At 40.0% G+C, this 66,705-nt stretch overlaps 1 protein-coding gene across 2 annotated transcripts; it reads left to right on the top strand.

Annotated features, from left to right (window-relative positions):
- Positions 1 to 17,212: 17,212 nt before the first annotated feature.
- On the top strand, positions 17,213 to 46,898 carry SHCBP1 (SHC binding and spindle associated 1). 2 transcript variants are annotated; one of them, XM_004744101.2, is made up of 13 exons: positions 17,213 to 17,433; positions 20,600 to 20,767; positions 20,945 to 21,060; positions 22,743 to 22,951; positions 27,971 to 28,063; positions 31,034 to 31,267; positions 31,358 to 31,526; positions 31,826 to 31,946; positions 35,055 to 35,186; positions 35,826 to 35,944; positions 43,474 to 43,560; positions 43,946 to 44,087; positions 45,682 to 46,898. In XM_004744101.2, the coding sequence occupies exons 1-13, from the start codon at positions 17,265 to 17,267 to the stop codon at positions 46,005 to 46,007; spliced, it is 2,085 nt and encodes a 694-aa protein (XP_004744158.1). In that variant the 5' UTR covers positions 17,213 to 17,264; the 3' UTR covers positions 46,008 to 46,898. The 2 variants fall into 2 exon arrangements, with proteins under 2 accessions (XP_004744158.1, XP_004744159.1); XM_004744102.2 differs by having other exon boundaries at positions 17,215 to 17,373.
- Positions 46,899 to 66,705: the final 19,807 nt, after the last annotated feature.

Here is a 66,705-nt window from a genome sequence, read left to right as displayed (position 1 = left end):
TACTCTACCTAGCACAAGCATTTGTCCATTGGGCGGCAGGTTATAAGGAAATTTAATTTTATTTACATTCCCTTCTTCCTTTGTTTCCCACATCACGGTGGAGGGGATTGATGTTAGGGCTCTAAGAAACTGAGTCCATGGGTTTCTGAGAGTTAGGCTCGTGATAAGAATGCTTTTTCCTTGTAAATCACGAAGACATTTGTAAACTGACTCGGGTTCTGCAGGACTGTGATCTCTATTAGTTAACCATTTGTTTTTCTTTCCCTTAGTTTTAGGGCAACCAGGAGTGCTTGACGAATGTCACACAGATCCCACCTTGAGGTGGCGGGGGTGGGGGGGGGCAGGGTTTGTAGAGTGTCAGCTTGTGCTTTTGTCCTCAGCTTGCCTTTTGCTCCCTCATCATTGCCAATAATCGAAAGTCAGCAGGGTGTTGGCTGACCTTCAGGAGGGCAGTCTGGTAAACTGTACTGAGAACCTTGAAAAAGTGCACACTCAGGAATTCTAATTCCGGGAATCTGTGCTGGGATTTTCATTGCAGAACCATTTACATTTGCAAAAATTTGAAGGAAAAAAAATCCCCTAATAGTACCAATGAAAATTTAGAAAACTAATGGTAGTCAGTGAAAATGCTTACCCTGCGTCTCCCTGTGCCAAGAGCTTTACACGTGTCCTCTTACCTAATCCTCTGGTCAAACTAGGGGGAGGTACTCTTTATTATCTCCAAGTTACAGATGAAACTGAGACCCGTGTAAGATAAGCAATATGCCTAGGGTCAATAAGTAAATGGCAGACCTGGGATTTCATCTCAGGTTCTTCTGAATAGATACTCTAAGCTCTTAACAATTCACATTAAATGAATTATAATGTCATTATAAAGTGGAGTATTCTACAGACATTGCAATTATGTTTATGAAGAATTTTAGTGACAGGAAAATGTGCGAAATGCAGGTCACAACATGTGTGTATTACATAATTCCAATTACATGATGTGGTTTTTTTTTTTTATATCTTTGCAAACAAAAAAGACTGGAAGAAAATTGATGCTTTTAAAATATTCTACTGTCTGCTTTTTTGTACTTAGAGATTATCAACTTTGTGCAGATCTGAGTCTGTGGTTATGGGTAATCAGAATATTCTACTGCAGTGCTATTTTCTCAAGACCAGACAAAACCCACAGAAAGTTGGAAAAATGTCCAGTAGCAAAGAGATCTTTCAAAGGGGGTGGGTCAGAGGGACGGCAGATCACCGTTGGCACCATTTCCAGCTATAAGGATGGTCACTGAGCCCAGGACTAGCATGGGGGGCCTTTATAGCCTGAGGTGGCCCCTGGGGCTCTCAGAGCAACTTTCTCATTCTCCCTCCTCCTCCTCTTTACCCTCCTCCTCCTTCTCCCCTTGTCCTCTCCTTCTTCTCTTCCCCTAACCTCCTTTTTCTCCTCTTCTCTCCATTGGGCACTGGGGTCAATTCAGTATTTGCAAAATGATTGTTTAACAGGGTGGGCATAGGGTCCCCCCCCCACCTTCCCCGGCGTACATCTTCCCCCTTTCTGGTAACAGTATAATCTTGAGTTCTCTTTGCAAACTATTTCTACCCATGGGAGCTAAGGGGGCTGCTCTGGGTGCCTGTCTTCACCCAGACAGAGGATAAGTATGGCACTGAGTTTAGCTAGTTGAAACCTACTAGGAATCTGAATCTTGAGCAATGGCGTGAGGACAGAAAATTGGGGAAGAGGATCACCCTGAGGGAGGATGAGGCTTTACCTTCAAAGACTGCTGACTCCCAAACCCAGAGCTTCCTTGGAAACTGTCTTTCCAAATGCCCGTCCTTTTGTGTTTCTTTAGTTCTTTGAGCTATTCTTTTTTTTTTTTTTTAAAGATTTTATTTATTTATTTGACAGACAGGGATCACAAGTAGGCAGAGAGGCAGGCAGTGAGAGAGGAAGGGAAGCAGGCTCCCTGCTGAGCAGAGAGCCCGACGCGGGGCTCGATCCCAGGACCCTGGGACCACGACCCGAGCCGAAGGCAGAGGCCCCAACCCACAGAGCCACCTAGGCGCCCCTTTGAGCTATTTTTTATGTTCCCATGGTTTATTTCTGTGGTTGCTGAGTTTTGCTTCAGCTGACCAGTCTGCTTTTGTTGTTAATCGCCAAATAGCAGCAGAGATTGCCTCAGTGGCTCTGTAACCTGGTTCAGACAAACAAAGAAGAGGTGTTCATCTCCTGCTTCCCTCATTGAATCATTCCAGGTCCTATAGCCTGAAGGTATGGGCCTTGGTTCCAGATTTTGGAAAAGTAGCAGTTTGGTTCATAGCGTTGCCCAATCAGTGAGTGGCCTTGCTCTGTAGTCCATCTTCTTGTCTTTTTATCTGAAACACTGAGCCAGGGTCAGATTGAGAAGTAAGCCTGCAAGGCAGCTGCCAGTCTGGAGGGGAGTTACATCATCACCAAGGAGATGAAGGGCCGATGAGTTTAGGTCTCTCTAGGAGCAACCTTACAGAGCTGGTGAGAAGCTAATGAGTCTGCTCTGCTGAGGATGACATTGCCCTCTGGGGATCGTTAAAACACTCTCCACTTTTTCTTTCTGTTATTTTTGAGACACACACATAAAAGTCAGATACAATTTTGATTCTAACTAATATATGCAATAATGACCTTCACCTTGAACAAATGACTGCTTTCATTATCTGTTAAACCCATTAATGTGATTCTCTGTGGTTTTCTGGTTTGGAAAACCATGAAAGAAAACAGACCAACTACAGGAAAGTCGGAAATGTTTTACGGATTTATTTCAGAGCCTTGACAATGAAGTAACTTGTGAAAAGAATAATGTAGAATTCTAGATATTAAAATGGGCTATATTCGACATATATTGTTCAATAACAAGTTAAAAAATAAATTTTCAAAATTATATTTATTTGGGCACCTGGGTGGCTCAATGGGGCGCCTGGGTGGCTCAGTGGGTTAAGCCTCTGCCTTCGGCTCAGGTCATGATCTCAGGGTCCTGGGATCGAGGTCCGCATCTGGCTGTCTGCTCGGCGGAAAGCCTTCTTCCCCCTCTCTCTCTACCTGCCTCTCTGCCTACTTGTGACCTCTCTCTCCGTCAAATAAATGATAAACTCTTAAAAAAATTATATTTATTTAAAAAAACTAAAAAAACTTCCACATCAATGAGTACTGTCCATTTTCTCAGAGTATGCATATATGTAGTAATAGGCCTGGAAGGGTAAAACTCTTCTAAACTAATAGGTTTCAACTAATAGGGAGTCAAAATGCTGGCATCAGCCCTGGCAATGACATTAAGTGTTGTAGGGCTGGGGCAAGTTGCTTCTTTCTGAGCCTCAGCTTCCCTTTTGGTAAAATAGTGGAAGAATCTATGCTGCATTCACTCTATAGTGATGATGTGAGGACCACATAAACTGCAAAGGAGCTTCGAAAAAGATGAAGCATGGTATGAATCAGGACAGACCTCTCTGGAAGGGTAAAACTCTTCTAAACTAATAGGTTACCTCTGGGAGTAGGGAGACAGGAAATGGAATTAAGAGAGGTAGCCAAGGAAATTTACCCTTGTTGGTTGAAAATTTACAATAGGAATGTATTGGTTATGTTTCTGATGATATTACAGTAAAAATAAAATTTATAAGGCATATAAAAATATAACTGCCCTGTTGAGGAGGAACAGGGAAGGTGCAGGGCTGTGTGCCCATGGCCCACTCTGGAAACTTCTCTGATATCTTGGAGCTGAGTTTGGTCTAAACTCTTCATTTTTCATTTGGAGAAACTGAGGCCCAGGAGTTCATCAGAATGATTTGTCTGAGGCTTGCAGTGTTGTTTTCTTGAGATCAGACAAAACTCACTAAAAGTCAGAGAAAGGTCCAGAATCTTCCCTCCCACCGTCTACCACACCACTCCCACCCTCAGTGCCTTCCCAGAAGGTGATGGAGATTCTGATTGCCTTAGTAACAGACCTCTTTGGATTAAACATGAGCTTGTTATCAGAGTGAAGGTTAATGACCTAATGATTAACAGCAGAGGCTTACTTGCGGAAGAAGGATTGTGCTAATTGTAGCTGTGGATCCAAAATCCCTGGACTGGAGAGATTAATGTGAGGAAGCTGTGCCTGTCCCACTTCCAGCTAGGAAGAGTGTGCTTCTCTTGCCTGTCCTCACCAACCTTCAGCCAAGAGACTCTTGGCAGAGAATATAAATAGGGACTCAAGGGTAGTGGTTGCACAAGGGAGTCAAGATGCTGACATCAGCCTTGGCAGTGACATTCAGTGTTGTACGGCTGGGGCAGGTTGCTTCTTTCTGAGCCTCAGCTTCCCTTTTGGTAAAATAGTGGAAGAATCTATGCTGCATTCACTCTATAGTGATGATGTGACCACATGAACTGCAAAGGAGCTTCAAAAAAGATGAAGCGTGGTAGGAATCAGGACAGACCTCTCTGTTTGCAGAAAACCAATTCAGTTAATTTAAACAATCTAGAAAAACAGAACTTACTGATTCGTGACGTCAGAAAGATCATTGCGTGTGTGTTTGTGCATGTATTTGTGTGAATCTGGCTTAGGCACAGGTGGACCCAGGGAATGAATCCTTGGTCCCAGGAATCTTCCCTGTTTCTGTAGTTCTTGGCTGACTTCTTCTGTGTCATCTTATTCAGGCAGACTCTTCCACGGGCAGGCAAATACATCCCTGGCAGTGTTAAGCTATGTTATCCTCATAGCTGGAGTTCCAGTGAAAGGCAAAACTCCTCTTTCTGGTTCAAGCCAAAGTCCCAGAGAGAATTCTGACAGGTCAGCCTTGGTCATGTGCCTGAGCCATTCACTAGACAGGGGAATGGGGTTCCCTGATTGGCTTGGCCTGGTTCATATGCCTATCCCTAAAGTGGACGGACTGACCAAGGTGAGAGGTGGTGCCCCAAAAAGATGCTGTGCAGAGAGAGAACGTACAACCGCTATATGGCTGAAATGCCCAGAAAGAACTCCTGCCCGCTGCCCCTCCCTGCCCCCCAGTTGATCCTGAACCCGAAAGTGGCTCCTCGCCTGGGGACCCAAGGGAGTATTCTTGTCTCCAGTGCTGGCTAGACACCTCTCCTTGTTACCGTGATTAGCAGGGTCTGTCTGTTGCAGTGGGCTGGAAATACTAGTAGCCCCAAGTGAACACGGAGACCTCATGCTGAGCAAACTGAACAGACAAGGATATGGTCTTGACCCTATGACAGCAGTTATGTGGCTACCAGTCAAAGAAAGGACATGTTGAAGACACGATAGGGCATAACCATGTCATTCTGTAATTTTCTAAATTATAATAACAGGGGTGCCTGGGTGGCTCATTCAGTTAAGCATCTGCCTTTGGCTTAGGTTATGATCTCAGGGCCCTGAGTTCAAGCCCCACATCAGGCTCCCTGCCTGCTTCCGCTTCTCTTTCTGCAGCAGCTCCCCCTGCTTGTATTTTCTCTCTCTGTCAAATAAATAAATAAATAAATAAATAAATAAATAAATAAAATCTTTTAAAAATTATAAAATCAAATAAGATCTATCTTACTTTTAACTCACTGAGCCACCCAGGCGCCCCTCTATCTTACTTTTAAAAGTAGATAGTTTTCTATACAAGCTAAAATCTCTTTTGACTACCACCCCGAATCCCATGACTCACGCCTGTCACCAGTTTTAGAACTTTGACCTATTGAATAACACTTAAAAAATTCATTTATTTGTTTACTAAAAAGCTGTATCAACTGCTGTGTATGTGTTTGTATGTGGGAGCACATGCCCATGTGCTAGGCTCTGCTCCGATAACAGATAATTAAAACATTTTGGTGGCTGAACACACATTTATTTCTTCTCTGACACATGCTGGTAAGTATCTCTAATGGGGATTTATTTACTGGCATCACTGAGGGACTCAGGCTGATGGAACCCAAGAAAGGAAGAAGGAAAAAGTGAGGAATTTTGCACTGTCTCTTAAAGCTTCCACCCAGAAGCAAGTCATGTCTTGGCTGAAGCAAGTCACATGGCCTCACCTAATTCCAAGGAGTGAGAATCTTATGCCTGGGAGAATGGGAAATATTTGGTGGACAGCATTAATGACCACTCTGGTAAGTTAAGCATATCATCTGCAATTTGTTAATTTTATTCAACAGTGTTTCTAGGGTCTATCCATGTTGATACAACATAGATCTCATTCATAAAGATAAGTCAATAAGCCAGACACAGAATAGATACTGTATGTTTCCAACATCCCTGAGGCTCAGTATCACTGATTAGGTTCTTGCTATTCTTGGCTGCCAGTCCAGCAACTGATCAACTAATCAATCTATCATAAATGAATTATGTAAGCAGTGCATTATAGATGCCCTCTTCCAGAAGGTATTAATGAGACAAAGGGTCAGGGGAGCTATTGTTTTGCCCTTGAGGTGCTTGGGGACCGGTTCAGGGGGAGCAGAAGACCCAGTGCTGAGGTGTGGACTTCCAGGGCTGAGAACCTCACAACAGGGGTTCCATCCTGAGGGCTGGAGTAGCCAGACTGGGGTTTCTGGACAGTGTGGAAGGATGTGTGAGGCAGGGACAGGCAGGAAAGTAGAGTATTTGGTATTCTGAATATGATGGCTGCTCATGAACCAGTCCGTTTGGTCAGACTCATCTCCATCCTCATTGTCATGTGAGCTTGACTATGTCATAGGTCAAAATGTGGCCCCTGAATCCAAGATTATCATTCTTTGCAATGGCTCCTAAGGACACCAGACCACAATGTTGAGCCAGAGGCACTGTGTCTGGAATCTTCCTTTTCTAAAGTCGGTCCGTTGGATCTGGAAATCACAGTGAAAATGACAATAGTGGATAACCATTGAATGCGTACTGTGCCAGAACCCTCTGGGGTAGGTACTAATGTGCCCATGTCACTCAAAGAGTGGGTGGCTGAGAAGGAAGTAATACATAGCCACAGAACAATAAAGCCAGCACTCACACACTACGCACTGTGGAGGCCGAGCCCAAGTCCCTACTCCTCTGTGTCAGGTATACTTGGGCCCAGGCTTAAGCTTGTCAAATAAACCCTCGTGTGATTACATCAGTGCTTGGCTCCTTGGTGGTCTCTCGGACACAAAAACTCGGGCATAACACTCACTACATGCCAGACTCTCTTAATAAAGGACCTGGTGTGCGAATTCATGCTATCTCCTGACAATTCCATGAAAAATATGTTCTATTATTCTTTACAGGATCAAGCACCTGGCCCAAAGCCACATATAACTTAGTCAGGGGCAGATACAGGATTTGAAACTAGGCACAGTCTGAAGGCCAGGGAGGACTGAAGAAAGTTCTGCTTCCGTCTTAAGACTATTCAGGCTACTATAATAGGATGCCTAGACTGGTAGCTTAGAGACAACAGAACTGTAGTTCTCACAGTTCTGGAGGCTGGAAGTTCAAGAGCAAGAGACTAGTAGATCAAGCCTAAGATCAAGGCATGCCTGGGGAAGGCCTGCTTCCTGGTTCATGGGTGGCTGTCTTGCTGTGGCCTCACATGATGGCGGATAGAAGGGATGTCTCTGGGTTCTCTTCATTCATGGGGGCTCCACCCTTGTGACCAAATTACCTCCCAAAGACCCCACCTTCTAACACCATCATATTGGGGGTTAGGTTTCAACATTTGAATTTTGGGGGGACACAGAAATTCAGCCTGTGGCAGCCTCTCTTGGCCCGTCTTGTAGTCTGACAAGCAGCAGAGCTGGCCCTGTGACCCTGCTGTCACTGTTAAGTACAGATAGTGCTATTTGTTCCCCATGGGGGTGCCCCAGGGCTAAGCCCAAAGTCTTCTTTTCACCTGACAACTCCCATTATCCATAACATCACCTAAGTCCTAAAGCCTCCATCTGCCATAAAGAGGGTTCTCTGCTGGTCTGATTACCACAGGGCCTTCTTGGAAGTGCTCTCCAATGGGCATGTGAGAGGGGATGGTATTTTCTGAGCCACCTGATGGCTGCTCCTCCAGCTGCCGCAGGCCCCAGACCTTCCTCAGGAATCAGAAGTATAATCCATCAACAGAAATTCTTAACCTCTTCTGTGCCATGATCCCACTGGGGGAAGCCTCTGGATCTCTTTACAGAATAATATTTTTAGGTGCATGAATAAAATACATAGGGTTACAAAGGAAACCAGTTACAATGAAATGCAGTTATCAAAGTATTATAAAAACATTCACGATATAGTAATATATGTGCTGTTTTCTCAACTCATCAAATAATGAGATTTAGAGGTTGGATTAATGACTAGAAAAAGTTCAGAGGAGATCAAACAAGGAAGGGAACCAAGGCTCCCTGGAGGATGTGGGCTAGCCCTGTGCCTTCAAGATGGTAAGATTTGCAAAGATATAGAGAATGGATCATAAATACTGAATGGAAGAAACAAGGCCAGTGTCTGAGAGAAGGTGACCCTGAACTCTGGTGAATGGGTCACAGAAATTGGGGTGTGTGAGTCCCTTTAACTTGGGCCATGGGTTAATTATAATATTTTAATTACTTTCTTTATTTTACTATCAATGTCTTTTAGTTGCAAGCATCTAAAGTAGTAAAGAGACATTTTTTTTCCCTCTCAGGTAGACTTTATTTATTTTTTAAAATTTCTTTTCAGTGTTCCAGAATTCATTGTTTATGCACCACACCCAGTGCACCATGCAGTACGTGCCCTCCACAATACCCACCACCAGGCTCACCCAATCTCTCACCCCACCTCCCCTCCAAAACTCCCAGTTTGTTTCTCAGAGTCCAAAGTCTCTGTGGCTCATCTCCCCCTCCAATTTCCCCCAACTCACTTCTCCTCTCCATCTCCCCATGTCCTCTGTGTTATTCATTATGCTTCACAAATAAGTGGAACCACATGATAATTGACTCTCTGTGCTTGATTTATTTCACTCAGCATAATTTCTTCCAGTCCCATCCATGTTGATACAAAAGTTGGGTATTCATCCTTTCTGATGGAGGCATAATACTCCATAGTGTATATGGACCACATCTTCCTTACCCATTTGTCTGTTGAAGGGCATCTTGGTTCTTTCCACAGTTTGGCGACTGTGGCCATTGCTGCTATGAACATTGGGGTACAGATGGCCCTTCTTTTCACTGTATCTGTATCTTTGGGGTAAATACCCAGCAGTGCAATTGCAGGGTCATAGGGAAGCTCTATTTTTAATTTCTTAAGGAATCTTCACACTGTTTTCCAAAGTGGCTGCACCAACTTGCGTTCCCACCAACAGTGTAAGAGGGTTCCCCTTTGTGATTAGTTTTATGCATCAGTATGGCTCAGCTATGGTGCCCAGTCATTCAATCAAACACTAATCTAAGTGTTGCTATGAAGACATTTTGAAGATGTGGCTAGCATCTACAATCAATTGAGTTTATGTAAAAGAGGTTAACTTTGATAGTGTGGGTAGGCCTCATCCAATCCATTAAAATCCTTTAGAGCAAACACTGAGGTTTTCCAGAGAAGAGGAAATTCTGCATCAAGACTGCAGCATCAACACTTACCTGAGTTTCCAGCCTGCCTCCTCCCCTACACATTTTTGGACTTACACCCCCCACATTTGCATAAGCTAACTCCTTAGTATAAATCTCCATTCCCCTCTCCCCCCCACTACATTTCTGTCTCTCCCTCTACCTCTCTGTTCATCAGTTGATTCTGTTTCTCTGAAGAACTCTGGTTGATACACATGGTCTGGTGGTACCAGTTTGTTTAACCATTCATCTTTTGAAGGACATCTGGGTTGTTTCTAGTCTTTGGTTATTATGAATAAAGCTGTTGCCAAAGTTCATGTACAGGTTATTGTAGAAACACAGTTTTCATTTCTCAGAGATAAAGCCCAGGAGTGGAGTTGTAGGTCACATAGTAGTGGCATGTGGTTTTAATTGTCGTTTCCTTAGTGGTTAATGATATTGAATGTTTTTCTCATGTACTTATTTGCCATCCTTAAATCCCCTTTGGTGAAATGTCTGGTCATGTCTCTTGCCAATTTTCTAGTTAGTTTTTTTTTTTTTTAAACTGTGGAGTTTGAGAGTTTTTTTTTTTATATATTGTGGATACTAGTCCTTTGAGGAGTCTCCTTTCTGTGGTCTGAAGTCAAATGTCTCTGAGGTCTGTGTGAGTTGTGGTGCTTATTTAACTTAGAGCTTCTTGGCCCTGCCTCCTGAAGTCCCGCCTTGTGCATCTGTGACTCAGTATTCACGTATAGACCAGAGGGGAACCGTCTGCTGACTTCTGGAGCTTTTTTGGTGACTAGCTCTTCTTCCTGGTCCTCATTCCTTAAAAATCCCAGCCTGTCCGTCCAAACTCCTATCTCTGTGTCCTCAGCTTAGTGAGAGGCCAGGCTCTGCTTAAATCCCCCTTTCATATACCACAGCCTGGAACCTGCCTTTGCCACAAGGTAGGACAGCTACAGGATTCACATCATTCACTTCTCTTCTCTCAGGGACCATGATCCTGCAACATCTGTTGTTTGAAAAATGTTGTTTCATATGTTTTGTCCACTTTTCTGGTTGTTTATGGTGAGAACATAAGTTTAGTTCCAGTTACTCTCACACCTGGAAGCAGAAGTATTAATCTGTGTGTCCTTATATTTGGTTAATGTAAGCAGAGATGCTGGGCTGTGCAGGAAGGGTGATGTCCAAGAGTTGGTTGGAGTGGGTGGGTTAGATGAGCGGCACTAGCTCTTTTACTGCTTCTGAATTTTCTTAGGTATTTTCCAACTCTGTCCCGTACCATTTCCCTAGACTGCATATGTCCAGACATATGGAGAGCTAAATGCCTGACCTATTCTCTGCAGGATTTTGAAGCTCAAGATATAGGCATACTTTTTCCTTGATATGTTAGACAAATATAAAGAAATAATAAATAAAATAAAAATACAGATGTATAAATATATTTATATCTATTTACACAAGTATATAAAGTAATGTATATTTGGACCATATGGTTAAAGTCAAAATTAGAAGAGCCCTGAATTGGAAGTTCAAAGACCTTGGTTTAGAGTTCAGACTCCTTCATTTATGGATCTCTCTGACTTTGGATGACTTATGAGAATTCACCAAACAAATACCCTCTAAGTAAACACATCATGACAAAGTTGGAGAGGGGGAAAGAAATTGGGCAGGCGGCTGAGGATCAAGTGAAATCACTTTTGTAAACTGGAGAGCACGATGCAAAGATGGGGTGTTCCGTTAATTTTACACAATCTATGTGGGCAGGGAGCGGATGTACCCAGATGCCCAAATCCCTCTGCAATGCATTCTCCATAGAGAATACAGAGTATCCATCAGATCAGCTCTTTTTCCTTAAAGTTCATCAATGGCATCGTATTACATAAATCTTAAACTTTCTATGAAAGATGGCTTTTAAGGCTTTGTTACCGCAGCAGTCTTCTTGCTAGCCACTTCCTCCCTCACACGGTGTGCTGAAGCATTATGTTCTATTTCTGCAGCACACGGAACTCTCTCCTGCCTCTAGAGCTGGGACTGCCTTCTTGCATCATCTGACTCTCCCTCCTGGATTCCCCTCATCTTTCTGAATCCCCTGCCATCTCCTACCATGGCTGTTTCTGCCTAATCCTGAGGGTTTCAGACCAATATCCTCCCTTCAGTGAGGTCTTCCTGATGAAGTTTTAGAATATAAGTGAGGTTTGGTGGGGTGAGGTCTAGAAACGATGACCAAGAAAGAATTCTTGAGACATCTTTGGTGCAAAATGGTGGTTTATTAAAGCACAGGGACAGGACCCGTGGGCAGAAAGAGCTGCTGCCTGGAGTTTTGAGGGGTCACAGGTTATGTACCATGGAGGTGGGGGAAGTAAGGAAAAGGGAGGTTTCAACAGAACTTTCATATGCTAAAGAGGACCCAAAAGATGAGGGATATCAGAGGCCTTGCCATTGCCAAGGTCATCTTGCCCTTTAGCAAGATACTAACATTAAGATATTTGGGAAATTCCTAAAGAATGTCACAATATGTCCCACCCAGGAGTGGGGGTGGGGGAAGTTTGGAGGGAGTCAGCTTTTGCTTTGTCCTCAGCCAGCCTTCTGTTTCCTCATCATTCCCATGGCTCCCCATGCAAAGAGGTTCCTGCTCTGGGATTCTCTTTCCTTAACGGTAATTACACCAGGTTCCGAATTTGCATTCACCTTGTGTTCTCTTGTTCACTATGTCTCTCTGCCGCTGGACAAGAGCTCCACGAAGGAAGAGCTATGTTTATTTGTTCCCTTCTCATCCCATAGCCTCGCACTGGACCTGGAGGCTCAAGAGGAAACTTGCTGAAAGAACTCAACCTTTTTACCAAGTGCTAAAGAGTTCTTTTCTTTTGAAAGTTTAAGCTGCCCTCTAGTGGAAAGTACAATCCAAAAATTCAGGCCTGGCTTGCTTGCTTTGTTTTTGTTCTTGCTAATGGGGTCCCCAGACTTTCCAATCAGAGCAGCAAAGACCTAGTGTCTTGTCTGTCCCTGCAGCAGAGTGGACATTGTGGAATGCCTGCCTAGCCTGGGCCCACATGGAGTTCCCTACAACAGCAGTGGAGGGACAATTTTCCCCCAGTGGGACCCCTCCTTAGCTCTGGAGCCTCTCCCTACCCTCTGTGATGGTTAGAATTTGCACTGTCTATTCTTAGGGGCATTATTCAATGATGCATGAATCCACAGCATCCTGTCTAGCAGGTAGAAAGGGGCTCCAAAAAGCTGAACAAAATGGGGGATTTTATAAGCAGAAGGGGACAGGGGCAAGGAAAAAGTGTGACCTCATCTTTCTTTGGGGGCAGAAGGGGTCTATCAAGAAGATTACCTCCCTAGTGCTAACCAGGAAGTTCCAGATTTAATGGCTTACGATTATAGTCCTGTTCGATTAGGTATTAAATCTAGGTTTGGTGATGTGGATTTAGTTCAAATGACTCCAGTTTGGGCCTGTTGTCTATTTATCTCTCTTAACACGTTATATATAAAAAGAACAGCCTTAATTTAGTTTGTTCCTCTACTAAGTGAAGTTTCGTGCTCAGTGCTAGCTATGCCAAGATGAATGAGACGAAGTCCTTGTCTTCAGAGAACCTAGAGCATTGTCTCTGATGCAATGTCACAAGTTGATTAAATCTCTGAGATTGCAAACTGATGTTCAACAGATATGTTTATTTGGCTGGTCCAGTGTTTAAGTTTTTAAAATTAGTTGCCAACCTTTTAATATGGGAGATTTCTTATAAAAATTGGGTTTCTGACTTCTCTTGGAAAACCAACATGGCAACACTGAGTCCCTCATTACTTCCCATAGGACTTACACAAGAATCTACTTCTTTTCTTATGTCACTTTCCTGGCCATTCTGGGCCTCTCTGCTTGAGACCCTATAGTAGGAGCAACAAAAGGGGAGCAATTAATTTTGGAAGCAAGTGAGAGGGTGGGTGAAGTCTTCTCAGACAGGGTGACTTCCCAGATGCCATCTTGAGAGCCTGAATGGGAGATGGTGGTGGCCCTATGGGACTGTGGCCAGGAAGGTGGGGTAAGAGGAGTGTCACGTATGCTGGAAGCTAAACTGCGCTTGGGTTTGGCTTTACGGCACAGCGAACGTGAATCTTGGGCGAGAATTCCAGGTCAAATGTTCCAGCAGGAAGATGAAAACTGAATTGGCCTCAGGAGAGATGTTATGTGTGAAGGGCTTTGTGTCAAATGTGAATGATGTTGTTTGGGGACTAGGGATCTTGTTGAAATGCAGACTCCCATCCAGCAGATCTGGAGGTGGGGTAGAGACTCTGCATTTCTAACAAGCTCCTGGTCCCTGGGCTATACTTTGAGTTGTTGGGGCTTAGAACACAGGCTGCAATCTAGTGGGCCATGGGTCAGATGTGGCCTAGGAAACAAGTTTTTCTGGGTTACAGGGTGTTTAAGTTTTTTTTTTTTTTAAAGATTTTATTTATTTATTTGATAGACAGAGATCACAAGTAGGCAGAGAGGCAGGCAGAGACAGAAAGAGAAGAAGGGAAGCAGGCTCCCTGCTGAGCAGAGAGCCTGACGCCGGGCTCTATCCCAGGACCCTGAGATCATGACCTGAGCCGAAGGCAGAGGCTTAACCCACTGAGCCACCAGGCACCCCCATAGTGTTTAAGTTTTTTAAAAAAACAGTAGATACTTGTAAACCAGGCATTTTTCACATAAAAATCTGAATTTTTCCTCTTTACTTATCATTCTCTGTCATATCACTAAATTTTATTTTTATTGTTTTTCATAATAGACTCCTGTTAATTGCCTTTTTCATTTGTTCATTGTGTATCCTCACAAGGCTGTGAATTCCACGCTGTCTTGTTTGCCCATTTCCCTTGAATCTAGTCTGGCACACAGTCTACACTCTATATGTTTATTATTTGTCAAGTGAATCAGCAAATCCACTTTCCTGTGCGCTCACAGTGATTGCCACAGTTCGTACTTGGCCCTCTTCACTCACTTATGTTACGTCCTGAGAAAGGTGGAGTCAGGACATGCCCTTGGGAAACCCCTAGGTTTAGGGAACCTGAGGGGAAGAGGAACCAGGGCAGGAAAGAAGACCAGGAGAGTGAGCACCCAGAGACCAAGGGAGGAAAGACTACAGAGGAGGGGTGCTGGGCAGCCAGTGCTCCTATGAGATGGAGTGTGATGGAGGGAGTCACTGGCCTTCAAGAAAGCAGGAGAGGAAGGCACTATAGAGAAGGAAAGCATGTAGGCTATATCTTAAGATTGCTACTGGGCTTTGGTGAGTTTTTTGGGGGAAGGCAGTTAGTTTTGAGTCCTTGTATAGACATAGTACAAGGACCTAGGGGTGGGAAAGAGAGCAAAGATATACAAAAGGGTGGCTCAGTCCGTTGAGCATCTGGCTTCCCCTCAGGTCATGATCTTGGGGTTCTGGGATCGAGCCCTATCTTGGGCTCCCTGCGCAGCAGTGGGTCTGCTTCTCCCACTCCCTCTGTGATCTCTCTCGCTCTCAATCTCTCATATAAATTAAAAAAAAATTAAAAATATATAAAAAAGAGTGGGTATAATGGGTGCCATCCCAACTTAGGATAGGTGGAAGATTGAGATAGGCCTGAAGTGGAAAGAAAGAAAGAAAGACAGAAAAAATTCCACTCCTTAGTATAAGGGAGAGGGGGCAGGGAAGGCAAACTCCCATGAAATAGGTGCAACTCACAGTCTCCATTTAGGGGAAAAGTCTAAAACATTTGATATAATTAAGCAAGTAATGAATAAACACTGATGAAGTTTTGGAAATGCATCCAGTTTAATGAACAATTTGTTCTTAATGGAGTTTGCAGCGGCATAGGTATTTTGTCTCCAACTCTTGTGGCCTCTTGTCCTATTTCCAGAAGCACTGGCTTGGGTAATATATTGACAGCTGATGAAATATTTGGTAATTGAACAAGAAGAGAGCTATGTTGGCTCCAGGGCTGAGGGAGAAAGGTGAGGAGAAATCCTGCTACCTGTGGTGTTTGTGGGCGGGAAGGTTAAAGGGACAATAATGAGAAAGCTAGCTTCATCTTCAAGGCCTGTTGCTTGTCTCGATTTTATTGTTTTGTGTGTTTTCACCTTCTGGAATTCAATAAATATTTGCTCAGTGAATGAATAAGTTTAAGGTCAGACACTGTACACAAGAGTCAAAGAAATCGTATTTCCTGGAAAAGCTAGTGGAATTAAGTGCAGGTTTCCACAGATGCCTCCCCTGGCTCCATTTCATTTCAGTCACAAGGCATCTGAGGGACATTAGCCCGAGGTCTTCCTCCTAGCCAGTAAGTGGATACATTTTCCCTATGACAACACGGTGCAGCCCAACTGTCACAACCAGGCTCTTGTCCTTCTGTGGGACTCAGCCCACAGAGTGTTCTGGTAACCTCTTGCCATCACCCGCCCATCTCAGCTCTGATGGGTCATGGTCTTGCTGAAGCATAAAGGGGTGGTTTCTGGAGTTCTGCTGGTTTGTAATCTTGGCTGTGTTGGGTTAGATTGGGCAAGTTAGTTCACTTCTTGGTAACTCAGTTTCCTCAAACGTAAAATGAGAATAATAATATTTCCTCTCTCACTGGATTTTTTTGAAGATTGAATAAAATAATGCAGGTATGCAAAATACAACATGATGATTATAGCTAACAGTGCTGTTTTATCTATAGAGGTTAAGAGACTAAATCCTCTCATCACAAAGAGAAAAAATTTTTTTCCTTTCTTCTTTCTTTTATTTTTATTGTATCTATCTTTGAAGATGGATATGAGCTGGACCTACTGTGGTAATCATTTCACAATATATGTAAATCAAATTGTCACACTGAATGCCTTAAACTTAAAGGATGATGTAGGTCAGTTATTTCTCAGTAAAACTAGAAAAAAAAAAGATAGTATAAGTAAAGCATGCGGGAGGGTGTCTTGCACACAATACTCAATACATGTTATCAGTTATCATTGGAGATTACAGTTGCCTTTGATTAATAATTATGCATAAACCATACTTTTACTTACTAAATTTGATTTGACATTCTTTGAAAATATTGTGTGTGCATACACAGCAAATGAGGGAGAGGCGGGGGGATGTTGAGAAAGACTGTCTTACTTGTAGTGATGAAAAATTCACAGCCCCTTAGGTAAATACACTATTACAACGGAAGATGAGTTTCTGACAGGTGAAGGACTTGCTCAAGGTAATACCACTACACTAGTAATGGTGGAAACAAGTCTTTTTTTAAAAAAAATTTTTTTTAAGATTTTATTTATTTGACAGAGAGAGATCACAAGTAGGCAGAGAGGCAGGCAGAGAGAGAGAAGAGGAAGCCGGCTCCCTGCTGAGCAGAGAGCCCGATGCGGGACTCCATCCCAGAACCCTGAGATCATGACCTGAGCTGAAGGCAGCGGCTTAACCCACTGAGCCACCCAGGCGCCCAGAAACAAGTCTTAATACTGTTTTTTGATCCCCAGTTCAGTGCCTCTAATGCTAACACCCATTTCCAGGCATGGGTTGGTAGTGTTTCAGGAGTCATCCCAGATTCTGTTCCAAGTTCAATTTTGTCCATGTTAATCACAGCAAACAAAAAAACCAAGAACTTGGGCGAGAACAGCAGCGGTTCGTCCGGCCAGTAGGTGGCGCAAAGGCGCTGTTACCCGTGAGAGGCGGCGGGAGAGGGCGGAGCTCGTTCGGAAATGGGGCAACGTACGCTTTCCTTTAATTGGCCTGAGCGCCTCGGCCCACCATCCAGTCAGGAGCGTCTGCGTCACTTTGTTCCCGAGGTAGGCGGCTGCCCGCGGAAATTTGAAATGGCGGACGGATCGCTGACGGGTGACGGGCTGGGGTCGCAGGCCATGACAGCGCAGCAGGAGCGCACGGGCTGGGCGGTCGAGGAGGAGCCGGCGCCTCTGGAGAAAGGTGAGCACCCGTCTTGTCAGGACTGGGCGGTCGAGGAGGAGCCGGCGCCTCTGGAGAAAGGTGAGCACCCGTCTTGTCAGGCCGGAGGAGCCGCCTCCTGGCAGCCGACCGTGTCCGCGGTGGCTTGGGGCAGTCGGGACCCTCCGAGGGCGCCTGGGTCTCACAGGCCTTCCGGAGCGGCTGGCCAGGGTGGCGGCGGTGACTGTGAGAGGCCCCGACCCCTCCTCAGAACGTCAAGGTCGGGAGGTACCCTGGGCCTCTCCCCTTCTCCTCGCCCCATCGGGCTTCAGCTTCCTTGACACTGAAAGGGGTTGGGCCCGCTCAGGAATTCCCAGCAGGGATGTCTGGGTGGGCTTCCGGATTGTTTTTATTTATTTTATTTTATTTTATTTTATTTTTATTATTATTATTATTATTATTATTATTTTTTTTTTGCGTTCATCTGTGGAGAGACGTCTCCTCTTTTTCATCTCAATCTCAGAGGAGCTCATGAATCCTTTCCCCGAAGAGAAGATAGTAAACTCTTGGCCTCGGTAGCGGCCCCGAGCACTGACGGCAGCTGACACGCCCAAAGTGAAGGGAGCCAGGGTGCGGCAGAGTCTAAAAATAGAGCCCAAGTGCAATTTTCAGTGCTGTGTACCTCTTTATGGAGAGAACGTTAGGATTTTCTTTCCTGATGTTTTAAGCTGTTCAGACTTTTCCTTTAACATTTTCAGTTGGGTTATGTAGTGGAAAGAGTCCTGGCAAAGGGAGAAAACATACCTGTGATTTAATTCCACTGCTGATCCCTCTTGTGAACCGGCAAAAATCACTTGGCCTCAGTTTTCCTATGTGGAAAACAGAGCCAGTGGTCCTACAGAATGGGGAAGATGAATGGAAATAATGTGTGAAAAGTGGTACTTTCAAAGTGGCTGTAAAGAATTGTGGCGAAGTCAGGTAGTCTTTGCTTTTTTATATTGTGTAAAAATACACATAAAGTTTACCATCTTATACCATCTTAATCATTTTTAACTGTATAGTTCAGTGATTTTTAAAAAAATTTTATTTATTTATTTGACAGAGATCACAAGTAGGCAGAGAGGCAGGCAGAGAAAGAGGCTCTCTGCTGAGCAGAGAGCCCGATGCGGGACTCGATCCCAGGACTCTGGGATCATGACCTGAGCCGAAGGCAGAGGCTTTACCCCACGGAGCCACCCAGGTGCCCCTTCAGTGATGTTTAATATATTCACACTGTTGTGCAGCTATCACCACCTTCCATCCGCATAACTCGTCTTCTTGTAAATTGAAACTCTGTACCCATTAGACAATAACTCCCCATCCTCCCCTCTCTCAGCTCCTGGCTACCAGCATTGTACTTTCTGTCTCTATGACTTTGAGTACGGTGAGTACCTCATGTCAGTGAATTCATACAGTATTTGTCTTCCCGTGACTGGCTTATTTCATTTAGCATCATGTCCTCAGGGTTCATCCATGGTGTAGCAGGTGTCAGCATTTCCTTCCTTTATAAGGTTGAAAAATATTCCTTTGTATAGAGATATCACCTTTTGCTTATCCATTCAACCATTGATGGACGCTTGGGTCGCTCCCACCTTTTAGCCATTGCGAATAATGCTTTTATGAACATGGGCGTAGAAATATGTTTTGGAGATCCTGCTTTCAGTTCTTCTGGATATATACTCAGAAGTGGAATTACTGGGTCTTCTGGTAATTCTATTTTTAAATTTTTGAGGGACCACTATACTGTTTGTTCTCCATAGCCCTGTACCATTTTTGTTGCCTACAGCAGTGTATAAGAGTTCCTATTTATCCACATCCTCACCAACACTTGTTTCCTTGATAGCTTTTCTTATTTTTTTTTAAGATTTTATTTATTTATTTGACAGAGAGAGATCACAAGTAGGCAGAGAGGCAGGCAGAGAGAGAGGAGGAAGCAGGCTCCCTGCTGAGCAGAGAGCCCGATGTGGGGCTCGATCCCAGGACCCTGAGATCATGACCGGAGCCGAAGGCAGAGGTTTTAATCCACTGAGCCACCCAGGCACCCCTTCTTATTGTTTTTGATAAAAACTATCCCAATGGGAAGGTATTATTCCTCTAATAAACATTTATATATACTATTTGATGGGTAAGTGATTGACAGATAATTTATTGAATTAATGAATTGAAACAGGCATGCTATCTTCATCTTCACTTTATAGGAGAGGAAGCTGAGGCACAGAGAGATTGCCACACAGCAGTGAGGTATTGATGTTTTCTGAGGCTCATGTGCTTTGGCATGTGAGCAGTAGACTTGAGTACACTATGGGTCATTTGTGGGATCAAGTAGTTCTGGTAGCCTGAATAGAGGCAAAGATTCGAAGGAAGGAGAAAATATGAGGAGCAGCGGGCAGTGGGCTGGGGTGTGGTTGAGAGAAAGATTGCTGTTAATAACAGTCTCAGATATTCTCCCTGAAACAACCTGTGGAAACTATTTTGCCAGCTTAAATGTTACCCTCAGCATTGTTTATTTAGTAGTTGTTTTGTCTATTAAAAACATCATATTATACAGAATTAGATATGCCACTGATCAAATCATGCCTTATGAAACATAATTACATACAGCCCAAACCTAATGTGATTAGCATTTTCTAATCCTTTCTTTAGACACAGTCACTGAAATTGGTGAGGAGGAAGTTTTAGTAAAGTACCTTTAGCGAAGTAAACCTTATGCATTATTAAGCATCTCTCATCCCTGTTTATTGAGGGACCATTGACAGACTGATATTGCAGAAAATGAAGGGCTGCTTCAGCTCATTTGTGAAGGAATATAGGAAACTAGCTCCTAACTTTAATGCGACTTTATGGAATTGTTTTGGGGAAAAAAATAACTATAAGCTATTTGACCATTGGAAGTTGGTAGCTATAGTAAGAATCATAACTTTATCCTTTGAAGGAGATTTTTAGTGATTGCCAGTGAATCGAAAAACCTTTTTTTCTCTGCCTTCCTGAAAAACTTCACAGAACAACAAAGACTTAACCTATGAAAGATTTTAAGTTCTTATTGTTTCAAAGTAGAACTTGGATTTTGAGATATTTTCAAGTTTGGAAAACTGATTTCTTTTGATGGTGATAAAGGTAAATAAAGCATCAGATCCAAATCCTTATTTGTATTTTGTTTAGAATTTCTGAGAAGTCTGTAAGCACTGGAAGTGTCTAGGATGGTTAAACCTGCTTATTTTTGTTCTCTTAGCTCTGTTTCCAGATGAAGATTCATGCAGTGATTGCAGCAATCATGATAAGCCAGGTTCTAGTTTACCAAGTTTTGTGCTTGAAGGAAAGACTCATTTTCCAGAAATATTCCAGACAAGTCAACTTTTGTTCTATGAGCGATTCAGAGCTTATCAAGATTACATTTTAGGTGAGTAGGTTTGTTGTTGTTGCTGTTTGTTTGTTTTTTGTTTTGCTGCTTTTAATGTTTTCAGTTTACAAGTAGATTTCTGTCTCCAGATTGCCAGTTAGTTCTGAGAAAATGGATTTACTAACTTTTCTCTGCTTTATGCAGTCTCAATTCTTATTGTGTTTAATTTGTTTGTAGCTGACTGCAAGGCCTCTGAAGTAAGAGAATTCACAGCTGAGTTCTTGGAGAAGGTCCTTGAACCATCTGGATGGCGGGCAGTCTGGCACACTAATGTGTTTGAGGTGCTGGTTGAGGTAAATTTAATTCTGTTGTTAAGACATTTGTCTCTAGCTTAAAGCACTTTCCTTCAGACTGTTAGAGCCAAAGTGCTTATTTTTAATTAAAGTTTATGAGCTGATTGAAAATAGCATGTTATTCACATCTAATTGTCACGGTGTATGAAGTGTTCCGCAAATTTTAAAGGCAGCCAAGGAGGAGCTACTCGGGAATTGAGGTGGTTAAAGTTCCAGTGTCCTTTGACAAGGAGAATGGATTATAAACCTATGAAGTGGAGGAGGTATTTGAGACCATTTAAAAAATAAAGAGACCTCATTATGAAGTCAACGGAGTTTCAATTAATTTTTTACCTTCTTAGTTGTAGCCCATTAAGTAGCTCAAACCAAACAGGCATTTTAAAACTGGCCCATTTTTTGCCTAACAAATTTGTAGATATGTGGTTAATCTCTTGATAATGTATCCCATTGTCAAAAGTAAAAATGATCTTATTTTTCAACTGACTGGGCCTTTTACACTAAATTTGCACTCTAATTACAGCTGTGAATTTTTCTCAGTGTTTGTTAACTGGACCACAGAAAACCCTGTTAACCTAAAATGTTAAACCAGGGAGTGAGAATACAAGTTGTTGCTGCAGCTCTTTGAGAAAATGACATCATTTACTGCAGTGATTATGGATGAGGCAGTGGGTTGCAGCTGTTTCTGGTGACTTAAGTTTTGTATTATGTTAATATGTTTGGTGGCAGGAAAGGCCTATTAATTTGGTTATAATAGTGTTGTCATTGGTCGTGTCCTCCATACATGTCCAACCCTCAACCTCCACCCTGATCCACTCTCCCAAAGTTGTCAAAGTCATTTTTTTTTTTTCTTAAGATTTTATTTATTTATTTGACACAGAGAGAGAGATCACAAGCAGGCAGAGAGGCAGGGAGAGAGAGAGGGGGAAGCAAGCTCTCCGCTGAGCAGAGAGCCCCATGTGGGACTCGATCCCAGGACTCTGAGATCCTGACCTGAGCCAAAGGCAGAGGCTTAACCCACTGAGCCACCCAGGCAACCCCAAAGTCATTGTTTTAAAAGAGAAATGTGTCAAAAAAAAAGAGAGAGAGAGAGAGAGAGAGAAATGTATCATTCTTCTGCTTAAAATCTCTAATGCGTTGCATTTACCAAAGCCATGGTGTTGGCTTTGTGGTTTTTCATTGTCTAGAGAATACGAAATCCAAGCTCCTTCTAATGCCATTTCTGTCTTCCTCTCTTTGCCCTTTTCTCTCCCCTCATCGCCTGGTGCCCCTCCCCCGCCCATTTCTTTCCTTCCGTTCCAGCAAAAAATACTGCCTCTCTGCTGCTCCAGCAGCCAAGCTTTTCTCTGCCACAGGGCCTTTTTTACCTTCCTGCTCTTCAGATGGCTGCTTCCCTTTCATCCTGTACATCACAGCTAAGAAGTGACTCTGACCATCCCAGCAAAACCAGACCACTACCCCTGTTTGTTGTACTTTGTCACATGCTCATCACCATCTTGTTTGTTTGTCTCAATTACAGTGTAAGCTCCATTTGGGTAAGAGCCAGGCCTTTCTTGTTTATTTTCTATATTATGGAGGAAGGCTCCCTGTTCCCATTACCTGCATAATAAAATCAGGCTATTAGTAGTGTTTTGTATGTATCTTAATTTTGATTTCCATGTAAGTCACATTATTTTAAATTTCAGGTCACAGATGTGGACTTTGCAGCCTTGAAGGCAGTGGTGAGGCTTGCAGACCCATACCTCTGTGAATCTCAAGTGAGCTCTTTTACCTTGGAATGTATGAATGAGCTCCTCGATCTGAAGGAACATCGGTTGCCCCTGCAGGAGCTGTGGGTGGTGTTTGATGATTCTGGAATATTTGACCAGACAGCCCTTGCAATTGAGCATGTCAGGTAGGAAGAGAGGAGAGTTGATAAAAATAACCTTGTCGTCAGAAACTATGGATGAAATGCAGTAATTCTAGTTTGTGTTATATACCCAGATTTAAAACTCATACTGTAAATTTGGTCATGGCAGTATTTTAAAATATTCAAAGATAGGGGGATCTTTTTTAAATTAAAAAGATTTAAAAAGCATTTTAAATTTTCATTTGAGATAATTTCAGACTTACAGAAAAGTTGAAAAAAAAAATACAAAGAATTCCTGTGTGGCTTTCATTCAGTATCCCCAAATGTTAACAAAAGATAGGAGATTCTTTGTTTGATTTGCATATGTTTAGAAACCCTTAAAAGTTCTGGATGCTAAGGCTTATGGTTGATGTACTTGAATATGAGGAAAGAAGAGAAAGTGAAGGAGGTGGTACACCATGTCTTACGCACTGACAAGACATATATATATTTTTTTCAAGATTTAAAAAAAAATTTATTTGCCAAGTAGAGATCACAAGTAGGCAGAGAGAGAGGAGGAAGCAGGCTCCCCACTGAGCAGAAAGCCACATGGGGGGCTCAATCCCAGGATCCTGAGATCAGGGCCTGAGCTGAAGACAGAAGCTTTAACCCACAGAGCCACCAAGGCGCCCCTGTTTCTCAAGAATGTATCTGGCCAAAGAAGGTTTCTTCTCAGGTCATTTCCAGTATCCTTAGGGGATATGTTCATGCCTTTCAACCTTTTTTGGCATACTTGATTTCCACTTGAACATGTGCTCATCTTGTCCTTTCAGTGAGGAGGAAAGCTCCTACCTGGATTAAACAGTATACCCTTTTTTTTAAAAAAAAATTTTAATTACAGTATAGGTAATATACAGTGTTATATTAGTTCCAGGTATACAATATAGTGATTCAGCAGTTCCATACATTACCCTGTGTCCATCAAGGGAGCACTCCTTAGCTCTCATCATCTATTTCACCCATTCCCCCATCACCTCCCCTTTGATAACGATCATCAGATAGATCTTTTGTCATGTATTTCCTGGTACAGGTACTTCTTTTGGATCTTCTGTGTTATAAGTATATTCACTAAGGAAGGCTGACTTTTATCTATTTAAAAATGGACTTCTATTTCTCTGGGAACTGGGAGATTTCCTAGAGTACTCTCTATGAACTAGTGTGGCTTAGTGTCTTGTAGTTTTCAGTTTTTGTACCATTAGTGAGTTAACCTGGTTTTGCTGAGCTTAATTTGAATGCTTTACAAAGAAGCAGGGTATCTCAGGCCCTGCTTCCAAGATGTTCTGGAAAATTTCTAATTGTACCCAAGAAATTTTAACCCTATATATTCAGCATTAGGCCTAGCAATATAAATCTAAAGAATTGGCCTCTGTCCAGAACCAATATAATTAATTCTCTTATGTTTATCTCACTTGAAAAAAATCTTTCAATTGAAGCATTTGAAGGTAAAGGGATAATTGATGAGTTTAGGAAATTAAGAATCGGGGAGCTAATCTCTAGGGGTATTGAAATTGGTAGAAAGACTAGTATTTAGAATTAGTAATGGTATTATTTGAAGGTGAGCCTGGCAAATTTATTCTTCATTTTGAGGGCTCAGATTCTGGTTAATGCCCAGAAAGGTTCAAATTATGCAGGTTCTCATTTGTTTACTCAATGAATATTCAAGTGCTGGGTCCTGAGTTGAGGGGTAGATGTGACTGAAGCATGAAGCTGATACAATCACCATCACCAGGGACTGTCAATCTAGAGGTGGGAGATGAATCCTAATCACACAGAAGTGCATATGTGATTGGAAACTGCAAGGAGTGCAGTGAAGAGGTAGGTCCTAAGGCTAGGTTAGGTGGCAATTACATGGTTGTCTCTTGAGGAGATGGCATTTGGACTTGGATCTGAAATATTGGCTAGGTGAAAGGGGCTGTGGCAGAGGTAGGGAGGGAACAGGTTCGCGAGCTGAATGAATTTAAGGTGCTGAAAGGCCAGTGTGGCTGGAACAGACAGTAATGGAGGAGGCTTAGGAAACCAGCTTAGAGGTTGTTAAGAGTTAGAAGATGTAGGGCTTTGCCAGCAGGTTAGTCATTTTTGTCTTTAAGAGCACTGGGGAAGCATCAAAATGTTTTTATTCAAAGGTGAATAAGATCAACTTTGTATTTTGGAAAACAAATGCAGGGAGATGGACTAGGAAGCCCAGGTTAGGGACAAGAGAGTGGACTAGAATGGGGTATGGAGAGGACACATGGAGGCTTCCTGAGAAGGTTGGATGGCTGGGACCTGGTGGTAGAGTAGAGCTGGGGGATGCGGAGATGATGAGTGGATATGGCAGAAGTCAAGGTTTCTCTCTTGAGAGAATAAACACCAGAGGAGGTGCAGATGTGAATGATGTATGAATGTCCAGTACAGTACTGGTGAGCTTACTACTTGAGGGGGTCTTAAAATGTAAGTATAAGATCACCAGGTGGAGAAGGTGGACAGCCTGCCAGCATGTCGCATGGAGGCTTGAAAGAGCTTCTGAAATGGGAGTTTGCATAAAAGAGGTCTGAAGTTAAGAGAGGTGCTCTAGAGCCAGATTGTGAACCCATGGAATACCTCCACACTCAGGATTTTGAACTTCATTCTGGGGGTAGGAACCAGCAGGTTTTTTTTTTACTGAGTAAAGGCATGCTCAGGTTCCTTTTTTTTTTTCTTTTTCTTTAAGATGACTCTAGAGGGGGCACAGTCTTTTAAGCCTCTGCCTTCGGTCCAAGGCCAGGGTCCTGATATGGACCCCTGCATCGGGCCCTCTGATTGGCTGGCAGTCTCCTCCTTCTTTCCCCTGCTCTTGTTCACTCTCTCTCCTTCTTAAAAAAGAAAGAAAGAAAAAAAAAAGCCAAACAACAACATAAAAAGATGACTCTAGAGGCTGAAGAGACTAGCAGTCTAATCTATAAAGATTAAGAGATGGCTTCATTTTCACTGCTCCTTTTCACAGCAGAACTTCCTGGCAGAGTTTTGTGTAGTCTCAGTCTGCACTTCGTGGCATTTCAGTAATGCTTCTGCCCCACAGCATCACTGAAGCTGTGCTTGAGGTCATCAAAGTCCTCCTTGTTCTCCTTCCCCATCATCTCTTCTCTGATCTCATCTTGCTTTCCCTCTTGGTCACATTCTAGTTACTTGGTCACTCCCATCTTCTTAACACACTCTCCTCCCATCTTCTTAGTCATCTTGGCTCTTGCTCAAAACTTTAAAATGTTGGAGTTACCCAGGGATCCATCCTAGGCTAGCTACCCTTCCCTCTATTTAATCAGCCTTGGAAGCACATTAGAATCACTTGGGAATTGTTTTTTATAAGAGTATTCCAACTAATACATGAGGAAAGAATGATAGGATCAGAATATCAATATTTACAACCTGTAATAAATAAAGTTTCTAGGCAATGATCATGATTGGCTGCTACAACCATTGGTTGAAAACTCATAGGGAACTTTATAGTGGATGGATCAGGCTGACAAAACTGAATCCACTGGTTTCTTAACCTCATCATCAGAAGAGATGGCCAGGTGTCATATACTTCCTAATGGAAGTACATTGTGTCTCCTTTTAAGTATCCTTGCCACAACAAACAAACAAACAAACAAACTTTCCTAAAGCTGATCAAGTCTTTAGATCTTACTGTTTACCAGAAGTGAAAGAAACAGAAGAACATGTTAGATGACCCCATGAAGATGGAATCAATAACATTTAGAGTGTGGAAAACTTAAATAAATTGCAAGGAGAAAAGGAGGAGAGGATAATTTATAGAATAAAAGTGATTTAGTTAAGCGCAGTGGCTGACCCTTGTTTGGATCCTTATTTGAACAAGCCAATGATAAAACAACAATAGCAACAATAGCAGAAGAGACAAACAGGGAAAATTCAACACTAACTGGATGTTTGGATATTAAAGAATTTTAACTTTTTCTTGATATAAAGATTTATTTTAGAGCTACATACTAAAATTTGTGAACGATATTACATGTTTGACATTTGCTTTAAAGTAATCCAGTGTCGGCATGGTGGGTGTGGGGAGCAAAGAAGTGAGTAGGTAAGGTAGAGATGAAATAAGATTGCCTATGCGTGGATCATTGTTGAAGCTGGGTGATGCAGCTTCATCATAGTATCATGGTATTCATGGTACTGTTTGCTCTTGTATATGTTTGAAATTTTCCATAATAAAAATTTGTTGATTACTTGGATAGGTTTAAAAAAATTAGATTCTATATCTACCTCCCACACTCCCCCAAAGATTCTGATTTATTGGTCTAGAATAGGTTTGAGAACCAATTTTTAAAAGCTTCCAAGACGGCTCTAACAGGTAGCTGGCTTTGAGAACTGCTGCCTTATATTATTTCCCTAGATGATCTCATCTGTTGCTTTAATGCCATCAATAAGTTGACAACTCCCAGATTTATATCTTTAGCCCTGACCTTTCCCTCGGGCTCTGGGTTTGTTATATTCATCTTTACTCTTGACATCATCCACTTGGAGGTCAGATAGGCATCTCAATTCAAACATGGAGAAAACAACTCTGTTTTTAACCTAAACCTGTTTCTCTCCAAGTCTTTTCTGTCTTAACAAATGGCACTACCATCCACCCAATTATAGATGGTCAATAAAACTTTTCTCTTTTTTTGATTTTATTTATTTAGAACATGAGCTGGTGGGGGGAGGGATAGAGAGAGAGGGAGAAGCAGATGCCCCACTCAGTTAACCTGGGGCTCTATCCCAGGACTCCAGGATCATGATCTGAGCTGAAGGCAGATATTCCACAAACTGAGCCACCCAGGCACCCCAATAAATAGTTCTAATTAAAGATCATAATGGAACCAGTATTACAGAAAAATTTCTTTGGCCAATCCATAGAAGTTCTATGACTCATGACTGAAATCTAGCATTTATGCAGCTTTCTCCATTGTAGCTGATACATTTGTTTCGATTTAGTCTAGCTTGCACACCTCCAGAACCCTAACACCGAGCCAGTGATTAAATTTGAATGATTTGAATTTTTTATTTCAGGTTTTTCTATCAAAACATTTGGAGGAGCTGGGATGAAGAAGAGGAGGATGAGTATGATTATTTTGTCCGATGTGTTGAACCTCGATTGAGATTGTAAGTTAGTGACCTGTACGTGTTGGAAAAATAGCTGCCCTGGTTTAATTTTAACCATCTGGTGTATATATACTTCAGGGGCCCACACACCGAACAGGCCACCATACAAATAGTATAACCCATTAAAAAGTTATTAAATGAAACTTGTGCAAGTGCAGAGAAACCTACTTTTAGTTTATAAAGTGAGTAACAGCAGAGTTCAGGGACACTGAAGTTAAAGGGCTAACTTTTATAAAATAAAACTCAGTTGAGCTGAGGTGTTAAAAAAAAAAAACCTCTCTGTGTTAAATTCAAAGACAGTTGTTTGAAAAATAGTGAAATTAGTTGAATTATAGAAGGCTTCTTTTGTTTTAATTTTTTAAAAGAGAACTTTAAAAAATATTTGGCTTTATTCTAAATTCCTATAGTAAAACATACTAGGTTAAACTAACAGAATTATTTCAGGGTGTTTTGTCAAGTTCTTGTCCTTGAATCCTATTTGACAAATGGATGAAAATATGAAACAGTTAATATTGGTGGTGCATAAAAATATCCTAAATAGTGAAACACATTCTTTTTCTAATTTGTCATATTTTAATAGGGAAAAATGCTTACGTTACAAAAAACCCCCTAGCTTAATGGTGCAACCCAAGTAATTGTTTTACACTGATTTTGTTAAATGTGGCATTCACATTTCCACTAGATGGTACTCTAAGACTAGGTAATTTTTCTTGTATTCATAAGTGGTAATTTAAGGGCAGTGCTGCTATAAGAATAAAATTAGAACTGGCACTCAAAAAGATTTTGTAGAAGGTAATTTTTTTTTTCCTGTGTGAAAGATGATTTGGTTACATAAGATAAGGCAGTAACCCATTACATTTTTGTGGAACCCAGTTAGATTTAGTAAGTTTCTCTTGGTTTATATAGTAAATAAGAAGTAAAAAAAAAAAAAAAAAGAAATGTGAAAAGTCTGGTTAATGGTTCTACCATTAGAATTATGTATAATTTTTATTTAGCCTTTCCAATTTTTCCATTGTGCATTTCCTATTTTCCCATAGTGTATTCAATAAAATGCCAGGATTTCAATATTTTCTAGTTTTGGTATACTTGGCCTTAGAAAGCAATGATTGGTTTTGACTGAAGTGAAATGTAATCGTAGGTGAGTATTGTGTATCTAGCAAATTGATCTTGGAAAGGAATGTATTCTGATTTGACAGCTTTACATGTTTAAACAACAAGAAATGATTTATATACATACTTTGTACATCACTGGCAGATGGGAAAGCATAAGGGAGGAATTGTTTTCAGTTTTGGAGAAGAAACTATGGTACTTGGTAGGGAAACTGGAATGTTATCAAATGTAGGCAGACTCTTTATAAAAGGTCCCTGGGCAAAGATAGGTGTACTGTTATCAACAGGCAGGATTTAAAGGGAATCAAACCATATTGTCTTGATTTTGCACTGTGAGGTATATGTTTTTCCTTTTTAATTCAAAACGCTGTGCTTCAAAGCTGTGTCTGAGACACAGGTGTTGGTTCATTGCTTTTAGACCACAAAGTATCACTTTAATGAAGAGAAATAAGCTGATTGGCATGGATATTGGAAATGCTAAGAAACTTATTTTAAAATTTGAGTCTTAATCTTCATAACTTAATAGACTTGATCAAGCAGTCAGTGGTTTGGTTCCCAATTTTTTGTTTGCAGAGTGGATTTCTAGAATATCTTTAAATGAGTATGGATTAACCAAAGCAGACAAAATCTATGCTTTTCAAGCTTCACCTAATTCATTTAGTTGAAAAGTGGAAAAAAATTATTTTTTATTCATTTTAAATACTGTTTGAATGTTAACTGTAATTTCATGTAAATTTGTTAAGGATGTAGTTCTGTTTTTTCCCCCCATCTTATTTAGAGCATGACTAAGTTGAAAAAACATCATCTAAGGCAATAGTTTTCAGCCTTGACTGCGCATTAGAATCCCCAAGGAACTTAAAAAAAACCCTCTCTACTTCTAGAGATCAATTTAATTGGTCTGAATGGGGACCTAAGCATTTGTATTTTTAAAAGCTCTCCAGTGATTCTAATATGCAGTCAAGGTTGAAAAACTCTGGCCTCAGGCATAGCTAGTCAGTAAACTTTTAACGAGAAATGAAGCAATTATTTAAAACTATAGGTAATGACAAGAATATTGCAGTTTATTTTCAAATCCATTAATTTCACATCTGTTAACGTGATTGTACTACGTTAATAAATTATTATATTCCATCTAGAAATACTTTTTGTTCTATCTATATGTTTGAGAAGGTATATAACTAATAATAAATTTTAAGTGCCAATAAGGTTGTCCAATACAAGGTTATTTTGTTTTAATCACTTTCTAGTTTAGTAATGGCAGCTTTATATATTTTTTTCTGCAACTCTCAAAGCCTTACATTTTTGAAACATACTGTAATAATCTTCTTGAGGGAATATTCAGCATAATTTTGTGTTGTAGTGCTTTAAATGTGAGGAAGGACTAAAGCCAATGCTTAAATCATTTTTAATTTTTGATCCTATAAATATGGTAATCTTCAAAATTATTATGAATACTATTAGGATACTTCCCTCCCCACCCTGCCCCATACTCCCAGATTGTTGCCTGACATCTGCTTATTAAGATTTTGAGTCTAATATATGAGAACATAATTTTTTATTAAATAATGATACAAATGATAAAACATGAACTCTCAGTGTTTCTAAAGCACAAATCTAAGGACAAAACCCAGCAACTCCCCAAAGCAAGAAACATTAGTGACTTTAACGAAGTGGTCCTTAAAACTTTAAATAGCTTCCATTTATAATAGAGTGCTATTCAGAAAGACTTTACATGTACCTGAGTTATGTATGATAAAATGCTTTATTTCTTCCTGGTCTTTGAGGACTAAATGGGCTGTTTTAATGATAGGAAAATGTGTCAGAAAGACAGTGGATTTTAATTTGCTTTTAAACTTTCAGGCATTATGATATCCTTGAAGACCGAGTTCCTTCAGGACTTGTTGTTGATTACCGCAATCTGTTGTCCCAATGTGAGGAGAGTTACCAGACATTTTTAAATCTGAGAAGCAGTTTGTCAAATTGTAACTCTGATTCCGAGCAGGAAAACATCTCCATGGTTGAAGGGTTAAAATTATATTCAGAGATTGAACAGCTGAAACAAAAGCTAAAACTCATTGAGAATCCTTTGTTGAGGTATGTGTGTCTTTGTTATTCCTAGTTAGTTGGCATCTTTTCTAACCAGCTGTCTTACTAAGAACTGACGGGTCTGTTGGTTTCTCTAAGATATGTGTTCGGTTATCAGAAGAATTCGAATATCCAAGCAAAGGGCATTCGTCCAAATGGTCAGAAGGTGATGCATGTGGTCTCCTCCACCATGATGACTGGTCTGCTGCAGTCTCTGCTCAGGGACAGGCTTTGTCAGGAGCCTTGTAAGGAGGAAACAGAAATTCAGGTAAAAGGAGTTTTTTTGCCTGAGGTGGCTTTTTTTTCTTTGAATTCACTCCAAGGTTTTCCTGAATTCTACAAAGCATTTACAGGAGCTTACCAGAACTATTCTTTGGTGAAATGGGTAGTAGTGGGAGCCCTATCTGTCATCAGCATTAGGAACTTACCAAGCATGTGTTGATCATGAGGAGATACTTAAGTATGTAGTTTTGGCTCCCTTTATAAAGTGAAGCATGAGGGTACCTAGAGTGATATGTAGGTTGCCATTTTGGGGGTGTATATTTGCAATCTGTTTTTGTTTTCTAGTTCCATAGTGATCCGTTGTCTGCTATAAATGCCTGCTATGAAGGTGATACTGTGATTGTTTGTCCTGGCCATTACACGGTACATGGTACATTCTCCATTGCTGATTCCATTGAGCTGGAAGGTGAGTCTGGAATATCATGCAACCAAACTCTTTTGCATGATATGCTTAAGAAAACAGTAAGTCACTTGGAGCTTGCTGAAGCTTCGAGAATATGATTTAATCCACTTGATTTCAAATGAGTTTCCCTAAAATATTAAGAGTTTTCAAAGTATATGGGGGATTGACTCAATGTTTGAGTAACTTGAGGTATGATTATTTGTATGTGTTGGGAAAATAAGCATATAGAGAAAAAAAGACCATTAGGAAGAAACATATTTTCCAGATTGTAGGTGGTTCATGGAGAGGAAATATCATTTCTAGAATAAAAATTTTTCCTAGCAATATTTTTTAAAAGTTTAGTATTTTTATTGACTGCTTACTCTTATTTCTTATATGTTATGGATATGTTGATGCATGGTTTTTTGTTTTTAAATTTAACATATTTTTGCATAGGTATAGGTCCAACTTGAAAGTGGACCAAAAATCTTTTATCTTACTCTTTATTTTTATTTTAAATTACTTTTAATTTTATTTTTCAAAGATTTATTTATTTGAGAGAGACTGTGAGAGAGAGTGAGCACCATCAGGAGGAGGGGCAGATAGGGAAAAAGAATCCCTGCCCAGCAGGAACTCCATTCTGGGATTCCATCCTGGGACTCTGGGACAATGACCTGAACTGAAGGCAGATGCCCAACTGAGCCACCCAGGTGCCCTTATTAAATCTCTAAAAGCTTGCTGAGGGGCTTTTAAAGGTGGTTCAGTCAGTTGAACATTTGAATCTTGGTTTTGGCTCAGGTCATGATCTCAGGGTCTTAGGATCAAACCCAGCTATGGGCTTCACGTTCTGTGGGGAGTCTGCTTCTCTCCTCTCCCTCTGCCCTTCTCCAACTTGTGCTCTTGTGCTCTCTCTCCAGAGGGAAAGAAAATTAAAAGTTTGCTGAATGTCAAATTCTACGCTTCCGTATCTTGACCAAAGTGTACTTTTGAGAACATTTATGTTGAAAGATTCTATTAAAAATAACTTTTTAGCAGGCATCATCGTATTGTACATTTAGAGAGATTCCTAAATTTAGGTTACTTTACAATTGTTCATCTTGGTCCTGTGTATTTCCATAACGTGTCAAATTTAGATGCACCTGTTCAACTATTTACCAAAAGAGCTTCAAGTTAGCAATAAAGCTTGTAATGCAAAAAATCATTTATCATTTTGGGACTTGTGCAGCTGTTCACAAACTACTTAAGCTATGTTCTTTATCTTTATCTTGTCAAAACTTCTTAATGGAAACAAGGCTAGGAGTTTAATTTCCTGCTGTTCACTAGTACATCACCTCACCCCCTTTTTTGTTTTATGTATGTAATTTTTGTTCTTTCTCCTCTCCAATATTTGATATATAATAGATGTGTGTGTATAAATAACACATCTGCAGGATAAATCACTGCAATAAAAACACTTTATTTTTTGGCATAGTGAAAATAACATTGATATTATAGATTTTATGGTGGATAAGAGTTCTTCCGAGATTGGTGAGGGTATTAATAATGAAATTGTCAAAGTGTAATAAATAACCATATAGAATTCTGATAGTTGAGTGTAAAGTTTAGTAGATTTACTGACAGAGGGCATTTCTGAGAATTTGGGAAATCCTATGATATCTCTTGTGTGAATTTATGGAGTACTCGTTCATGAGTAAGATTAAAGGTTATCTGATATCTTTTCTGATCTATAGCTAACACTTATCACAGGAGATATATAATTGAATACCTACTGTGTTTAGGGTGTTACTAGTACTTATAGTAGGGTTTATATATAGGCTTATATATAGTGTTTTTCTTTCTTGTTTAGAACATACCTTCACTTAAGTGATGGTTTTATGTTTTAAAACTACTAAGAATAGGGTGCCTGGGTGGCTCAGTCATTAAGCATCTGCCTTTGGCTGGGGTCATGATCCTAGGGTCCTGGGACCCAGCAAAGCATCGAAGCAGGAAGCCTACTTCTTCCTCTCCCACTCCCCCACTTGTGTTACCATTCTCTCTCTCTCTCGCTGTCAGTTAAATAAATAAATAAAATCTTAAAAACCCTACTCAGAATATGTAGTATGTTTATGCAATAGTCTGTTTTTTCTCATTATGACAATTATTTTACTATTTTTTATTTTGTTGTGATAAAAATAAAAACAATGGTTATTATAGAAAATGTTCCAACTACAGACAAAAAGAATCAGGAAAAAAAGATACTCAAAATCCAATCATCCAGTCTACCATTGGCAGCATTCCCAAGTATGGAGTACTCTAGGATTCTTCTCCAGTGTCCCTGAAATCTTGTCTGTGTCTTTTGATGTGGTGACTGCTTTCATTTACTCAAGTAAAGGCTCATCTTAGACAATGAGAGTTATTTCTTACAGCTTTGTTTATGTGCTTTTGTTTTATGATAAAAGTCAGGCAACTTCTCTGGTTTTCTGATACTTCAGTTTTTTGTAAGCCCTTTCAGAGGTCTGGCCTGTATTATTAGTTTGGGATTTGTAGAGATCCAGTGTTTTTTATTGGTTCACAAGGTAGACCTATTTCTTCAATAATTAAAATGGTTTTAAGTTTATTAGATTGGAAGTCGGTCTGTTTAAGAGAATACTAAAATTATTGTGTTCTGTTAGTCACCATACACAATTTAAAAATAAGAAAAAATAAAGGAAAAAAGAACACTAAAATTAGAAAATCTTGAGAAATGCTTAGGTTTTTTTTAAACCCAATTTATATTAGAATAATAGAATTTCAGAGTTGGGAAAAAATTTATAAGGGTTAAGTGCTTTAAAGCTTTTGAACCAGCTATATTTAGGATTATTTATTTTTATATAGCAGTTTTGTAGGTGAATTTAGTGCTGAGCTGGTCTGAGATGGTTGATAGGGTAGTCTTCCTGATATGGGGGCAAATTGAGGAATTGTTATTATTAAAAATTATATACCCTAGTTTAAATTAAACAAGAAATGTAGGGAGATGATTAGATTTTATTTAATGCAACTTGGTTGACTGGTCTCATATTATTTGGAGCCATTTGAAATAGAGAAATCTATTGTAGCAATTTTAGTGTAGACATTTCCCCTCACTCATCTTAAATGCTCTGTTCTCTTCCTTAGGGTATGGTCTACCAGATGATATTGTGATAGAAAAGAGGGGCAAAGGAGATACTTTTGTGGATTGTACAGGTGTAGATATTAAAATCTCAGGCATAAAATTTATCCAGCATGATGCTGTAGAAGGAATCTTGAGTAAGTATCTGAATATTTCCTGTATTATTTTGTTCCAGGTTTTAAAATAAAACTTTACTTTTTCTAGAAGATGCAGTTTAACAAACCACTTTTGAGTATGTAAAAGGCTGATTAATTATTTATGTACATAACATGATGACTTAGGAAGTTACTCTCAAGTAAAAAATAGTTCAGCCTATTCTTAAAAATTTGTTAGTTTAATATTGATTTCCTTGTGATCTTTTTTTTTCCCCCTTTTAAACATTCCAATATTGTGGTCTGTGTTCTTTGTATTCGATTTAGCCCTAGACTCAGTGCAGTTCTATTCACATTGTGCTGGTACTGGTTTTCTAGAATCTTAAGTTGGGTCTCCTTTTCTTTTCCCTTCCAAGATACTCATGAAAGTTACTTTCTGATACTTTTTTTGGTAGTGAAAAGTGCTTTTTAACTTGATTTTGCATTTCTGAGATCAATCATTTTTAAGAATGTTGCTTTTAAATTTTAGTCATTATTTTATAAAATATGAGTTCGTAATTCTAGTATCAAAGTTTAAATGGTAGCTAGAGAAATATTTAGACCACCTCATGTCACCTCTAGACCATTTCTAATATTGGAAAACACACATTACTTAAAGCATTTGACTGCATGTTTTCATCCTAGTCATTCACCGTGGTAAGACCACGTTGGAAAATTGTGTGCTGCAGTGTGAAACCACAGGAGTCACAGTGCGAACATCAGCAGAATTTTTAATGAAGAACTCGGATTTATATGGTGCCAAGGTAGGATTGGGGAAGCAGTTTAGGTTTAAGTTCTAAATATGTCAACAAAATGTGGGACCAAGATGTAAATGCATACTCCCGTTCTCTTTCTTCAGAGGTTCAGACAGTTTTAGGTATTAAATCAGCCAGGTTCAGTTGTATAAGGAAGAAAAATAGGAAATCCCAGTTATTCTGTGCTAACAGAATTTTAGACCCTTCACATTTGTTAACTTTATAAATGATTTTATAGCAATTGAAGTTTAGTTGCTTTTGCTTTTTATTTTATTTATTTTTTATTTTTTTAAAGATTTTATTTATTTATTTGACAGACAGAGATCACAAGTAGGCAGACAGGCAGGCAGAGGGAGGGAGAGGAGGAAGCAGGCTCCCTGTAGAGCAGAGAGCCTGATGCAGCACTCGATCCCAGGACCCTGAGATCATGACCTGAGCTGAAGGCAGTGGCTTAACCCACTGAGCCACTCAGGCGCCCTGCTTTTGCTTTTTTTAATCAGACTTTTTATTTTGAGAGAATTGCTGAGATAAAATGTTGTAAGAAGTAATACAGAGAAATCCCTGCATTGTATTCTGTTTCTACTATTGCTTCTTGGCCTTTTGACTATGATCAGGTATATTCTGTTATTTTAACATCTTGCAAAACTGTAGTACAGTCGCACAGCAGGATAACGTCTATTCAGTCAAGTGGAGTATTCCCATCACTCTAAGGATCCTGCATATTACCTTTTGGGACTGGCATCCACTTGCTTCTCCTTTAGACTTCTTTAATCATTCTCTTCTCCATTTCTATTATTTCACCATTTCAAGAATGTTATGTAACTGTAAATCATGACCTTCTGGGATTGGCTTTTTTCACTCAGTACAATTCTCTGGAACTTGATCCAAGTTGTAGGTACCAATTGTTTATTCTTTTTTTTTTTTATTGCTGAGTAGTATTCCATCATATGGTTCTTTTTTTTTTTTTTTAAGATTTTATCCATTGATGACAAAGATCACAACTAGGCAGAGAGACAGGCAGAGAGAGAGAGAAGGGGAAGCAGGCTCCCCGCTGAGCAGAGAGCCTGATGCGGGGCTCGATTCCCAGGACCTCGAGATCATGACCTGAGCTGAAGGCAGAGGCTTAACCCACTGAGCCACCCAGGCACTCCCCAGCATATGGTTCTTGCAGTTTATTTAACTGTTCACCTGTTGAAGGGTATCTGGGTTGTTTCCAGGTTTTGGCTATTGTAAATAAAGCTGCAGTAAACATTTGCATACAGGTTACTATGTGAATACTTTATTTCTCTGGAGTAAATGCCCAGGAGTGCAGTTGTAGGACACATGGTAGCTGCATGTTTACTTTTTTTTTTTAAAGACATGGCCAGACTTTTCCTGAGTACTTATATCATTTTACATTCCCATCAGTGATGTTTGGGTGATACAGTTGCTCCATATCCTCACCATCATTTGGTATTTTTAGCCATTCTGATAAGTGTATGGTTTTTAAATTTTATTTAATTTTATTTATTTTTTAAAGATTTAATTTAGTTGACAGAGAGAATGAATGAGCACAAGTGGGCAGAGCAGCAGGCAGAGGGAGAAGGAGAAGCAGGCTCTCTGCTGAGCAGGGAGCCCGATGTGGGGCTCAATCCCAGCACCTTGGGATTGTGACCTGAGCTGAGGGCAGCCGCTTAACCAACTGAGCCACCCAGGCGCCCTTATAGGTGTACGGTTTTAATTTGCATTTACCTAGTGGTTAGTTATGTGAAACATTTTTTCATATGCTTACTTGCCATCCTTCTCTTCAGTGAAATGTCTGTTTGTGACTTCTTCCCACTTTCTTTTTTTTTTTTTTTCTTCCCACTTTCTAACTGGATTGTTTGTTCTTTTTAACTGGAGTTTTGAGAGGTCTTTTTTTTTTTATTTTAAAGATTTTAGTTATTTATTTGACAGAGAGAAATCACAAGTAGGCAAAGAGGCAGGCAGAGAGGAGAGGGGGAAGCAGGCTCCCCGATGAGTAGAGAGGCCAACGCAGGGCTCGATCCCTGGACCCTGGGATCACAACCTGAGCCAAAAGCAGAGGCTTTAACCCACTGAGCTACCCAGTGCCCAGAGAGTTCTTTTTATATTAGATACTAGTACTCTAATGGGTATTTGGATTGCAGATTTTTTTTTTTTTGAGAGAGAGAGAAAGAACATGCACACACATCTGTGAATAGGCAGGGCGGGAGGGGCAGAAGGAGAGGGAGAGAATCTCAAGTCCAGCCATGGCACCATGTCCAGCTCAGAACCCTACTTGGGGCTTGATGCCATGGCCCTCAGATCATGACCTAAGCCAAAATCAAGGGTTGAATGCTTATCCAACTAAGCCACCCAGGTAGGTACCCCTGTAGATTTTTATGCTAGTCTATAGCTTGTCTTTTCATTTTCTTCACATGGGCTTTTATAGAGCAAAGTCTTAAATTTTGATGAAGCATAAGATATCACTTTTTCCATTTATGGCTAGTGCTTTTGGTGTTAAGTGTAAGAACTCTTTGCCCAGCCTTAGATCTCAAAGATTTTCTCTTATTTTTTCTCCTAAAAATTTTATAGTTTACATTTTACACTTAAGGTCATGATCCATTTTTGAGTAAATTTTGGTATAAATGTGAGTTTTAGGTTAAGATTTATTTATTTGCCCATAGATGTCCAATTGTAACCACATCATTTCTTGAAAAGGTTGTCCTTCCTCCAATAAATCGGTTTGCACCTTTGTCAAAAATCATCTGGGAAATTTGTGTGGGCTCATTTTTGTGGTCCCTGTTCTGTTCTGCTGATCTGTGTAGTTGTCCCTCCACCAATACCTGCTATTGTAAAGTCTTAAAATCTGATTGAGTCATTCCTCCCACTTTGTCTTTTCCAAAATTGTTTCAGGTATTTTAGTTGCTTTGGATTTCAGTGAAAGTTTTAGAAAAAAGATTTTTTTAAAAAAGACTTTATTTATTTATTTGACAGACAGAGGTCACAAGTAGGCAGAGAGAGAGGAGGAAGCAGGCTCCCCACTGAGCAGAGATCCCAACGCAGGGCTCAATCCCAGGATCCTGGAATCATGACCTGAGCTGAAGGCAGAGGCTTTAACCTTTAACCCACTGAGCCAGCCAGGTGCCCTGAAAGTTTTAGAAAAATATTGTCTCTATCTAAAAAAAAAAATCTAGGGCGCCTGGGTGGCTCAGTGGGTTAAGCCGCTGCCTTCGGCTCAGGTCATGATCTCAGGATCCTGGGATTGAGTCCCGCATCAGGCTCTCTGCTCAGCAGGGAGCCTGCTTCCTCCTCTCTCTCTCTGCCTCTCTGCCTTCTTGTGATCTCTCTCTGTCAAATAAATAAATAAAATCTTAAAAAAAAAAAATCTAGCTGCGATTGTGATATGAATTCTAATAAACCTCTGTATCAATTTGGGTAGGATGGACATCTTTTTTTATGTTTAAAATTTCCACCAGCATTTCCATAATTTTCAGTATACAAGTCTTGTATGTGTTTTGTTAGATTTATATGTAAATAGTTATATTTTTTTTGGTGATTGTGAATCATCTCATGTTTTTAATTTCAATTCCACGTGTTCATTTCTATATAGAAATATAATTGACTTGTCTTATATCCTGTGACCTTCCTGACTTTTCTTAGTCCTAGGTTTGTTTTTGTAGATTCCTTGGGATTTTCAACGTAGACATCTGCAAATAGAGACAGTTTTATTTCTTCCTTTCTAATATGTATGGTTTTGTTTCCTTTTTTTGCTTTATGGCACTGACTAGAACTTCTAGCACTATGTTGAATAAGAGTGGTCAGGGTGGATATCCTTACCTTGTTCTTGATATTAGGGAGAATGTATTCAATATTACACCAATAAGTATAAGGGTAACAGTAGGCTTTTTGTAGATATTCTTTTTTTTTTTTTTTTTTTTAAGATTTTTTTCATTAGAGAGAGAGATAGACAACACAAGCACTGGGAGAGGTAGAAGGAGAGGGAGAAGCAGACTCCTTGCTGAGCTGGGAGCCCAACATGGGACTTGATCACAGAACCCTGAGATACTGACCCAAGCCAAAGGCAGACGCTTAACTGACTGAGCCACCCAGGTGCTCTGTAGATATTCTTTATCAAGTTGAAGAAGTTCTCTGTTTCTGTTTTGTAAGAATTTATATAATGAATGTATATTGACATTTGTCAGATGCTTTTTCTGCATTATTTCATATGATTACATGATATTTCTTTTTGGATGAAAGAAAACGGTGGATTACATTGATTTTTCAAATTTTGAGCCAGTTTTGCATCCCTAGGATAAACACAACTTAGTCATAGTGTGTATTTTTTTTATATATTGGTGTATTATATTTGCTAATATTTTGTGAGGAGTTTTTACATCTGTATTCATGAGGGATATTGAAGTTTTCTTTATTTGCACTTTGTCAAGTTTTGGTATCAGGATATTAGCTTCATAAAACAAATTTGGCACTAGCTTGCATTAATTCTTTAAATGTTTGGTAGATTTTTCCAGTGAAACCATCTGGACCTGAAGATTTCTTTTTTTTTTTTTTTTTTTTTTTTAAAGATTTTATTTATTTATTTGTCAGAGAGAGCGAGCGAGATTGAGCACAGGCAGACAGAGTGGAAGGCAGAGTCAGAGGGAGAAGCAGGCTCCCTGCGGAGCAAGGAGCCGGATGTGGGACTCGATCCCAGGACGCTGGGATCATGACCTGAGCCGAAGGCAGCTGCTTAACCAACTGAGCCACCCAGGCGTCCCGTGGACCTGAAGATTTCTTTATTGCAGTTTTAAAATTATGAATTCAGTTTCCTTAGTAGTTAGAGGGCTGTTAAAATGACCTATTTTGTATGAGGCAAAGTAACAGATATGTTCATGGGTTACAGGGCTCCTATGAGTGGGCATCAGGTCAGTGGGTGAAGGGCTTTCCTGTTTGGTGGCAGTGGCGGCAGTGGCTGCTGGTGTAACAGGTATTATATGTACCACCTCCCACCCAGCCCATTAGGCCTCACACCAGCCTGGGGAGGCAGGTGACAGCTCTTCCGTTAAGTTGTCAAATTAACATATTTCGAGTTGTTTGTAGTATTCCTTTAATCTTTTGATTTCTGCAGGGTCAGTGCTGCTATCTCAATTCATTCTTGATATTGGTAGTTTGTTATGGTCCCACAGGTCCCTAAGGCTCTATTCACTTTTCCTTTTCCGTGCATTTTCTCTCTGTTGTTCAGATTGGGTAATTTCTGTTGTTCTATCTTCCCAGTTCACTGATTCTTTGCTCTGTCTTTTCCTTTCTGCCAGGGAAGCTCCCATCCGTGGAGCTTTTAATTTCAGTTATTTTTGAGTTCTGGAAATTTCCATTTGGTCCTTTATATCTTCTGTTTATTTGATGAGGCTTTCTATTTCTTTTCTTTTTTTTTTTTTTAAAGGTTAGTTTTTTTTTGTTTGTTTGTTTTTAAGATTTTATTTATTTATCAGAGAGAGAGGCGGGGAGAGAGCAAGCACAGGCAGACAGAATGGCAGGCAGAGGCAGAGGGAGAAGTAGGCTCCCTGCCGAGCAAGGAGCCCGATGTGGGACTCGATCCCAAGATGCTGGGATCATGACCTGAGCCGAAGGCAGCTGCTTAACCAACTGAGCCACCCAGGCGTCCCTGAGGCTTTCTATTTCTGTATGTGCCTTTCATTTTTCATTTGTTTTAAGTATGTTCATAATTGCTCATTAAGCATTTTTTAGCATGGCTGCTTTAAAATCATTGTCAGCTGATTCTAACATCTCTGGACATCTTGGTTTTGGCATCTATTGACCATCTTACTCAGTTTGACATCTTCTTAACTTTTGGTATGGCAAGTGATTTTTAGTTGAAACCTGGACATCTTATACTGTATTATGAGAACCTGGATCTTCTGTTTTAGCTTTGGACACTATAGGAAGGGGTGGAGTGGAGGTTAGTGCCTTGTTACTGCCAGGTGGAGGAACGTGTAAGTCCAGGTTCTCCATTTAGCCTCACTGATACCCAGTTTGAATGCGGGAGCTGATACTGCTGGGAGGGGGTGGAAATTCTGGTTTCTCACATGGTGTCCGCTGACACTGTGCCCCACAGCAGTAACCTTGTTATCACTGGGCAATGGTGGAAGTCCAGACTTTCTACATGGTGTGCTCTGATATCACTCTAGTGGGGAGGGGGAGCGGCACTTTGTTACTGTTGGATGGCAGTGTGTAGTCTCCACTGATGCTGGTAGGGCCTTGTTACTGGCTGGTGGGATGCAAATCCTGGCTTCTTGCTTGGCCTTCTCTGACACCAAACATTGGGAGAGTTGGGGTGCCAGCAGGCACCAGCTTTGAGAAGGTGGAAGTCTATTCTCTCCTCTTGGCATTTGCCAGCATGCATGGGGCTGGGCCACTGTTTTTACCTGTGCTGTTTGGCTGGCATATTGCTTTAACTGTCTGAAAGTTTTCTGTCTGTCTAGGCTGCCTGGTCCTTTGGCTGGAGAGAGCAAGCTTTTCAGGGGGCTTTTCTGGTCTGAGTCTGGTGTTAATGGATTGCCAACTTCTTCATCCTCAAGTTTGGGGAAGAAAGCCCAATTTGCAGATCTTTTACCTACTAGAGAATTAGACTGGTGTGAAGTGGGCCATGTGGGCATATATGTTCTTGTATCTCCAAAGGAGGAATTAATAATAAATGTTTTCTCTTGGCATATATTACTCTTAGAAAAATAACTCAATATACATGCAATAGATGCATTATAAATGGTTAATAGCAACACTTCTTCATGTCTGATATTGTGTATGAAATTATTCCAAAAAATTATTTCTTAAATAACTATAGAAGAGGTTTGAATAAATGATTTTTACTTCCCAAAGTGCTTAGTATAACTTCAGGAAATAAATTCTTCCTGTTACTATTAACTTCTTAATTGGTACCATGTGGTCCCAAGGGACAGTGTGAAAGAACTGGGCCATGCATGGATCTTTCTGGTTACTTTGTATAAATGAGACTCTTGAATTAGCTGCTAATTTTAATGTGTGTAGTAGTGGAGTCCATTAATTGTTTAGCTCATAGAAGTGATTTTTAAGTTACATTGGGATATTTTAAAACTGATGTGTTTTTAAAAATATCGGGTCTTTTTTCTAACCTTACATTACAATATTTTACTAGACTCATACTGTTCTCCAACTAATTGACTATCTCAGAGAGGATGTTCACGTTAAATAAGTGCAAAATTGTTGAATAATTTGTTCTTTTTCTTTGGCAGAATCAGAAAACTGACTTGTCCAGAATGAAAGGGAGTGGGACAGTAATCAGGTGTTGATAATCTTAGCCAGTGTTTTGTGTGTGTTTCTGTGTATGGTTTTTGAAAGTGATAAATGATAGACAACTTTCTGGAAATGGAACAAATGGAAATGTTGATTAGAAATATCTAATAAGCTTTCTGTAAAACACTTTATATTTACACCATGTTCAGTTTTAAGAAGTGATTGTGATAAACCTTCTCTTGTAGTCCTGCCTTTAAAAAACCGATTGTGATACCTTAAAATGTAACTTGTAGGGTGCTGGTATAGAAATATATCCTGGAAGTAAGTGCACCTTGAGTGACAATGAAATCCATCACTGCAAGGAAGGGATACTCATTAAGGTGAGTGTACCTGCTAAAACACCCTCTTTCTAAAGAGCTGGAATGGTTTCATTTAAGAAATAATTATGTTTCATTAAATTCCCATGTTGAGTTCTATTGTTTTCCGTTTTTGAAAAGCACAAACAGTATATATATCTTAATAATTATCTTGATGTGGCTAGGTGGTTACTGAGAGTCTTTTGTGAGAATACTTTGATGTCTATAGATCTGTAGAAATGACAGAAGAATGCTGTGTCACTCAGACCTCACAGGCTGTGTTACCACTTATTAATAAGTGTAGCTTTCGCCTTTATTTTTAGAATAGCTCAAAAAAAGTGAGAAGATTTTTAAAATCAGGTGTGTTGAATATGACAGTTCCTTAAAACATTTGTTTTCAATATCACAGGACTTCTTAGATGAGCATTATGACATTCCCAAAATATCCATGGTGAATAATGTCATACATAATAATGAAGGTTATGGTGTTGTCTTGGTGAAACCTACAATCTTCTCTGACCTGCAGGAAAATGTCCAAGATGAAACTGAAGGTATGCTATACTTAGTGATTTTTTAAAATAAAACCAGATCTAGTTTATTTTATTTCAGCACTAAACTTTGATTGAGGATCTTAGTCTTCTTCTCCTCCTTAACAAAGATAACTTGCATATGCTTGGACATGGAGATAGAGAAGCTTAGGGGAGCCGTTACATTATAGACTTTCAGGGTGAAGAAACTTTCAAGGTCAACTAGTTCACCTATTCATTCAAAACCCTGGTGTGTGGTTTCTTTGGTTGCCCAGTTCCCTTATCATGCTTGGCTTTCTGTACATTTCTAGAATAAAGCTGGGCACATGACAGCAGCAGTAGCTCCCGCCGGCATTTGTTAATGATGGAGGTAGAGAGGCGCGTGTGCCAGCTTGAAGCCTGCATTTCCTGGAGGGGATCATGGAGTTTATCTCTATTTTTTTATTGGCAGAATAATGCCTCCCTGTCAACTGTTTTTCTTGGCAACAAAGCTGAGCTAATTCAGTAGGAAATTCATGACTTTCAAGCCATGACCCAGATTACTATGAAATCTCAGTCAGAAGGATTAAGCACTGGCATGGGGGGAGGAAAGTAGTCCTTGTCAGCCTTTAGGACCCACTCCAGTTCTCGGTGAGTTCTTTTTCTTCCCACAGTTCTGCGGGTCAGAAGTCCAGGTGGGCTTGGGTGCATTAGGTACTTAGGGTCTCACAAGGGTGAAATTGAGGTGAATGGGCTTTTATCTGAGAGCTCTGGGGGGAAGATCTGCTTCTGAGCTCATTCATATCGTTGGCAGAATCCATTTCCTCGAGGTTGTAGGAGTGAGGTCTCCATTTTTTTCTACTGGCCGGGGATTGTTCCCAGCTTCTATGGAGGCTGCTCTCAGGTGCTTGCCCAATAACCTCTCTGTCTCAGCAACCTTCCTTAAGAGACTCTCCCTCAAAGCAAATTTTGCTCGTGCTTCAAATCTCCCTCAGGTTTTGAATTTCTTCCTGCTTTCCTCTTCTTCATCTAGCCGGAGAAAACCCTCCTTTTAGAGTCCATATGGTTAGGTTAGGGACACCTGAATTACCATCTTAAAATCAGCTGATTAGTAACCTTAATTACATTTGCAAAACCATTTTGCCATTTAACAATCATGAGAGTAACACTGGGGTTTGGACATCAGGACATCTAGAATTCTGCTTCTCAATAAATGCTGAAGATGCTGGCGTTAGCTGTTGGAGTGGGAGTTCCTTTAGGAAGAGTGGCACTGTCTTACTAATCTTTGCATTTGGCTCCTAACACCATGCATTGTGGGTGGTAAATACCCAGACAAGGTCTGTTGAGTGAATGAGAGTCTAGGATATAAAGAGAAAAGAATTCAAAATTGGTAGTCCTGTATGAGAGTCAGAAAGCCTTGGTACAAAGGGTAAGACAGCTGTTCATTGAGATACTTATGGCAAAGAGCTTATAGAATCCAGTTGGATGATAGCAGGAATCCTTGGCAGAAAAAAACTTGAAAGCTCTAATAGAATGCAGAAATATATATATATATATATATGTATATATATATATATATATTTTATTGTGTTCTTTTGTACATTTAACTTTATTTGTTACAATCTGTTTGTTTCTTCAGAAGATAGAGCACTTAAAATTCCGACAAGTGAGGAGGCAGGCACAGCGGAAAGGGTGGATCTAGAAGAGCTGATTCAGTGTGCAACTGGCAAAATGGAGCTTTATGCAAGATCCAGCCTTTCTGAGCAAGTCGAAGGCAACTGTGAAATTGTAAATGAACTAGTTGCTGCCTCCACACAGAAGGGCCAGATGAAGAAGAAGAGGTTGAGTGAACTGGGGATCACGCAAGCTGATGACAACTTAATGTCACAGGAGATGTTTGTTTCAATTGTGGGGAACCAGTTCAAGTGGAATGGGAAAGGGAGTTTTGGCACATTTCTTTTCTGACCACCATGATGTAAATAGATAGCAAAATATTGGATTTTGTACATGCTGCCCCGAAAATCACTGCTGCTATCATAGTTTGCTTCATGTCTATATTTTATATTTGATAAATTTGATTGGGTTTGAATGAAATGTACATCTATTTCTATCTGCAGGTGTTGCACATGAAATATTCCCTCTATATAAGGAGGGTCATGAAAACATATAATATAGAAAATACTTAAAGATTTATTATCTAGAAAGTCTTGCTTTCAAACACATCATTCTGTCATATTATTAAGCCTATCAGTAACTTTCTAGTGTAAATATACTTTTTAACCTAGCACTTCAAAGATGAGGAAGAAAGTCAGGGGATGCAAGATGAGTGCCCAGAAATGCAGTAAGTGTCAAATGTGCAGTGTTCTTACACTTGTCTTTTTTTCCAAATTATAGCAAGTCTGATTTCCATGCCGCATTTGCATAATACTTGTCTTAAAATAAAAGCTTTTATGATTGGGATGTTATCTGCATAATCAGACTTATTATTGAGAATCTGAGTGGGATGCATTTTTATGTTGAACTGTGTAATCATCAAAACAGTAATAGATAGCATGGCAGGTTTGAAACATAGGAGATGTGTTATTCAGAGCCAATGCGTATGTAGAGCATTTTCACTGTTGCTGAATATGAATGATTAAAAAGAAGGTGTTTTTCTTTTGCCATAACAGTATTCTGATCAAATTTCTAATGTCTTACACACAGTGATTACTTTTACAATCTATATCAGCTCTGTGTTCTTGAGTTCTGTGTTCTTGAATGTTGTATTGTAAAACACAGCTTTTGAAAAATATTTATATTTTTAAAAAGTATATGGGACATTAATATGATTACTTATTAAAATTAAAATGATGAAATAATAAATTAAATGTTGTTGTATTTTTCCAGAAGCTTTTTGGTCCATAGTGCTATGTAGCATATGTGGTCCTTTGGAATGCACACAAATTTTTTTTTTTAATCTTTTTAGTGTTTCAGGAGTATTAAATTTTTCTTCAGTATGGTTATTTCTTATATTTATATACATTATTTTTATTTTTCAGATGCTACTAAATGTGGAAGAATTTATGTTGGGTATTTTGTTTGATCATTGAAACGCATTTTTCTTTTACTCTTTTTAAATCCTGTTGCAGAGGTAATGCTAATTATTTCTGCATCAACTTGAGTCAAATACTGATTTAAAAACCACTTATTCAACTTTAAAAAAGAATCAGATTGGTTTTCCATTCAAATTTCCACGTTATCTTGGAGTTTAGATTTCATATATTGTAACTTGCTGGAATGTCAAGAGAATGACAAGTAGCAAGATAAGTGAAGTTAATACTTTCTTTATTCCTTTTTATAACATGATAGTTTTTAGATTTCATTTCTATTTTAGTTAAATCTAAACTTACATTTTTTTTTTTAAGATTTTATTTATTTATTTGCCAGAGACAGAGGGAGAGAGAGCGAGCTAGCACAGGCAGACAAAGAGGCAGGCAGAGGCAGAGGGAGAAGCAGGCTCCCTGCCGAGCAAGGAGCCCGATGTGGGACTCTTGATCCCAGGACCCTGGGATCATGACCTGAGCCGAAGGCAGCTGCTTAACCAACTGAGCTACCCAGGCGTCCCTAAACTTACATTTTTATTCACATGATAAGTTATTAGTGAGTAGGCCTAATGCATTCTTATTTAAGTTATATAGAGTACCTTTTCCCTCAAGCTCTGAAGGGATGTGGATTTGACTTTTGAGGTGAAAATACTGACATGGAAGAACTGTCTTCAATGTTGATTAAATTACCATATGTCCTCTCCTTGTGGTCTGCTCTTAGTGTAACCTTGGATTTATGGCAGGTAGCAAAGTTCTGTACCTTGATTTGAGTATTTGAAATTTTCTAGAAGTATCTCCTTTGGTTTCTTATTCTGTTATTATGCCACAGATATGTCCATGAATAGGTTTTCATTCATTCAGCCTAAGATCGTTTATTCTCCAGTGTGTCCATCCCAATTTTTTAGAACTTCTGCAAATTTTAGTTGCAGGAGATTGGAGAAATACCCAGTTATCAGACTTGGCTCTTCAAAGGGAGGTTGAAGAAATGTAATAGAACTTTCACGAGGACCTAGAAGTAATCCCACTTATGTTGCTTTGTAATTTGATGTTTTTATTTCTATTACTTTCTGGGGAAAAAATTCCATAGGCCTTATGGAAATTGATGATAAGGCCTTAATGCAAATTTTTTTTTTTTAAAGATTTTATTTGACAGACAGCGATCACAAGTAGGCAGAGAGGCAGGCAGAGAGAGAGAGGAGGAAGCAGGCTCCCTGCTGAGCAGAGAGCCTGATGTGGGGCTCCATCCCAGGATCCTGGGATTATGACCTGAGTGGAAGAGAGGCTTTAACCTACTGAGCCACCCAGGCACCCCAATGTACAAAATTTTTAAAGTCTTTTTAAAAAAAATGATTTTATTTACTTATTTCACAGAGAGAGAGGGCAAGAGAGCCAAGAAGCGGTAGCTGCAGTGGGAGAGGGAAAGGCAGGCTCCCAGCTGGGCAGGAATTTTTTTTTTTTAAAGTGTTATAAACAAGCAGATGTTTAACCTACTAAGCCACCTAGGTGCCCCTATTTTTAAAGTCTTATATGTGTTAAAGTGAACATTCTCTTTTCCCAGTTCTCACTATTAATAGAAAAATATATATCCTTTAAAAACAATAAAAAAAGGCATAGTATACAATGCTTTGAAAAACTTCTGCTGTTTTTCTCTCAACATATTATAGAAATCTATGTATGTACAGATCCATCTCAGTCTTTCTGTTGACTATGTTAAACTCCATTGTCAGAATTCTTTCATTTATAAGTGATAGAAATCCAATTCAGACAGGCTGATGATGGTTGCTTGCTGGAAGTAAGAGGTCTGATTTTGGGCATGGTTGGGGGGTTACATCTTTAATTCTGCCATTCCTGGTGTTGGCTTCATTCTCAGGTTGGCTTTTTTCATGTGGTGGAAAAATGGCGCCCTATAGCCTGTTTTTATGGTCCCAGAAGGGAGAGAGACCTTCTAGGGTATGGTTGGTTCTGCCAGTATTGCTTGTGCTTTGACCAGACACTAGAAACCTGATGGATGGTGCCATCTGCTCTCACCGAGTCACATTCTAAGAGGGGTGGAGCTTTGTGATTGACGCATTCTCTAGGTGGTGAAAGAGCAGTTTCTAGAGGGAAAGGGTTCTGTTTCTAGAAGCAGATGGAAGGGCTGCTTTGGAGGCAAAAACAGATGTTTCACCAGAGATGAATGAGGCATAATTTAATGTTGTCCCCTGTGGGCTTTCAGGTTTTCAGTTTTTCTTTATTACAAAAAGACACACCTAGGCAAAGGATGTCATCGAGGAATACTAAAAATGCAAGAAATGAAAAAATAAACTTAGTTTATTTTTATTTTATAAACTTAGTTTATTTATTTTATTTATAAACTTAGTTCATGTTCCACAAAAACATGTGACATCTCTAAGATTTTCTGTGGTTAAATTATTGGATGAAGGAAGGCCTGGGTGGCTCAGTCAGTGGAACATCTGCCTTCAGCTTGGGTCATGATCCCAGGGTCCTGGGATTAAGTCCCACATAAGGCTCCTTGCTCAGCGGGAAGCCTGCTTCTTCCTCTGCTTGTGCTCTCTCTCTCTGACAAATGAATAGAAACTTAAAAGAAAAAATTATTGGATGAAGACTTTTTGGGTTGTGGGTTGTGGATTTAAATTTTGGTAGATATTGCCAGACTGTTCTCTAAGAAAACGAGCACTGCCTTATACTCCGGTCTACAGTATATGGGAGTGACAGTTTGCCATATTCTGCTAATATTGTCAATTAAAAAAATAGCTTGGGACACTGGGCTGGCTCAGTTAGTAGAGTATTTAACTCTTGATCTTGGGGCTGTAAATTCAAGCCCCATTTGGGTGTAGAGATTACTTAAAAACAAAAATCTTGGGGCACCTGGGTGGCTCAGTGGGTTAAAGCCTCTGCCTTCAGCTTGGGTCATGATTCCAGGGTCCTGGGATAGAGCCCTGCATTGGGCTCTCTGCTCAGCAGGGAGCCTGCTTCCTCCTCTCTCTCTCTGCCTGCCTCTCTGCCTCCTTGTGATCTCTATCTGTCAAATAAATAAATAAAATCTTTTAAAAAAATCTTAAAAATATTGCTTATCTCATGATTGAAAAAATCATTTAGACTTGTGTTTATTTGATGACTATTTTATCGTTAACTATATTTTCATATATCTGTTTTTCAGAAAGTTGCCTATTGTTATCTTTTGTCTGTTGTCCTATTGGGTGGCTTGACTTTGTTATTGATTAAAAGGAGTTTTATAGGTGGAGGAGTCAAGATGGCGGAGAAGTAGCAGGCTGAGACTACTTCAGCTAGCCGGAGATCAGCTAGATAGCTTATCTAAAGATTGCAAACACCTGAAAATCCATCGGCAGATCGAAGAGAAGAAGAACAGCAATTCTGGAAACAGAAAAACAACCACTTTCTGAAAGGTAGGACTGGCGGAGAAGTGAATCCAAAGCGACGGGAAGATAGACCCCGGGGGGAGGGGCCGGCTCCCGGCAAGCGGCGGACCAACGGCACACAAAATCAGGACTTTTAAAAGTCTGTTCCGCTGAGGGACATCGCTCCAGAGGCTAAACCGGGGCGAAGCCCATGCGGGGTCAGCGTGGCCTCAGGTCCCGCAGGGTCACAGAAGGATCGGGGGTGTCTGAGTGTCGCAGAGCTTGCGGATATTGGAATGGGAAAGCCGGCTACAGAGACAGAGCCGGCAGTAAGCTCGCAGCTCGGGGTGACCTTGAACTGGTCGCAGGCTCGGTGAGCTCGGAGCGCGGCCGGAGTTCAGGCAGACAGGAGTAACTGGGCGCTGTTCTCTGAGGGCGCACTGAGGAGTGGGGCCCTGGGCTCTCGGCTCCTCCAGGCCGGAGACCAGGAGGCCGCCATTTGTATTCCCGTCCTCCGGAACTCTATGGAAAGCGCTCAGGGAACAAAAGCTCCTGAAAGCAAACCCGAGCAGATTACTCACCCTGGCCCCTGGTAAGGGCGGTGCAATTCTGCCTGGGGCAAAGACACTTGAGAATCACTACAACAGGCCCCTCCCCCAGAAGATCAACAAGAAATCCAGCCGAGACCAAGTTCACCTACCAAGGAGTGCGGTTTCAGTACCAAGGAGAGCAGCAGAATTCCAGAGGAGGAGAAAGCAAAGCACAGAACTCATGGCTTTTTCCCTGTGATTTTTTTTAGTCTTGCAGTTAATTTAATTTTTTTCTTTTTCATTTTTTTGTTTTTTTTTCTCGCCTTCTGGTAATTTTTTTTTTAACTTTTACCTTTTTCTTTTTTTAACGTTTTTTAACTAGTTTATCTAATATATATATTTTTTCTTTTTTATATTTTTTCTTTATTTGTTTTCTTTTTTTTAAATTCTTTTCTTTTCTTTTTTCTTTCTTCCTTTTTGAACCTCTTTTTATCCCCTTTCTCTCCCCTCACGATTTGGGATCTCTTCTAATTTGGTTAAAGCATATTTTCCTGGGGTTGTTGCCACTCTTTTAGTATATTACTTGCTCCTTCATATACTCTTATCTGGACAAAATGACAAGACGGAAAAATTCAACACAAAAAAAAGAACAAGAGGCAGTACCGAAGGCTAGGGACCTAATCAATACAGACATTGGTAATATGTCAGATCTAGAGTTTAGAATGACAATTCTCAAGGTTCTAGCTGGGCTCGAAAAAGGCATGAAAGATATTAGAGAAACCCTCTTGGGATATATAAAAGCCCTTTCTGGAGAAATAAAAGAACTAAAATCTAACCAAGTTGAAATCAAAAAAGCTATTAATGAGGTGCAATCAAAAATGGAGGCTCTCACTGCTAGGATAAATGAGGCAGAAGAAAGAATTAGTGATATAGAAGACCAAATGACAGAGAATAAAGAAGCTGAGCAAAAGAGGGACAAACAGCTACTGGACCACGAGGGGAGAATTCGAGAGATAAGTGACACCATAAGACGAAACAACATTAGAATAATTGGGATTCCAGAAGAAGACGAAAGAGAGAGGGGGGCAGAAGGTATACTGGAGAGAATTATTGGGTGAATTTCCCCAATATGGCAAAGGGAACGAGCATCAAAATTCAGGAGGTTCAGAGAACGCCCCTCAAAATCAATAAGAATAGGCCCACACCCCGTCACCTAATAGTAAAATTTACAAGTCTCAGTGACAAAGAGAAAATCCTGAAAGCAGCCTGGGAAAAGAAGTCTGTAACATACAATGGTAAAAATATTATATTGGCAGCTGACTTATCCACAGAGACCTGGCAGGCCAGAAAGAGCTGGCATGATATTTTCAGAGCACTAAACGAGAAAAACATGCAGCCAAGAATATTATATCCAGCTAGGCTATCATTGAAAATAGAAGGAGAGATTAAAAGCTTCCAGGACAAACAAAAACTGAAAGAATTTGCAAACACAAAACCAGCTCTACAGGAAACATTGAAAGGGGTCCTCTAAGCAAAGAGAGAGCCTGCAAGTGGTAGATCAGAAAGGAACAGAGACCATATACAGTAACAGTCACCTTACAGGCAATACAATGGCACTAAATTCATATCTCTCAATAGTTACCCTGAATGTTAATGGGCTAAATGCCCCTGTCAAAAGACACAGGGTATCAGAATGGATAGAAAAACAAAACCCATCTATATGTTGCCTCCAAGAAACTCATTTTAAGCCCGAAGACACCTCCAGATTTAAAGTGAGGGGGTGGAAAAGAATTTACCATGCTAATGGACATCAGAAGAAAGCAGGAGTGGCAACCCTTATATCAGATCAATTACATTTTAAGCCAAAGACTATAATAAGAGATGAGGAAGGACACTATATCATACTCAAAGGGTCTGTCCAACAAGAAGATTTAACAATTTTAAATATCTATGCCCCCAATGTGGGAGCAGCCAACTATATAAACCAATTAATAACAAAATCAAAGGAACACATAAACAATAATACAATAATAGTAGGGGACTTTAACACTCCCCTCACTGAAATGGACAGATCATCCAAGCAAAAGATCAGCAAGGAAATAAAGGCCTTAAATGACACACTGGACCAGATGGACATCACAGATATATTCAGAACATTTCATCCCAAAGCAACAGAATACACATTCTTCTCTAGTGCACATGGAACATTCTCCAGAATAGATCACATCCTCGGTTCTAAATCAGGACTCAACCGGTATCAAAAGATTGGCATCATTCCCTGCATATTTTCAGACCACAATGCTCTAAAGCTAGAACTCAACCACAAAAGGAAGTTTGAAAAGAACCCAAATACATGGAGACTAAACAGCATCCTTCTAAAGAATGAATGGGTCAACCGGGAAATTAAAGAAGAATTGAAAAAACTCATGGAGAGAGACAGCAAGAAAGGGAACACAAGCAGGGAGGTTGGGAGAGGGAGAAGCAGGCTTCCCACTGAGCAGGGAGGCCGACGTGGGACTGTGACCTGAGCTGAGGTTAGACGCTTAACGACTCAGCCACCCAGGGGTACCTGGGTCTTGTGACTTGTTTACATAAAGCTTACCTATCGCCAGATTATAAAAATATTTCATGTTTTAGTACTTTTATAATCTTGTTTAAATTTACATTTCTGTATCTATAATATGGTTTTGTGTATGGTATGATACAGAACTCTTTTTTGCTAAATGGTTAATGAGTTCTCTCCATACTATCTATTGAATAGTTCATCCTTTTCCCACTTACTAGAATCTTGCTAAGTTCCCCTGTTGTCTACTTCTGACTCTCTGGCTTCAGTACTACTGACTAATAATCTCCAGCTAAATGTAGATTCTCTTACCTAGATCCAAGTGTACTCAATCAAATGTGGCTGGAAAAACTCTTTCCTGGTTACCCTCTATATAGCAAGGTGTTTCCTACTAAGGTGACTTGGGGAAAATGTAGTCTTACTCCCACTCCGTTCTTATTTTTTCAAAACCTTGGCTATTGAGTTTTTTGTTTGTTTGTTTGTTTTGTTTTGTTTTGTTTTTAAATCTGCTCTTATTAGTTTTTTGGATACCAAAAAATCATCAATTTTAAGTGAATAATTCTGTGGGTCTTGACAAATGTATGTATTTGTATAACCACTACCAAAACCACAATGTTAATGTTTCTATTATTTCTAAAATTTCCCTCATTTTCCTTTGCAGTCAATCCCCACCCAGTGCTTACACCTTAGAAATTCCTGACCTGCTTTCTGTTCTTGTTCCCATTGTTGCCTTTTATAGAGTCACATAATAAAATGAATGACTCATATGTAATCTTTTGTGTCCATCTTCTCAAGTTTAGCATAATGTGCTTTAAATACATCTGTATTATTTAATGTGTCACTAGTTTGTTTCTTTTTACTGTTGAGTAGTTTTCCATTGTGTGGATATTGTCTGTTTATTCACCAGTTAATGAGTGTTTGTAGTATTTGGTTATTATGGATGAGTTGCTAAGACTATCAGAGTAAGAGTTTTTGTCTGAACATAGGTTTTTCTAGGGGTAAAAACCTACAAGTGGGATTGCTAGATTGTATAGTAAGTGCACATTTTACTTTGTTAGAAAATCCCGAATTGATTTCTAAAGTGGCTATCTCATTTGCTTCTCTACCACCAGTATATGAGAGTTTTAGTTGTTTTACACCCTTTCCAATATTTGATATTTGATATAACCTTTAAAATTTTAAGTATTCTAAAAACAAAACAAAACAAAACAAAAAACGAACAAAAAAATTTAAGTATTCTAATGAGTATGCTGTGATAGCTCATCGTGTTTTCAATTTGCATTTACTTTAATGATGTTCAGCATCTTTTTAATGTGCTTATTGGCCACTTCTTTATCTGTGGTGAAGTGTGTATTCAACTGTTTTGCCTATTCCCTCCCCCACCCCAATCAGATTATTTGTCCTATTGAGTAGTAAGTTTTATTTGTCTTTAATTCTGGATACAAGTTTTTAATCAAATATATGTTTTGCAAATATTTTCTTTCTATCTTGGCTTGGATTTTCATTTTCTTAACAATAAAACTTGAGTAGCAGAAATTTAAATTTTGATCAAGTCCAGTTTATTCATATTTTCTTTTGTGGTTTGTGTTTTTGTCATGAGCACATTATGATGACGACACATGAATTGTGTATTTCCACTACATTAGTTTTCTTCAATCCTAAAGCAAAGTTAGCTCACAACTATAAAGCAGGTTCAGGATTCCAATCTCTATGATAATTCACCATGTGATAAACCTGGCTTCTTACATGGCACACCAAGCAGTACAGAAGACAAGCCACACAACAAACAAGAAAACAGAATGGCACAGGAAGTGAACGAATCAAACACAAAGTTGGTCTGCAGGCCTGCTGGTCAGACATAGTGGGGTCAGGTCTGAAGAGTCTGAGTTTGCTGCCAAAACCCTCTGCTTTTTAAAGGGATTTAATTGGTTTTGGGTCTCTGCAGAAGTCCTCTGGTTCTGCTCATTACGAGTTCTGGGGTGTCAGCTGACATTGGTCCCAGAGGTATCTCCTAGCTACACTACCTTAACTGCTTGTGTCATTGCTTGACATGGGCTCCTGCTTGACATGAGAGACTCTCTCTACAGTTTTCATGTCTTTTAAAAAAAATATTTATATTATATATATTATATTTTTAAATATTTATTTATTTGACAGAGAGAGTGTGAGAGAGAACAAGCATGGGCAAGGGCGGGGGATGAGGGAGAAGGAGAAGCAGACTCCCTGCTGAGCAGAGGAGTGCAATGCGGAACTTCATCCCAGGACCCTGGGCTCATGACTTGAGTAGAAGGCATGCTTAACCACTGAGCCACCCGGGCACCCCAGTTTTTTATGTTTTCTCTGAAAAATCTATTTTCTTTTTTCCTGCCTTCTTTTGGATTGATATTTTTTAAACGGATCCTTTTTATCTTTACCATTGGCTTATTAGCTATACTTTTTTTTTTTTTTAAGTTGTGCCCTAGGGCAATGGTTATCAACCACAGACAAGTTTGGGCTCCTACCCCAGTCCCAGAAGAACATTGTCTGAAGACATTTTTATTGTCACAGCTGGGAGTGGTGTTAATGTCATTTATTAGGTAAGGCCAGGGATGCTACTAAACATCTTACAATGCACAAGACTGTCTTCACATCGTGGAATGGCATTTTGGCCCAATGTCAAATGTGCCAAGGCTGAGAAATCCTGCTTCAGGACTGGGCTCAGTAACTTTCTCTCTAAAGAAACAGATAGTAAATATTTTAGGCTCTGTATGACATATATGGTCTTGCATCTCTTTTCCACCCTCTACTCCCTCTGAATTGTGAAAGCCATTCTTAGTTGTGAACTGTACAAAAATAGGTAGCAGCCTGGATTTGGCCTGTGGCTTCAGTTTGCTGACCCCTGCCCTAGTTTTTAAAATATACATGTACTACTTTCAAATAATATTTAAAACATATTTATTTTTATTTTTTTCCTTTTTAAAAAGTTTAAATTCAATTAATTAATATATAGTGTATCATTATTTTCAGAGGTAGAGTTCAGTGATTTATCAGTCTTATATAATACCCAGTGCTTGTTATATCATTTGCCCACCTTAATGTCCATCACTCATTTCTCACAGCCCCCTTCAAATAACATTTTGTCACCTTATATGTAAGGTCCATTCCCCCTTCCATCTTTTGTGTTATTGCTGTCAAATATTTTATGTATGTTACAAGCTCCTCAATATTTTGCTGTTATTTTTGCTTTAAAATATTATTCTTCAAAAAGATTTTTAAAATGTCTCATATTTGTTAAGTTATATACCATTTCTGGTATTTTTTCTGGTATTTGTAGATCCAAATTTTCATTTGGTATCATATTATACTTCAATACTTGTCATTTCTTTCAGTACAGGTCTGCTGACAGTGAATTCTTCTAGCATTTGTGAAAATGTCATTATTTTCTCTTCAGTTTTGAAAGATAAATTTTGCAGCTTAGAGAATTTGAAATTGATAGTTTATTTCAGTATTTGAAGATGTTGTTCCATTGCCATTTGGCTTACATAGTTTCTGACAAGTAGATTACTGTCCTGTATTTTTTCTCCTGGCTGTTTTAGTTTTTATCACTGGTTGTCAGCAATTCATTATCCTGTATTTTGTGTGTATTTCTTTATGTTTATTCGGTGTGGAGTTCATTGTACTTCATTGTGTGAGGTTTTTTGTTTTGTTGTTGTTGTTTTTGTTCTTTGGTTTCTGTCTCTCATTTCTTTCCTTGACTCTTAATACATGCATGCTACTCTGTTTTATTTTGTCCCATGGGTCACCCATGTTTTATTTTGTCCCATGCTTTATTTATTTTTCAATCCTTTTTTGGTGTTTAATTTTTTATTGCTGTGTCTTCAAGTTTACTAATTTTATGCAATTAAAAAATTATTTATTTATTTGAGTGGGTGGGAGGGGCAGAGGGGAGGGGGAGAGAGAATCTCAAGCAGACTCCTTGCTGAGTGCTGAGCCCCATGTGGGGCTTCATCTACCTTGAAATCATGACCTGAGCTGATATCAACAGTCAGTCACTTAGACTGAGCCACCTAAGAACCCTGGGTATTATATCCTTTATACCAAGATGGTATTTTAGGAGGACATTTTTTAAAGATTTTATTTATTTATTTGAGAGACAGAGGGCACGTGGACAAGTTGGGGGAGGGGCAAAGGGAGAAGGGGAAATAGACTCCCCACTGAGTGTTGAACCCCACGTGGGGCTTGATCCCAGAGCCTTGAGATCATGATCCAAACCAAAGGCAAATGCTTAACTGAATGAGCCACCCAGGTGCCCCTGGGGGGACTCTTTTTAATGTATTCCCTTTCTCTTTTCATCACAATCATATTTTACTTTATTGAATATGTAGAGCATATTTATAAGCTATTTTAATATCCTTTTTTATTAGCTTTATCATCTCTACTGCTTCTGGGTCTGTTTCTATTGATTGATTTTTCTCTTGGTTATGGATCATATTTTCCGGTTTCTTTGCTGTCTCATTATTTCTAATTGGGTGCTGGACATTATGAATTTTATGCTATTGCTGTGATTCGTTTTATTCCTCTAAGTAGTGTGGGATATTTTTCTGGAATGTCATTATTTAGAATCAGTTGGATCTTTTTAGTGCTTGTTTTTAAAGTTTGTTTTGACGGGACCAAAGCAACTTTTATTCTAGTGGCTCCATCCCCTATCCCTTTCAGAATTCTATCTGGTGCCCCATGTATTGTAAGATCTTTTCACTCTTTCACTCTAGCTGGTATGAATCAATTTTTTTTTTTCATTTATTCCTTTCTGGTGATCTTTCCCCAGCTTTGGGTGGTTCTCACACGTATACAGATTGGTACTCAACCAATACTCAAGGGGACCCACTGCAGGTTTCCAGAGCTCTCTGTGCCTCTCCCTCTTCCAGTATTCCACCCTGGAAAATTTTGTGTATCTCCTACACTCTGATTTCTGTTTCCTTACCTTCATGAATCAACTGGGGTCTGTTTCCCTTCCCTGTATTGAGGCCTGGAAACTGCCGCTAGGCACAAAAGTAGAGTAATTATAGAACTTCCCTTTTTTTCCCTTCTCAGGTATCACACACTGTCCTATGTTGGTTGATGTCTGGAAAACCATTGTCTCACTTATTTTGTCCAGTTTTCTAGTTATCTAAGGCAGGGGGGTAAATCTTATATTTGTTACTCAATCTTGACTAAAGCTGGAAGTCTTTTTGAATCTTCCTGGTTGGAACCATTGCCAAAGGGAGTGAGGGACTCTATTAAAAACCAGTTGTTAACCAGCTCAAATTTCTGAGTTTCTCTAGCTTATTTATGTTTAAATATTTATTAGACTAACTAGTATTTGACCAAAATAGCATTTTTGGAATGTTTAATAAATGCGGAATGTGGGTAGGGTGGTATTACAGGGCATTAAGTCTTTCAGCTGAGCACATACATGTTCCAGAATCTCAGCTAACCCTAATTTGGTGGGCTTCCTGCCAAAATTAAGAGTTTTCTGCATTCAGACTTATTTATGTAGATGAGGTCATGGATGGTTGGCAAACAAACTCTTACCTAAGAAGCCTGTGTGAGCTCACCAGGTGTACATACTTCTGGAGTTTAGCTTTTACTACTTTCAGGCCAAGTGGGCCGACAACTTTCTTACTGAAATATTAGAAATAATCATGTGTAGCTCTTTAAAGGACATTTTGAATAAAAGGACCAATTTAACAAGCAATTAAAAACTAATTAAATCCTATGCATTATTTTCATGGGAAGCATAATACTTTGCAGTTACTTGTGAATGTTCCTGTAAAATCAAGTATCCTTAATTTATAGTTGGCCCTTGAGCTAAAGGCAGCTCTCTAGATGATAGCTGGTGATATTTTTCAGCAAGGCTTTTAGGAACTCACATACTGTTTTATTTTAGATCTCTAAAAAACTTTCTGAAGGTGTTAGGCATACTAATAGTGATGTGGCTTTTGGTACATTAATAAAGTGCTCCAGCACTTAGCTTTTCTTCAGTGCTTACAAGATACCAAATGAGCCGCAAGGAAGATGAGCAGACAGTTTAACACTTTCTAAAGTAATATTAAGCTTTATAGCACTAGAAATCTATTTAATTCCCTGTCATTGCTTCTAAAATGCATTTCAAATCTGTTGTGGTAAAATGCTCAGAGTCACTGGAGAATTATTTTGACTCCGTGTTTATATCTAAAATTTGCTAGTGAGACAAATCCTCTCTGGTGCTGGAGGAAATTAACATTTTGGCCTTTCAACATAGTATTGATATTGGGTTAGAGTTTATGGTTCCCTAGGGTCTTTCAATCTTATGGGTTTAGAAAGGCTAACAGATTTGATACTCTCTGTTTTTGGAAAGTCACATTGTCTTGGTCACAGAGTTTTCCTCTAAATCCAATTTTCTGTTCTTTTAAATAACCATTTTGTTAAGCTAAGTCTCTGTAATTCCATATTACATAGATGTTGTCCCTTAATTTCAAAAGCAGAATCAACGGCGGTAATTCTTTTTTTAATCAGTGTAAAGTGTGCATGTCCAGACTGTAATTGATGATTCAGCAATTGACAGGGGAGGGTTCTTCCTGGCTCTGTGGAATGTAATGACTAATTTGCTGATGGTGTTATTCTATGGTGGGGGAAGGGTGGAATTCTGCTCTGTAGGACACTATACAGGAAAGTTTTTCTGGAGGGGAGGAACTGGTAATGCAAGACATGTGCTTACACTATGAAATTAACTGCATAATGTCCTATGGAAAGAACTGAGAATATTAAAGCAAATATTGACAATAGTAAAGCTAAATAATTTCCCCCAAGATAGAAGTGTTGGTTTACAGGTAGTTTTCTGTAGTATGTGTTAGGGCACCTAGTCACTTGAGGAAAGAGATTGTTCTCTTTTCACATGCAACTTTTGAAGATTTAAGGTTATAGAAATGGCAGGAAATAGGAGGCTCTCAGAAGATACTATTTTAGAGATTGTGGAAATGTTTGAATATCTCATGTCTATCCAGCACTTTTGCTTAAGAGTCTCTAAGGCTAATTTCCTTAGAACATGAAGGCAGAATTATTTCAAATTCATACTCATGGGGCTGGTTATGAATTCATGTGAGTCTGAATCTCCCATTATTGCTCTAGACATTTTTAGAGACCACACAAGTAGGGACATTGTTTCAGCCCCTTTTAAGTTCTGTTTCCATACCAGCTTAATAAAACGACACCAGGCTAGAGCATTAGATGCATTTCTCAGCACTTGGTTTGGAATGACCTTGTGTGCTTAAAAAAAAAAACCAACCTTAAGTGCCCACATCCCCCCCTGAATTCTGAATCAACTGGTCTAGCGTCTGTTCAGGGATAGATAATTTTTAAAAACACCCCAGGAGATTCTGATGTGCTGGGAAGATTAATCACTGCTATGAGGGAAGGTAGGCAATGGGAATAGCACCTTAATACTGTGTAGAGGATAAAGGTGGTGGGGTGGGTGCTGTATTATTTCTTAACGCTGTGTTTTGTGTTCTGTAGAAGTGATGGGTCTGGTTAATATTCAAGCCTGGAAACAGATCTGCTAATCCTTGATCTAACTCCTCCACAGCTGTTGCTTTGTTGCCTGGTGGCCATGTTTGCAGAGATTCCAGAACCCAATAACTAGAATTGTGTGAAAATTCCTTTTTCCTGACTCCTATCACCTGACAGTGAGCACGTGAATGACCCATGTGAATGTGTTCTCATTTGAGGAATGGGAATAATACAGCTTTGCTGATGTGCTTTCCCATAATAATGTCACTATATAATAGAGCTTTGTTGATGTGCTTTCCCATAATAATGTCCCCAGTGACTTATGGGGAGAGTGCTCTATATAAGGCATTCTCCTGGTTATTGTCAGAACATGAAGAATGTGTAAGACCTAGCTCCTGCTTTCAAGGGGCTTTTGTCAGTGGAGAAGCACCTAGAAAAAAGTCACATTAAGTGTGGGAATGATCAATTAAAGGCATACAGAGGAGGAGAGGGCACTAAAGACTGGGTGGTAGGATGACCCGCTCAGCCAGGTTTTCTGGGGACTTTTCTGGTTTTTGCACTGAACAGTTTTCATGTCCTGAGAAGTTCTTCTGTCCCCAGAAGACCAGGAAAGCTGGTCACCTTGCTGTTGCTAAGGTTTGGCAGTGACTGGAATGTGTCTTGAAGGGGCATTTTAGGTGTTGGTAAAAGGAAAGCCTCACTACTATATCTCAACATCCCTCTATTTCCCCTCCCATGATCCAGCCATTTTTATCCCGGATGTAGACACAAGAAATTATTTCATAGCAGCATTGTTCATACTAGCTCCAAACAGCAAACAATCCAAGTATCTACCAACAGGAGAACAGGCATACACCTGTGGTATATTCATAGACCAGACCATTACATAACAACGACATGGGTGAATTTCTCAGGTGTAATATGTAAAAGAAGCCAGGCATAAAAAAATATCAGGGTCTATGTGATTCCATGTAGAGAAGTTAAAAAATAATATCTATATGATTCTATTTATAGAAAGTTAATCTATATGATAGAACAGTGGTTGACTACCTTTGTGGGACTCTTTAGAAGTGGGCTTGAGGAAAGGACGAATACCCAACTTTTGTAGCAACATGGACGGGACTGGAAGAGATGATGCTGAGTGAAAGAAGTCAAGCAGAGAGAGTCAATTATCATATGGTTTCACTTATTTGTAGAGCATAACAAATAGCATGGAGGACATAAGGAGATGGAGAGGAGAAGGGAGCTGAGGGAAATTGGAAGAGGAGGTGAACCATGAGAGACTGTGGACTCTGAAAAACAATCTGAGGGTTTTGAAGGGGCGAGGGGTGGGAGGTCGGGGTACTAGGTGGTGGGTATTATAGAGGGCACGGATTGCATGGAGCACTGGGTGTGGTGCAAAAATAATGAATACTGTTATGCTGAAAATAAAAAATAAATTAAAAAAAAAACAATTTAGAAGTGGGCTTGAGGAAGACCTCATGGTTGGAGAGGTTCTGGGCGGTTGACCTGGGTAATGAGCATATATATATATGAATTCATTGAGGCATTGATTTAAGATCTATGCACTTTATTGAATATATTTCTCAAAAACAATTGTTTTAAGGCTGCTATTTATTGAGCACTACCCATGTGCCCTGTCCTGTGTTAAGCATTTTAATCCTCACAGCAATCCTGCCAGTGTAGTATTGGCCAGGTTATAGAACAGGCCCAGAAAAGGTGAGGAAATTTCTCTTGACCACTATGAAAGTATTTCAAAAAGGGAGTTTCAAGGAATACCATTTCTGTAGGTGTTACCTGTGAAAAGGGCTTAGGGGAAATAAGTGTAGAGAACCAGGGCTTGAAAGGTTCCAGTGTACCTCTCTGGCTCGTGGTTGACATGCTGGCGTGTGCAGTCAGTTCCCAAGGGTGGACGTGAGGGACGGGGGCAGTGAACAACATTTCCCAAGCTTACTTGGTCATGGGTTTTTCTTGGTGGCAGGGAGAAGAATTAGTGGACTTTTGGAAACACTTCCCTCTACCATTTAAGCAGAGGTCCTCCCTGGCAGACCTCTGTTCGCTACAGTTCTGGAGCTTCACTATGGTCTCCGGGTGAGCCAAAAAGCTGGAAAGTGTAGCTGTAACAAGGGTGTAGTCTATAGTGATTGCACTGGAGAGCCTCAAATATCAAGTAAATCTTTCTAAGATATGTTTCACTTTTAATCTCAAAAATCACACAGGCATATTATATCTTAAGTTATTATTATATCTGTTTCTTTTTTTTTTTTCTGTTTTTGAAGATTGACTTTTTTCATTAACCCATTTGCAAAAATCACCAGTTTTCTTAAGAAATGGGCCCCTGAACCTGCTCCAGAGCTCCCATCCCACTGGGCAGGGTAGATGGGAAAGGAACCAGGAAGATTTGGGGGCATATCTTACTTCACTGTCTCTGATGAATGGCATCGTTTTGGGGGCCAGAACATGGGGTCAGGATGAAGGTCACTTGTACAAGATTCCTTTGGCCTTTCTCAAGGTGATTCTTCATCAGCCAACTTACCTTCAGAGCAGCTTGGTGAAAATGTTGGCCCTCAGGGAAGATTATGAAGAATGGAGATCACGGTTTTTAATGGGAAACAATTTAGTTTAGTGGGAGGAACAGAGGATTTGGGTCAGAGGATCTGGACCTCCAATCCTGGATTTTCTGCTGCCTGACCATGTTCTTGGGAAAATCTTTTCACATCCCCCCTGGAGTTTTTCCTCCCTGTGGTATGAGAATATGGAAATAATTTACCAAAATAAAGGGAGGTAATATCTGTGTGGGGGATCTCCAACCCAAAAGCAACATGCAATTTGATGTTAGTTTCTCGATTGATTCTAAGCCTTTTCTTTCACCTCATCTTCTTTTGGACAGCTAAGTGCCCTTTAGTTAGTTACTAATGATGATGATACTCAGTCCTCAATAAATGTTGGCTAAATAAATGTTTCAGGAACTGACCTAAGAACTGTCATGTTGGCTGGGGGGATGGTTGTTAGCTTCTTTGTCTGGGAACCTGCGCCAGGGAGCCTCTGTGATCTTAGGCTACCTCCCTTGGTTCACACAACTAGAAGTTAAGCCCAGAGTGGCTGACTCTAGAGCTTGAAATCTTAACCCCTTTTATTGGCTTGAACTTGGGTCAGATCTGACTACAAGAAGGTGGATTGGGGGGCGCCTGGGTGGCTCAGTGGGTTAAGCCTCTGCCTTCGGTTCAGGTCGTGATCTCAGGGTCCTGGGATCGAGTCTCGCATTGGGCTCTCTGCTCAGCGGGGAGCCTGCTTCTCTCTCTGCCTGCCTCTCTGCCTACTTGTGATCTCTCTCTGTCAAACAAATAAATAAAATCTTAAAAAAAAAAAAAAAAGAATGTGGGTTGGGGTCTGGGAAGAAAATAATGCAATGCTTTATACAACCATCTGGGGACATAGTGGACAAGCCAATTGAGACTTCTTCTTTACACACCACAGTCTGTCTCAACTCATGTCACCGGCTTATCCCTTTTTTTTTTTTTTAAGATTTTATTTAGTTGACAGAGATCACAAGTAGGCAGAGAAGCAGGCAGAGAGAGAGGAGGAAGCAGGCTCCCTGCTGAGCAGAGAGCCCGATGCGGGACTTGATCCCAGGACACTGAGATCATGACCTGAGCCGAAGGCAGAGGCTTAACCCACTGAGCCACCCAGGCACCCACCAGTTTATCCTTAAGAAAGCCCCCCATGAGAGACTGTGGACTCTGAGAAACAATCTGAGGGTTTTGAAGGGGCAGGGGTGTTAGGTTGGGTGGATCTGGTTGTGGGTATTATGCAGGGCATGTATTGCATGGGTGTGATGCATAAGTAATGAATTCTGGTACAGTGAAAAGAAATAAAAAATTAATAAAAAAAGAAAGCCACTTAAGGGCATAAATTTGAGTTTTCTGCTAGGGGTGAAAGTTTAAAAGGCATTAGGGATTGGAAATGCTGCTGCTTTGCCACTTTTCATCTTTAGGATGTGAACCCAAGTTTCTAAGGATTTTTTTTAAAAAAGATTTTATTTATTTATTTGACGTACAGAGATCACAAGTAGGCAGAGAGGCAGGCAGAGAGAGAGGGGGAAGCAGGCTCCCTGCTGAGCAGAGAGCCCGATGCGGGGCTCGATCCAAGGAACTTGGGACCATGACCTGAGCCAAAGGCCCCCCAGGCACCCCTCAAAGGATCTGTTTTGAAACCCCTGGGAACCCCCACAATCCCTGGTGAGGTGAAGCAAGACTTTGGGCTCAGCATGGAGATTCAGAAAGACAGGAATGGAATGATGAATTGGGAAGTGGCTGAGTCTAGCTGACAGGTGCTAAGGCCTCTTTTTGCACAAGAAACAGTGCAAGTGACATTCCAGGGGGTCCTGGAGCTCATTTTGCTAGTTAGGGCCTTCCTTGCATGGGGGTGACACTGCCCAGCTCCCATATATTGAAAAATTCCTTCCTGGAGGGAAGCGCTTTCCTAATTTAGATTTTATAATAAAAAAACTGTCTCTCCACTGGGTCTACAGATATTGGGAGAGTGAACGAACTGACCCAATTTATTTTTTTAAAAAGGTTGCAGAGATGAAATTGATGGAATGAAAAACCTGATTGTCTCAGTCCAATTTCCATGCTCTTTGTCTTTTATTAAAGAGAGAGAGAGAGAGAGAGAGAAAGAGAGATGTGGTTAGATATTTAAAAACAAAACTAAAAACTTACTAAGTCCAAAAGCAAAATGCAGGATAAATGAACAGTGGCCTCCAGCCTGGAATGATCCCATCTGGAAGGAGGGAAATGAGCTAGAGAGAAACTCAATATCTGAACAGTGAGCTGGACACACCCCTCAGCCTGCTGCCTGCCCTGGTCCTGTGCACCTTTGCTGTCCAAGGTCTCCAGTGCCTGGGGGAGTGTTTATGTAGGATATTACTGAAGGGAGAGATGAATGAGCTGAGAATGTATGAGTTCAGCATTTCTCAATTTGATCTTCATAATATTTCTGTATCTTGATGTTTGCAGGTATTCTTTGTAACAACAAATATGTAAGTTAATTTATTTAACTCAATATTTCTCAAAGTTACACTTGCCTTTAACATTTTAAAGACTGGGAGAAGTCCCTCAGAAAAGTGTCTTGTCAGACTCCCAGAGGAGGATGTGTGCAGCTTTTCCTAAAATTTCTGGTCACTAGCTCTTTTTCAGACATTTCCTAGCATACCAGTGTTAACTAAGAATTGCAGAAAGCATGGTACTGCTAGTTATCACTTAATGAGAACTTACTAAGTCCTTGGTACTGTGCTGATCCCTTTTCCTCTCTTTTCTTGCTAATGCTTTAGATAATGTGAGGATTGTTTCCTTTACAAACTGGGATAACAGTGGTACCTACCTGCAGGATTGTTAAAAAATCTCCTCAAGGGGCGCCTGGGTGGCTCAGTTGGTTAATTGACTGTCTTTGCCTCAAGTCATGATCCTGGAGTCCCAGGATGGAGTCCCACATCAGGCTCCTTGCTCAGTGGGGAGTCTGCTTCTCCCTCTGAACCTCCCCCTTCTTGTGCTCTGTCTCTCATTCTCTCTCTCTCAAAAAAATAAATAAAATCTTAAAAATATATGAAAATCTCCCTAAGATCAC

The sequence above is a fragment of the Mustela putorius genome, unplaced genomic scaffold, assembly GCF_011764305.1.
Source record: "Mustela putorius furo isolate JIRA1106 unplaced genomic scaffold, ASM1176430v1.1 tig00000174_pilon_pilon_pilon, whole genome shotgun sequence".
Lineage (NCBI taxonomy): Eukaryota > Metazoa > Chordata > Mammalia > Carnivora > Mustelidae > Mustela > Mustela putorius.
The sequence above is the reverse complement of the archived record's forward strand: the minus strand, read 5'-3'. Positions and strand labels throughout refer to the sequence as shown.

What these genes read in the sequence shown, in the direction of transcription:
- SHCBP1 (XM_004744101.2), top strand. Translation starts at nt 17,265, where the DNA reads ATGGCGGACGGATCGCTGACGGGTGACGGGCTGGGGTCGCAGGCCATG. An exon ending in ATTGAGAATCCTTTGTTGAG is followed by an intron (nt 31,268 to 31,357) that starts GTATGTGTGTCT and finishes GGTTTCTCTAAG; the next exon opens with ATATGTGTTCGGTTATCAGA. An exon ending in CGGATTTATATGGTGCCAAG is followed by an intron (nt 35,945 to 43,473) that starts GTAGGATTGGGG and finishes TGTAACTTGTAG; the next exon opens with GGTGCTGGTATAGAAATATA.